At 43.8% G+C, this 72,089-nt stretch overlaps 2 protein-coding genes and 1 long non-coding RNA gene across 4 annotated transcripts; all 3 read right to left on the bottom strand.

Annotated features, from left to right (window-relative positions):
- Positions 1-21,164: 21,164 nt before the first annotated feature.
- LOC123077198 (uncharacterized) lies at positions 21,165-22,652 on the bottom strand. The gene is made up of 3 exons (XR_006436474.1): positions 21,975-22,652; positions 21,685-21,880; positions 21,165-21,594 (listed from the first exon to the last, which is right to left on the bottom strand). It is a non-coding gene; the product is annotated as an uncharacterized lncRNA (long non-coding RNA).
- Positions 22,653-27,552: 4,900 nt separating this feature from the next.
- On the bottom strand, positions 27,553-35,361 carry LOC123076115 (uncharacterized). The gene is made up of 15 exons (XM_044498527.1): positions 35,224-35,361; positions 35,105-35,154; positions 34,837-35,010; positions 34,460-34,529; positions 34,259-34,357; positions 34,088-34,171; positions 33,255-33,334; positions 32,670-32,822; positions 32,132-32,411; positions 31,784-31,954; positions 31,418-31,676; positions 31,126-31,342; positions 30,783-31,011; positions 30,068-30,688; positions 27,553-28,776 (listed from the first exon to the last, which is right to left on the bottom strand). Exons 1-15 carry the CDS (start codon positions 35,359-35,361, stop codon positions 28,729-28,731), a joined length of 2,673 nt encoding a protein of 890 aa, XP_044354462.1. The 3' UTR covers positions 27,553-28,728.
- Positions 35,362-43,943: 8,582 nt separating this feature from the next.
- LOC123077197 (probable serine/threonine-protein kinase PkwA) lies at positions 43,944-58,170 on the bottom strand. 2 transcript variants are annotated; one of them, XM_044499418.1, is made up of 16 exons: positions 58,104-58,170; positions 57,391-57,717; positions 55,847-56,108; positions 55,508-55,736; positions 54,853-55,003; positions 54,575-54,751; positions 53,924-54,002; positions 53,142-53,728; positions 46,886-46,947; positions 46,720-46,774; positions 46,565-46,604; positions 46,102-46,436; positions 45,853-45,981; positions 45,549-45,697; positions 45,350-45,415; positions 43,944-44,186 (listed from the first exon to the last, which is right to left on the bottom strand). In XM_044499418.1, the coding sequence occupies exons 2-16, from the start codon at positions 57,622-57,624 to the stop codon at positions 44,132-44,134; spliced, it is 2,610 nt and encodes an 869-aa protein (XP_044355353.1). In that variant the 5' UTR covers positions 57,625-57,717; positions 58,104-58,170; the 3' UTR covers positions 43,944-44,131. The 2 variants fall into 2 exon arrangements, with proteins under 2 accessions (XP_044355353.1, XP_044355355.1); XM_044499420.1 differs by lacking the exon at positions 54,575-54,751.
- Between the last annotated feature and the right edge of the window lie 13,919 nt (positions 58,171-72,089).

The following is a 72,089-nucleotide window of genomic DNA, read 5'->3' as shown; positions in this document are numbered from 1 at the left end:
TCGCCGCGGGCGAGCCTCCCCGGCCTCCTCCTCTACGCACCTGGCCATGGCTGCTGTCGGCTGCTGCTGCTCCGGCCATGGCCGTCGTCCTCTGCTTCTATTCCGGCCATGGCCGCCGGCGTCCACTACTACTCAGGCCACACTGCTCAAAGAACGCCAGACACGCTGCTTAAAGGACGTTGGAGACTCTGCTGGCCGGACACGCCGCTCGCCGGACGTCAGATACGCCGCTAGATGAATGTTTTTTTAATGTTTAGCAAAATTCTTTGCCGTCTGTGAATGTACCAGGCACATGGCAAAGGCCTTGTTTGGCAGACGGCAAAGAGGCTTTTCCTTTGCCGTCGGCTTGGTTAGGAAGACCGACGGCGAAAGTCTTTGTCGTCCGCTTTGTGTTTGCTGACGGCAAAATAGCTCTTTACTGTAACGTCCTTTGCCGGACAAGTTTGCCGTCTGCGGCAGACGGCAAAGACCTTTGCCGTCCGCTTTCTGATGTAAAGAAGCTGATTCCTGTAGTGATCTATTCTCTGGGTGAATCATGAGCCGGACAGTGGTCAGACTGTGTGGGCAATGTCCGGGCAGGCTCGACCTTTAGGTGTTCTAGAGCTAGAGAGGGGGCCAACCAGGCAAGGGTTGGGCTGTCTGGGTGCTCTCGGCCTTTCACGTGTTGGTTCAGACATCCCGAGTGGGTGTCTGATCAGGTGCACGTCAGCTAGGTGCCTGAGTCTACGGGCTGGACTGTCCAGACCCTGGTCCGGTTCCTACTAACTTCTACTGGCTCTGCCAATGGTTATGTACAAAGAATAGCATTTAGATTGTCGGAGAAAACTTTGGCCGGACTGTCTGGGAAAAATGTTAGTTTGCTCTACACTATATATATACTCGCTCACCCTTCATGAGTGGGTTAACCACTTCATATACACTTGAATAGATGTGAGAAGAGGCTCCCTCAACTTTCCCAAACCATAAAACTTTGATTTTTGAGAGATTTTCAAGAGCTCTATGAGAGGATTCTACTGAAGCATAGATCTACTCCTCTATCTTTGAACCAATCAGACTCGTGATTTGAGCAAGTTCCGAGATTTCCCCTTCGTTCTTATTAAAATTGGAGGTTGGAGATTCCTAGATGGTAAGAGTTCTTGGTGATGAATCAACTTGTGATTAACCCAAAGTTTGTGAAAGTTTTGATGCCACCTTAAGGTCTACCGCCAATGGTTGGGAGTCACATTTGTGGCGATATCTCAAGGAGAAGAAGGCAAGCCTTTGTGGTGTTGGAGTTTCTTTGTGGCACTTCCACCTCTCCAATGCTGATTAGCTCCCCTCCAAGGAGTGAACATTGTAATACATCTTTGTCTCCATGTTCTTCGGTTCTTCATAACCCTAGCTCATTTACTTATGTTTTACTTTGGTCACATGACCTTTCAAGAATCACACTGGTTATATATCTCACCTTAGCATTGTTAGGCACACACTTTATATTCTGCAAGGCCTAAACTTACTAATAAGTGAAGGAAAAATTTATAGTTGTCCCTATTCATCCCTATATAGCTAGGTCCATCTCTATCCTTTGAACCATGCACTCTGCGTATAGGAAGGGCACAATGCAAATGTTTGCCAGTAACAGTGTATTTGGTGTGCATGTAGTGCTGCGGCAATGCAATATTAATTGACATCAATTTGGTCAAAGCATGCATGACTAATTCAGAGCTAACTCAGAACTATTTTGACAAACTTAACACATATATAAGAGAGAAATGCAACACACACACACACACACACATTAAAGTTATGTATTTTTGTTTAGCTTACGCTTTCCATGTGCACTCCTCTTCCATACCATTCATTGCCGACTATAGATATGTTCTTTTCTAAAATTTGAATGACATATTATGATAAGAAAAAACATGTTCATAATTACAACATAAACTTGGAAAACAATTAAAGAGGTGAATTGCGCTTATTGAATTTTAGATGAGGCAATATACCTAAATATTAAAAATAAATAAAATATATTATTTCTCCTTCCTCCTCCCACGAGCGACTCCCATGTGAGGGTTTCCCCACCTCCAACTGATGCCATTGTCGATCTGCCTCGTCCCCTGTGGCCTCAGGGCCATGGAGGCGCGGTGGATCCTGGTCCTTGTCGGTGAGAGGCTTCTTGCTCTATTTTCAAGTGTTGTTCTTAGTTGGTTTAGGGTTTGTGTCCTGCTTAGGAAGACAAGGTGGCGACGTCTCCCTGGAGATGGAATAAGGTTCTCTCTGCCTAGCCTCCATCCTGGCGGTGCGTCTAGCATCCCCGGATGTGTGTGGAGTTGTGTCTCTGGCGGATCTCATGGTATTCGGTCTGTGTTTGTCTTCGGTGGATCTTCTTGGATCCGGTCTTCATTCATCTACGCTCATCCATCTATTGGTTGGATCCGTTTGATCTATGCTTCTCTTCATCACCAACGGTTGTTGTTTTGGTGCGCTGGTTCTTTAGGGCCTTAACACAACGACTTCCTGACTGTCCAATACGACAAGGTTTGCTCGGCACCCATGAGGGAGGGGAGATGATGGCGGCGCGCCTTCGACTCGCTCCAGTGCTTGTAGTCGTCGCTAGGTGGTATATGTACATGGATGTAATTCATATCACTTCTCGTGTTCTTTAACTGTCATGAAGTTTGATGGATAGATCGACCCCCCCTCCCAAAAAAACGATATGTAAACATTTCAGTCTACACAATATGAATATACATGCATAAAACATCAAACTTAGTTTACTAATATGTTCAGCCCATTAAAGGTGATGCCTCACAAATATGTGGTATAGTGTCTCGAAAGGCATGGCAGGCTCCAATCAAGCTTATGCTACTAGCATATGCATATCTAACAATTTCCCTAAGCTTGGTTTGTTAATATCCAAAGTAAGTATGTAAATAAAGCAAATAATATACATATTTTTTCCCGCAAAAAAACACACTTGATTATGTTATGAAAGCATATAATATACACATTATCATAAAAAATACACACATGTTATTTTCTTCTCGAATCACGCAATAACCGGCATCGAAGATTCCATCAATATTTTCTACCTTTCCCGTTTGTCTTGTATTGGTGCCAAATATCCATTATTGCTATTCCTTGGTGACATCCGACCATGATCCTACATAAATCAATCAATTAGTATGTCCTTCAGTTATCGATTAGTTCATATGTAAATATTCTACGACTCGCCTTAAGAGTCATCCAAGCTAGAATGGACACAACCCAAACTAAAAACATGATGACTCCTACCCCCTAGCTTTCTCGGTCTACGTGAGCGCGTGCAGCTGCGGCCATCGTCGCCATGACTGGCAGAACATGGGGGAGGGAGGGTGCTGAAGAGGAATATGATTGTACAAGATAAAACATTACAACAAACTACTTTCTCTATCCCAAATTATAAGACCTTCTTGGCAGGCTATAGCCTACCAAAAGAGTTAGTCAGTCTTGATTATTGTTTGTGTCTTTTTCTTTTTAGTGTTATCATTTTCTTTTGGGCAGGACGTGCCTATCTTTAATTTGCATATTTTAATACGGATCATTTTCTATGTCTTTGATTAACATCCAACAATCCTCATTTCACCTCTCACATATTACACAGACTAAATTTGCCCCGACTTTACACTTAGATTGTAAACTTTCCATATTATTCCAAGTACCTATTCCAAGGGAAACCTAGCACTTACTGTTTATGCAGTATTCCAAGTACTGTATGAGGGAGGCTTAGGAACTTTTGTTATTATCATTTTCAATTTCTACCAATGTGTTTTTTTCTGTTTTATGGATATGGAAATAAAATACTTGCATTATTTAACGACGTTGAAACAACATTTTTGTTACCAGTATTTTGAACTGGTATTTTTGTGAAAGGCTATTGATCAACTGAAAGAACATGCGGTGCCCCCATGTTTGGTTTTGGTAATTGATGACAATCTCTATGGACTAATGGTTGCCTTGAGTTATATTTGAAGGATTTGTCCATAGGCATTTCTTGAAGTTCATGTGTTGGTTACAAGGAGTTTATGTGGTGATCAAGGTGTTATTAAGGAATTATCCAAAGATTGGTCATGTGAGAGTTGAGCTTATTGTAAGCATGTCTTGGAGAAGAAGATTGTGTGATCATTCATGTATATCTTCAAGACATCATCCAAAAGAAGAGAGTTGAAAAGATTCAAGGTTGATCAAGACTAAGTCAAGAGTGAATCAACTTGATCAACTCACAAAGCGTAGAAGATGTACCGAGAGGGATCAAGCGATCCCATGGTGTGGTAAGCATTGTCAATTACGCTTTGTGTACTAACCCATGATCTTCGTGAGAGTTCTTTGTGGGGTTAGGTTGCGGTGTGTAAGTTCAAGTGAAGCATCATGAAAGAGATCAAATGCTTGAAGCTTGCCGTCCATTATGGTGACAATGGACTTGTGAAGATGTTGCGGTGTGCAAGTTCAAGTGAAGCATCATGAAGAGATCAAATGCTTGAAGCTTGCCGTCCATTGTGGTGACAATGGACTTGTGAAGATGTGCGGAAGAGTGGCTCACCCATAGTGGAGTATGGGGGAGCAATCAACTAGTCTTCATCGAGCCAACGCAACCAAGAAAGGTGGTCCAACTTGAGGGAGTCAAGACCGTCATCATCTAGCTCAAGTGGACCATGTGCAAGGCAAAGGTTTGCCCTTGATAGGTTTTCTATTTTACCGGTCTCGTGATGGTAGTTGGGAGACCGGGTTATAGGATCGATTGCCGTACTATCAAGGGGGGCTCTCGATGAGTAGCTTGATCGTATCATTTGTAGAGAGCTCAAACCATTGCATCCTTGCATCATCTTTATTGGTTCTTGTTTGGTTCTTCTCTTTGTAAGTTTTGGAGCTTATGGTCATCTTGATGACAAGCTCGAGTTCATCGAAAACGGAGTTCACTCACATCTTCTATGATGTTTTCGATGTTGGAGGTTATGCCGGTTCTTCTCGGTAGGAGGTTTCACTCCTCTATTTGTTGGCATACCTCCCCTGCCTCTTCTTCCTCTATCCAACAAGCTTGAGTTTGCTCAATTCGGAGCTCATATGAAGAAGTTTTGGCAGTTCTGTTTTTCTCCCAGCGGTAGTACCGCTTGTAGCGTGAAGCGGTAGTACCGCGGTGGCAGCGGTAGTACCGCTTGTAGCGTCAAGCGGTAGTACCGCTCTACTACCGCCTCGATTTTGGGTCTGCTCTTTTCGTGTCGGGTTCAGCGGTAGTCGCGCGGCAGTAAGGCACGGTAGTTCCGCCTATAAGCGGTAGTACCGCTCCGGTCGAGCGGTAGTACCGCTGGGGTGAGCGGTACTACCGCCCCAAGGTTCATGTTTTGTTGATCCGTTTCCCTGCTTCTTCCGCCCGAGCGGTAGTACCGCTCGTGTGCGGGCTGAGCACATAACGGTTGGATTTTCCCCCTCCTATAAAAGGGGGTCTTCTTCCCCAATGAACCTTATTCGTTGAGCTCGTGTTCTTCCCCCATTGTTGACCTTCTTCGAGCTTGCTAACTCTCAATCCCTCCATGGATTCTTGCTAGTTTTTGAGGGAAAAGAGAGAGGAGATCTAGATCCACATTTCCACCAATCACTTTCTCCTCTTTGTGAGGGGAACCCCTTGGATCTAGATCTTGGAGTTCTTGGTGTTCTCCTTCTTGTTCTTCCTCTCTTTTTCCTCCCTAGCATTAGTTGCTTCGGTGGGATTTGAGAGAGAAGGACTTGGGCACTCTGTGTGCCCTTGCCATTGCATTTGGTGCATCGGTTTGAGTTCTCCACGGTGATACGTGGAAGTTACAAGTTGAGAAGCTTATTACTCTTGGGTGCTTGGTGCCCTTGAGCTTGTTCCTCTTGGGTGCTTGGGCGCCCTAGACGGTTGGTGGTGTTCGGAGCTCAATCATTATGGTGTAAAGCTCCGGGCAAGCGTCGGGGTCTCCAATTAGGTTGTGGAGATCGCCCCGAGCAATTTGACAGGTACCGGTGACCGTCCCCCAAGGGTTGCCAAAGTGTACGGGTTCGGTGACCGCCCCCAAGGGTTTCCATTTGTACGGGTTCGGTGACCGCCCTCAAGGGTCCCTTAGTGGAATCACGGCATCTTGCATTGTGCGAGGGCGTGAGGAGATTACAGTGGCCCTAGTGGCTTCTTGGGGAGCATTGTGCCTCCACACCGCTCCAAACGGAGATTAGCATCCGCAAGGGTGTGAACTTCGGGATACATCGTCGTCTCCGCGTGCCTCGGTTATTTCTTACCCGGGCCCTTTACTTATGCACTTTACTTTGTGATAGCCATATTGTTTCTTGTCATATATCTTGCTATCACCTAAGTAGGTTTTCTTGTTTAGCATAAGTTGTTGGTGCACATAGGTGAGCCTAGTTGTTGTAGGTTTTGTGCTTGAGAAATTAACCGCTAGGTTTATTCCGCATTTGTTCAAGCCTAAACCGTAATTATTTTAAAGCGCCTATTCACCCCCCCCCCCCTCTAGGCGACATCCACGATCTTTCATCAACCATTTCAGTCTTATCTCATGATTGCATATAATTGTGGTCAAAATACTTTTAGATGTGAGAACTTCACTAATTTTCTATCCTACTAAAAATTGCTGCCATGGGATGCATGCGGCCAACTTGGTGTAACTTTCACATTATGCTACTCCCTCCTATCCATATATATTAATTATCACTGTTTTAATACAAATTTAGTAAGTTATACTAAATCAGCGACAATTAATATGGATAAGAGGGAGTGTTTAATTATTTTTTGTAGCATATTCTTTATGTAAAATTATAGCCATAGCAAGCGTTGGATAATATAAAATGTTAAAAATGACAGACGTTTTAGAAATGTAGTGAATAATATCATAATGAAAACCACATTGCAAAGAATTTATTCTTTGTACATGAAGATAGTTCTTCATGGCAAATTAGATAGAAACCATCGACTAGAATCGTTTGGAAATCTGCCTGGCCGGGTTGTAGAATATGACATATCATGGAAGAGCCCGAGCAAAATTGAGGGGTGTAGGGGAGGAAGGGTAGCTAGGTTCGATTTTCTTGCGCCGTGGTTGAAATCATGGTTGGCAAGCACTCTTGCAAAATGTACTGATTGTTTATTAATAATATTCATGTACTGTCCACATTTCAATATACATGAACTTTTATCGTATGGGGTCAAATTAATGTATATTTTACTAAAACTAACAAATAAACCATGTAGAAATTGTACCTTTGGATCAGTTACATCTAATAGAATTTGTCAATATCTAAAAGATCATCTATTTTTAGCAAGGAAATTCTATTATTATATTTCTCAATAGCAACGCATGGGCAGTTAACTACTGCATTTGTCTCATAATGTAAGACATTTTTGCAGTTCAATTTTAACTAGCAAAAGGACATGAAATAATTCATTGTCCCTTACCTTCTCGAGTCTTCTATACATCCGAGAGCATAAACTGCACCAAGGTTGAAATCAATCACGTTCTCAAGCCTGTAAGGTATAAGGATTACATGCACTGTTACATTAAGAAACTGAAAAGATAGAGTATATGTAGTACTAGCACTAGATAGCCGTAAAGGCACAGTGCTTACTTATAGGTAATGGAGTTCCACAAGTTTACGGTTCCGTCAAGTGAACCTGTGATTAAAAGCGCAAGCACTTGGTGCAATTTGGCGGCACTAATACGGTCTGTATTCCCTTTTAGCTTATGAACACATTCTTTCATCCCCAATTCCCATATCTAAATTAACAAGAAGAGAAAGATGAAATTAAAAACAATTACCAATTCTCCCGCATAAAAAAAACAATTCTATCTTGTAAGGCAATTTAATTCATACATAGCTACTACCTCTTTCACAAACTAAATTAAATTCTGGCGTTGTTCTAAGTTAAATTGTATAAGTTTGATCAAGTCTATAGAAAAGTATATCAACATCTATAATACCAAATTAGTTTAATACTTTAATTTGATCCATTATAACATACATGTTCATGCCGTATGCATTTGACATCGTAGGTACTAACACAATGTTCTATAAACTTAGTCAAATATAAAGAAGTCTTGACTTGGGATGAGTAGCTAACATTAATTGAGGTTAACTGGAATGGGGTGAGTGGCTAACATTAATTGAGATTATGCACTTCATTGTTAAGATCAAGTGTACAAGGCGATGAGATATAAAAGAGACGACACCTGTGTTGTCTTGTCCTCACAACCCACGATCAGATGTTGTCTATTAAAACGGGTGAAATAATGAACACAAAGCAGGCCTTCGGTTACATTCCCATCCAATTTCAGTGTGATGATGTTGGCGTCATCAGAACAAATACTCCATATCTATACAAGTTAAACCAACAAATTAATTAGAAGAAGTTAACATAAGTAAATTAATAAAACAGATTAAAGGAAGCAAACCTTGACCGTGCCATCCCAAGAAGCGCTAGCGAAACTGTCGTTGTCTTGTGGGTTAAACGTTGCTTGTGTTACCCTCTCAGTGTGGCCCTGAAATGTTCGAGTGCATTTCCACTCTTTGTCCCAATCCCAAAGCTTGATCAGGTGATCATTGTCCTCAGAAGACGAAGACAAGATAAAAGGACGTGCCCGATGGACGGCCAAAGTTGTGATGCAACTTTCATGAGCCTCGAAGCTCTTGACGTGTTGGTTCTTGTCGTAGTTGTACACGTGGATGCCCCCGTTGCTATCACCCGCCACGAGCCACTTTTCCCGTGCGATATATTTTGCCATATGAACTGCACATATTCAACAGGAATATACGTATGATTTAGCACGGTGGGAGCAACAAAACTGTACTCGATCGATTAATCTAGTTGAACAACATATTCGTGCCTGGTTCATCTGTGATGTCTCCAATTGCGCTCAACGGTGCCTGCAAATGCATACCTTCAGTTGGTACATACGTCGAGTTGAGAATATGCGGTACTGTGTATTCTTTTTCAAAACGAATTGCCAGGAGCGTTTGTCTTTTTATTTAGAATATATAAGCAGAGTTTTGATTTATTGGAATGGTTTAGTAAGGTCAAACCAAGAATCACTCAAACAGCATGCCGACTACTCGTGGTAAGAGTATCTACTGTCGGATTTGGCAAATTCGGTCCCTCAAACGCCCGTAGACGCATCTGGACAGGCCTTCATATTTTCTTCCGTATATCCACATATCTCAAATCCATGCAAATATATGCACGTCGATCATGCAACATAATGTCGCACGTAAATAGCAATTGTTGGTATCAAGCATACATAACATTTACATAAAAATTATTTGAAGTGCCAAACTCAAGCATGGCCTCCCTGGTTGCCATTGTGAATCCACATGTGCTCCACAAGATCATTGAGTAGCTGCGTGTGCACCTGCTGATTTCGAAGATTCTGATGCATCTGTAGAAAGTTCATAAGCTGAGCCGCATCTTGATCTTCCGGGATTTCAATTTGTTCTCCGGGTGCTTCAAAATCATGGGTTTGGGCTACACCATCATCCTCATCCTCGACAATCATATTGTGCAGAATAACACAACATGTCGTCAACTGCTACAAAGTTTCCGATTTCCACATCATTGCAGCGCTCCGCACAATTCCCCAACGAGATTGAGGCACACCAAATGCCCTCTCCACGTCCTTCCTAGCCGCTTCCTGCGTTGTTGCAAAGTGGCTCTGTTTGTTGCCACGCGGCTTAGATATGGTCTTCACAGACGTCTCCCACTGAGGATAGATACCATCGGCAAGATAATACCCCATGTTGTAGTCCTGGCCATTGACGGTGTAGTTGCACGGCAATGATTCCCCATTGCAAAGCCTCCTGAACACCGGAGATCGTTGAAGCACGTTGATGTCGTTGTGAGAACCGGGCATTCCAAAGAAAGCATGCCAAATCCATAAGTCATGTGATGCCACCGCTTCTAGTATGATGGTGGCCTCACTGGTGTGACCTTGTTACATTCCCTGCAGACTTTTGGGGCAGATTTCCATTGCCAATGCATGCGATCAATTGATCCGAGCATTCCTGGAAACCCCCTTGCCTCTCCAATAGCTAACAACTTCTCTGTGTCCTGTGCATTTGGTACTCTGAGATACTACGGTCCAAACACCTCAACCACGGCGCAAGCAAATTTGTCAGTAGTCTTGAGGCACGTGCTCTCCGCCATCCTGACTATCTCACCAACGGCGTCTACAACAGTACCAAGTGCAAGCATCCTCAGAGCAGCCGTGCACTTCTGCTTGGCCGAGAAAGAGAGTTGGCCGCAACAATCCCTTCTCAGCTTGAAGTAATCGTCGTGTGCCTCCACTCCCTCCACAATGCGTAAAAACAATGGTTTCCGCATGCAGAAACGGCGACGAAACCATGGATCATCCGGGAAAGCAGGTGCGGGAGAAAAGTAGTCATTGTGCAGTAGCTTTGCACCGGACACCCTGTCCCGGTTGATCACTCTTCTCCCTTTGATTGAGCCCTTGAAGTTAGAATATGCTCCACTTGCTAGTCCATTTCCTCTTGCATGCTCATGAGCATGATCATGTCCACTTCTTCGTCTGAATCCGATGAATCGAAGAACTCATCTTGAATCACTTGGTCAAGCTCCGTCGGTCCATACTCCTCGTCCGACGAAGCATCGGAATCCATCATTTACCTAACAAAATAACAATAATTCCGGTCGGTCAATGTGTCGAACACATCAAGCGCAAGGCGAAGCCGGAGATTTCATGGACGTACCACGGTGGCGTCTGGGCCGGCGACAACGTCCCCTGCGGCAAGGACGGGAGCGCTCTTCCGGAGCTGGCGGCGGAGAGCCTGGGAACGGCTGCGGAGCGGGCGCGGCGACGGAGCTACGAGCCGGATGACGCGGAGGAGAAGGAAGAGAGGACATAACAAATGGATCCGGCAGCTCGGGGGAAGGGGGGGGATTTGGTGCAATTTGGGTTGGGGTCGGGTTGTCGGGTCCGACGTGGCGCCCCCATACCCATCCCATATTTGGGCTGGATAGGGGGGTGCCGGTCAGCCCGGGCATTTGAGGGGCCGTCTGGGTCAAAAAAATCGTGATCGGGCGGCCCGCCCGGACATATGATACGTGTTTGAGAGGTCCGGTTGTAGATGCTCCGACACCGAGAGACTGGCATCACAAAGTGTGCCTACTCTGCTCAATTTCTTGGTTGTCGGTTGGCTGGAAAAATCTCGGCCTCCAAAACTGAGCTAAAAAACAGGATCTTTTCGTGGCTAGTTCTTCATGGGAGAATTCTCACCACACAGAAAACTGCCATCGGGAAATGACAGCATAGCCCCACATGCCATCTATGGCTTCATAACAATGAGACCATCACTCAAATGTGCAACGATTGCCCCTTCACCCAGGTGGTTCGGGAGATGGTGAATCACGGCCTCAATGTTCCACCCGAGTAGGTCTACACTGCTATAATAACATCGATCAATGATGGGAGAACACCCCCTTTCCCAACTTTCTCGTGTCACAGTCCGCTTACACCTCAGTCACGCAATCTATGTTTGGTGGAATGTACTGATCTATTGATGAACCGGCGGATCTTCACTAGAAAGAGGCTTACCTATAGAGAGGTGGGGAATTCAGCACTGCAACCAAGTCACCATTAGTCATTTCTTTCACGAGTACTCCTTCCGTTCCTAAATATATCCAGCAAAATGAGTGAATCTACACTCTAAACTATGTCTATATACATCCGCGTATGTAGTTCATATAGAGATCTTTAAAAAGACTTATATTTAGGAACGGAGGGAGTAGTTGGCATGTCGTTTCGGTTTTTCATGGTTTAACCACACTAAAACCGGTTCTGTAATCATAATTCTACTTTTCTAAATAGAAAGACAACGCTCATGCTAGTTCCTTGGAAAAAAACAGACTCGGGCACAATGCATATATGACCCTGACAGAATTGAAGATTAAGCACACACATATATACACCCACCATTGTATTGTAGTTCCAAACACAAAGGTTTCCCAAGCGATTCGTTGCCATAATCCTGCATATTAACTGTTTGCAAATGATCAACAAACATATGTATAGTTGTACTAACTGCTGTATATACCAAGTAGATAAAACGAACACACACACTAACCATGGTTCCGTTGGATGCACATCTATGGATGAAACTTGCTGGGCATCAGATCTGATTATGACCTGCAAGAATCAAGGCCAACACAAGCTAGATTTATTAAAAAGACAAATCCTACAAAAGAACAAAGGCAAGCACCTCCGTCGACTGGCTGCTGCCATATCGCCCAAAGCCACACTACTAGAATATGCTGCAATAATGACCAGTCGTTAGGGATGGTACTTCCTCCGTTCCTAAATATTAGTCTTTTTAGACATTTTAAATGGGACTACAACATAGGGATGTACGTAGACATATTTTAGAGTATAGATTCATTCATTTTGCCCCGTATGTAGTCACTTGTTGAAATCCCTAGAAAGACTTATATTAGGAATGGAGGGAGTAACAAAATTTGTGTCATTAATGATATTCTGATTCTGCGGATTAAGGTTGGCCATAGTGGGGGTAACATAAATAATATCATGCACTTGAGACTCACAAATATGCTTATGTGGCAGTCAATTAAAGAAAAGAGAGATGGTTATAGTAACATACTCCCTCCGTCCCGGTTTATTAGGCCTCTTAGCATCACAAGCATGTCCCATCTTATAAGGCCTCACTTTGGAAAGGTGCATGCATGCAACCATTTGATTGGTTGCATTGAAAGCCATTGTTGTTGGTGCCATGGCTGAAAAATTAATACACTTCATGCGTGCTTTTTCATTGGCTGCATGCAGTGAGAGAATGCATTGGGAGTGAAATGGAAGAATTAATGTGAGCAAATTACTATGTGCCTTGGTCTAAGAGAAGTTGTCTTTAGGCCTAATAAACCCGGACGGAGGGAATAGGTAGATACCGTAACATAATAAATGTGATGCTACTATGTGTCATGCATGACAATAAATGAGACCACCTATGATACTAATCTATAAGACTAGCCACAATGGGTAGTAACATAGAGTAGTAACATGCCCCATGTTACTACTCTATATTACTACCTCTATAGTGGGGAGTAACATATGCGTGGTAACATGCAACACTTCATTTATTATGCTATAGAATCATCTTGCCTTGATATGTGTGATGTTACTCATACTAGTAGTAACTAGCTATGTTACTACATGCCTCTCTTTCTTGATTTATTGCTTGCCACATCATCTATTTTATCTAGATATGTGTCATGTTACTATGCATTATAGATTTACTTCCTCCGTTCCTAAATATTTGTCTTTTTAGAGATTTCAACAAGTGACTACATACGAAGCAAAATGAGTGAATCTACACTCTAAAATATGTCTATATACATCTGTATATGGTAGTCCATTTGAAATCTCTAGAAAAACAAATATTAGAAACGCTTGGAGTAGTATCATACACTAGTATTATATGCATGATACTAGTATATGATACTCCCCACTCTGACTAGCCTAAGTGGTTGTTGCTGGTCAAATATGTTTCTTGAGCTCACTATGTAAACAAATATTTTTCTCTTGGACACATTTTGCATTAAGGAGTCGATCTGACTCTTGCTCGAGCTATTCCAGCACAGCAACAGAAATTATATTAACTTGAATTGGAATCAATAACAGAAGCAAAATCGAAATGTTCGTCTTCCTCATTGGTTCTTTCTCTCAGATCTATGAACTCCCATGTGCCTCTTCGCTATTGCTACCCGTCAAAATGCCTCTGCGTCACCAATGCTGCCCCTCCCGAGCACCAGCCATTCCCCTGCTCGCACCAGCAATGCCTCCTTTACTGCCCTCCTCTTTTGACACCAGCAATGCTCGATTCTTAGGTGTGCAGATTTGGCCAGACACCTAATCTCCGCTAATTCGTAGCATATGCACGATTAATTACACTGAAATGTTGTATGCCTTTGTGTTCTTCCACCCAGTTGATTGGTTGTACTGGTCTGAGTAAAATGATTATAGCATGGTGGCAGCTGGGAGTCCGGTATGCAACTTCTGTATGGCCATATGCTAATTGCTGATTTCCAACTATCAAACTTCTTGATTCTTTACTGGCCTGAGTAAAATGAATATATCACTTGGGAAATCTGAGCTTCCATAAACCTCATATCAAATGCAGAAGTGGTAATTCCATGCTTGTTTTACATGTTTCTTGAGCTGGAAATGGAAGTCAGCATTTGGAATATCTACAAGTAGCTATGCATCATGCATGTCAGATTATAACCATGTCAGAGAAAGACATGTCTTATTTCCTCTTCCATTTGTATTCCCAACAACATCATACTCCATTTCAGACATTCTGCAAGGAAAATACCAATGCAATACCAGTACCGCTTACTTGGAAGCCCTGTTCCCATTGTATTCAGGAAAGACTATTATTGTGCACGCTTGTTTAGTCCATCTGAAGCTTACTCTGAAAATGATTGCTCACCAAGGTACATCTTGAACTGTATCATTGTTCTGGTCGGCCATTCTTAGTTCTCCTATTACATGTATATCCGTGGATTCCTCAACAACCTGCAACTCAAAGATATGTATCTCCACGGATGTTGCTACACCTGGAGCAACGAGCAATTCAACCCAACTCTCATGAAGCTCGACAGGGTCCTTGACAGTGAGCTGTGGAATATCAATTTCCCTGCAGACGCGGAGTATGTGATGGTGAGCGCACGGGAGCTCGGTATCAGGTTCGTCGAGAATTGCTATGAGATTCGATACATTTAATTACTGAGCCTGTTGGCAGTTCCATCGGGAGCACGGGAAGTGAATATATACTGAACTATACACACCCGACAGATGGGCCTGGGATGAACGCCGTCGACTGTCCATGGATGAGCCATGGCTCGACGTTGTCGGCGGGGTCCTGATCCATGGAACAGGTACAGTGGCTGACGGAAGCGCCGGCAGTGCACGCAGTAAATGCAGTGGTTGTGCGAGTCGGTGGATAAGAAAGTGAAGTTGGATTTGTATCTTTTCCCTGTGGGGGGTGAGGCTGAGAGAGTGGGGAGTAATTGACTCCGGCGACGGCGAGTGGGCGGCCCGGCGATCTCGCAGGGGTTCCGCCGACCATGGAATTCTTGCTGCAGCCAATAAACAGGAAGAGAGTGAGTTGGAGTCCTCAGATAGCGACGACGATGTGAAGACACAGTATGAACGCATAGGAAGGAACGCTGCAAGGATCTTGCAGCAGCAAGGTAAGCTTAAGACATTTATGACCGGAGTGAACACCTTGTGCTTTCCAAGAATAGTAGATGACAGGTCATAGTTGTTGAACAAATTTCAGAGAGACGAGGAGCAACTTGGGAGCGGCAGCGGCCACCAGTGGTGAGCATACAAGGTAAGAAAAGATCGTCTAATTAATTAAACCCATTCATTGAACATCCATTGATAGAAAAATGACTGTTGCTATTGAAAAATATTGGCAGCGCCAGCAGGAATTGCCCCAATACGGATGAACACTGGAGGAGGGCAGGAAGCGCATCCGGAAGAGATCTCTGTCCCATTGCTTGAGAGTGCAGGTTGCGAATCTGATTGCACTTCAATTTACTTTAAAAAGATGGTTACCCGTTGTACCTGATGCAACTATGTTGAGTAACCATATTAAAAAGGATGGATGTTTTCTGCAGATGGACATGTAGATGGTACGGGTGATTCAACCAATGATCAATGCAAGACCCCGATAACTCCTGCAGATGCAGTGATCAGGAGTGGAGTTCCAGGGTCCGAGCCCCCGATAACTCCTGCAAGTGCAGTGCTTAGAGATGGAGTTCCAAATTCTGCTGAGTATGTAGTCCATCCAGAACAGAGGGGGGACGACAGCATACACAGTGGCCTCATAAGAAGGTTTCTGCAAGCATAAGCAGATATTGAAGGTTAGCCACTGCTCATGGTCACATATTGTATTTTTTTAAGGTTAAACTATAATCGAAGAAGCGCTCACACTTAAAAAATGCTTTCTTCGAGCGGAAGGTGTACTGATGAGCATGGGGGTTCGCGATATGATGAATGCTGTGCTTGAAGAAGCTACACCAGTTGTGGATGCAATGAGATCTGTACTCACAGGGCCATCAACTCCGGATGCTGATAGTATGGAAGGATACGATGAGATGCTGGAAAGACATCATGATAGTATTATAGAAGATGAGCCTATGCAAAGGGTGGAACTGAGCGCTGATGCCCTCTTTGCAACATCAGTACAGAATTTGTACGATGCGAATGGTTAGTTACATCGCCTTGACAGAGTTGCATATTGACTATGATATATATAAGTGCAGTTGTAATGCATGTTGTTGATGCAGAATTGAAAGTTCCATTCATCGACTTGGTCACAAGTGTTGCTGAAGCGAATAATGAGGTCATTGTCATGGTACCAGGTACGTGCGACCGACGGATAATGTAAAAATATATGAAAAATATTTTAGAAATTGACATTTGAAAAATGTATTTGTTTTAGTGCCATTGATTGACTTGATCGTGAGCACTCCAGAAACAGATGTTGACACAGGGCCATCTAGAACAGGTATGCATTTCCTTGAGATGGTCAGAAAATAATTATAAGAAAAATATGGCATGCATCAAGTAAATGTATGAAGTTGTCTTTTCAGATGTAAATCGAGCAATGGGTTACATTAAGACAGAAGAAATGACGGAGGACCTTCTTTGCGAAGGGCCAGAGCAGGAAGCGGGTGCAGAGCTCCCACCAGCAGTAAGGACAATAGGTGAGGACCTCGAATGTACTTAGAATAGATAATGAGATAACGTTGGCAATGATTTAAGGCTGATGTCGTATAAATGATGCTTACTATTTATTGTTCACAGGGGATGAAGTTGGATCAGAGCTGCAAGCAATTGTGAGAAATATGGATGGCAATGAAAACAACACATGCACTTGCCTGAAGTTTCATACAATTATAGATGGTAAGTGTTGTGTCTGACTTAGTTCAATACATGCAGTAGTTAGTCGACTAATATATTTTTACCAAACTGAAGGGATAGCATGTGTTGGTTCATCACCACCGGAAGGATACCGTAGTATGGCATCAGCATTGGTGACTGCATCTGTGCGGGGTGCAACCAATGATATAGGTGCTGCTGCTGTTGATGTACATAATTGACCAGTGGCAATGGGAAAACTCTCTCATTATAATTTCTGTATGCACACCCAGGAAGAGGATCACAAGGGATCAGGAGGGGACAGAAGAGGAGCGCAAACAGAGCAAGCCAGTGCCACCAGCAGAGGAGACGGCTGGGAATATCGAGCAGGGACTCGGCATCAACACCAAGTTTGGATGATGGCGGTGATGACGGAAATGGAACAGTGCAGGATGACGTTGATACTATGGACACTTCCATAGGTGCTGGCCATAGGCTACTACAACATCCTATAATTGATGGAGGTTTGTGCGCTTAATGCTGACTTTGTTAAATGTAAACTGACTAGCATAATAATAACAATTTATATTGAATTGATTTGCAGCACCGGAGGAAGCTGGAGTAGTGGTTACAGGAAGAGGTGTTCTCGGTAGCATCACAGGATACACCTTCCCAGGGATCACAAGTGAGTGGAAAAAAATGATTGTGCTGAGAAGCTTTTTTATTGTTGGCCTGACCCATTCACTGTTTTGTATTTGTACCAACCAGTCAGGGAAATCGGAGAAGGTTCGGGAGTACGGGCTAATTCTGGAGGTGGTGGGCATGGGGTACACACAATGGCTGGTAATGGAGACAATCATGAAGGTATGCAAAAGATGCTACAACTTACTTAAATGATTGGGGAAAAATGATGCAGTACCATAACAAATGTTAGTGGGTGAACTTGTATGACCAGGACAAGCAGGAGCGATGCCGATAGGGAATGTTTCAAGAATTGCTGAACATGCTACACACGAACAGCCCACCGGCAATCAAGGTTGGTTAGCGGGAAAAGATAGAATGCAAAACTACATGTGTCGCTAAAATGGGAAAAGAGTAACTTTGATTAATTTTGTAGAGACAATGGATCAGGAAGGGAATGCTGACGTACATAGGGGAGTAGGACGAATGAACAGAAACTTGAGGTTGCGTGTTGGCATGGTGAGAACCATAGTGAAAGTGGAAATGAGTGAGAAGGGGGACGTATTCCCAGGAAAAGCTGGTCTGAAAAATGAAGAGCCCCTTGCAAGAGATGTTGTGGAATTCTGGGACAGAATGTGTACCAGCAGCTCTAGGAATCGAAACAGGTGGGTCAAGTTTGTAATCATGTGGACATAAAAGTTATGCATTTGTTATGGTGACTAACAGTGCTGGTGGCTTGTGTTTTGCAAACTTGCAGGAAATGGTACAAACACCTGGTGCCTTACCTGATAGTGTTATCCGGTGATGACCTTGTGAAGGAATTTGGTCCTGCTGGGCGCATGACGACAATTGGTTGGACAGCTGTGTCGAGAATGCTTGTGTACAAGGAAGGGGGAATGTACGGGGACTGGGAGATCAGGTGGCGACATATATTTGACTTGCGGTTTGTGGTGAGTCTGCACTTAGATGACATGAAACTAAGCAGCTTAATTGCAGCATCAGACAGGTTGCCATAACTTACTGTGTCTTTCTGTAGCTCGCCCTTATGTACCGGTCATACAATTTGGACTTTGAATTCATGAATACAATGATGAGTTATGAGGCACTCGGGTATCGCCTGCAGTGGACAAAGAAGGTACAAAAATTTCAGCACATGATATGATATAAAATCAGAGTGTTATGTGCATATATATTATCAATTGGGGTGCATTAATATGAACTCATCCAATGTTGTGATTTTTCAGCTGATGCTGCCGGTTCCAATGATGGAAAGCTGGTCACTATATGTAGTTGATGCTGAGGAGAGGAAATTATTGGTCATGGACCCATGTTTAACATCTGGGCCAATCGGACAGATGCAGGACAAGCATGAAGACAATGCAAACTTCATCCTCGCAGGACTACGGCGGTGCATACATGAGAACATCGCTGGTTGGTATGTCCCGGCTCAGGGATGGAGAATCGAGTACAACGTCGGCATGCATGACAGCTCCACAATGTATGTTCAAAGAGTGCCCCTTTCAAGTTCTAAAAAATTGTATGTTGTGGATTAATAATCTGACTTGATTGATGTGATAATGGAAAACAAGCAGGGAGGACAGCTGGTTGCACATTGTCAACTACAGCAGGAATTACACTGGGCTATATCTTCAGAATGTGCTAACCCCGGTGAGCACTGAACTGTACAAACATGTTGGACAGTTCTATTAGCCGTTTCAATCACATTGATGAGCCTGCTAATAATCAAACTCAAATATTTTGCAGGCACGCCTAAACTACATGAGGCAGTCAATTGCATATGAAGTTATATCAATGAGGGGGAACATGGGGGAGCTGCCAGATTTCATGGTTGAGGAAGTGCTGCCATTCTAGAGTGTTAGGCGATGACACAGCTAATTTTGGACCAAACGTTGCGGCTTCGGAACATACACCTGGTTGCATAGGGTGATAATTGGGAACATTAGTTGCCATCCCACATCTATGAGGTGTGTTAATGGTTCCCTAGTTTTGCTAGCAGCAGAAAACTGAAGACATTTTGGAGCCGGGAAAGGATGCAATTTAGCTTGCACCCCACCGCGGGCGGTGTGTAGGTGATTGTGAGGACTTATTGGCTGCCATGTCTAAGTTTGTGAGCTATTATTTTGATCCATATAAGTAGGGTCATCATTTCAGATATAACTGGCATGTTGGTTGCAACTAGAGATGCAATTTAGCTTGCACCCCACTTCCGGATGGTGTGTAAGTGATTGTGATCAGTGCCTGGGTTCGGAACCACCTATTCATGCATCATCGATGGATGTGGTCATTTTTTTTAAATGTCGGTCATCTATGGCCGTTCAGACTGTGAGACCTAAACGTAAAACCTAAGTATGTGTGAACCTTCGACATGTGTGATTGCCGTTTATTGATGTTGTCCATATAGGTAGATTGATTTTGGCATGAGGTGAGGTCAGTATATCTCTTCCATACGCTGACCCAACTACAAACAAATTTTGGAATGGCAATCTTTTAATCCTTGTTCTGACTGTGATACAAAAACATGCACGCCATGATTCGCGACTCTCCAAAATTGTTTGCATATATTGTCTAGTTTTGTTTGTGTGATGCATTCCAATTGCAAAAAAAATTGTTTGATACGGAAGTGTTCATGTTTAATTGGATCGGCCTAGCTGTGATATAAAAGACCTGACCGTGACATGTCAGGTTGCACTAGAAATGTCAGCAGGTGTAGTCTCTACAGGTGGATTCATGGGGCATTGGGTCGTTAGGTTTGGCGATTCATGGTTTGAGCCATTTCATTTGGTAAAAAAGCATATGGCCTAAGGTGCCGATTGTGTGTGAAGTTGGGCATGTCATTTGCACCTCAGATGCAGCTAAAAAAATAACCATGGGGATCGATGCATGTGGTGACTATGGGAACAAAATATAGTCCACAGAACCCACAAATCCACTTAATTAGTACATGATGCTTGAAGTACTAGTCCGCAACATGGTAACATAGAACGATTGGATGAAAATGATGCCCTCGGTTCACATATTTGCTACTGGTGATTAAGATGAAGGTCACATACTCTCAGGTGGCTAGTGTGCATAGGCAAGATAGTTCAAAAGCATAGCTCCATGCCGATGGTGGTCCTTTGCTACTCTATTCTGCTTCAAAAATGGAGTCTGATGGTGCAAGAAGGCGCCAGAGAGCATCACGTGCATGTGGTGAGAAATTTCCCTGCAACTTCATGCACTCATGAAGCATTTCCCGCTTTGCTTTTGACATTGTGTGCTGTGCAATGACAACGGTTCGGTAGTCAGTTAGCATACAAACTTGTGAAGTTACAAGCGCTGACTTTGGCCACGCATAAAATTGGCAAAGGTGACATGATAACCAACCTTTGTGAGGGGAATCTTCAGCTTCTTGCCATCAAAATGACGGGTGATAAAGACAACACATGCACCAGTTTCTTTTCTGAACATAGCAAACAGAGCTAAATAAGAAGAAAGTCTATGAAATTGCGCATAGGGGCATCCAGAAAATACGGATGTTGAAAACTATACCGGAAAAAAATGCTATCAGCAAGGGCGGGGAACTGGATAGTCCACCGATCTTTGCTCACGGGCCACCCAGCATAGTACTCATTTACGCAACTGAACAGTGCTCCATGTAGTTTCCAAGCTAAAATCTCATCTCTGTGTTGTGTGGTCAGGGGTTGGCTCTTCTTGCTGTACATGGGATCAACAACAAAAATGGTGCGTGTTACCATGTCCCAGAAAATGACGATCCACCCTTCACGTCGTGGGACTGGCGTGAAGAACTGCATAGGAGACATGACACGTTTGTGGACAGATGGGTAGACATGTATGAACGAACTGTGGATGGCTAAGTCAGTCATACCAGTTGAGCCGATGTGATGTCATACTCGAGTCCCGCCGCAGATAATGCTTTCTGGATAGACAGCGTATGGATGTAATCATGATCGGATAATACCAGAGTCTGTATATACAGCAAAAATCGTCAGTATATGAAAATGGAGATTTGTGTTGCAAGGTTTTCAACAAGTGTAAAAAACAATGTATGACTGACCGAGAATTCTGGTTCAAGCGGGTGCCTCCACGTTAAGTATGGTGAATGTTTGTCTGCTTCCTGGTCAGACTGAGAATACCTTCTAATGATGACTGACATCATCTCATGGTCGATTAGTTCATCTTCGACAAGCTGTTGTTTGAGCGCTAATCCAGTTATCCGTAAGAATCTAGGATTCTCATGCACAAGGAAATTCCTGTAAATACACGCATGGCGATGTGAGCGGCCTAAGTGAGACAGATGTATAGGAAAAGATGACAAACGGCAAGAGCATGGTTTCAAGATATCACCTTGATAGCTCTGTTGCCGGTGCGGTAGCAAAAAAATTCCAATTGTTCGGACACATAAGCCTGCGGTGGGCACGGGACAACACCCCTGATCCATGGGTCTGTCTGGAAGCCAGCCTTGAATACATATTTCCTCCCTGGCAGACTGTCAGACTTCTGTCCAAACACAGTGGTACTGCCGTTGTTGGGAAGGTCAATAAACAGTTCACTTATTGCCTGCAGAGTCTGCCTTGCAAAATGTATTATCTGAGACGTCATTGACGCGACTGCTTCTTCGTCGATGCGCACCCTCTTGTTCTGTTGCCGGTCCGACCGTTCATCGGAAGTAGGCTTGGAAGTAGAATTGGCACCTGCAAAATGGAGTGGCAAAGTGAAAAAATTCATTGTAAACTGTGAGGACGGAAGATAGTAATGAAATTGCAAGGAAGAGTGACCAAGAACCTTTGCATGCAGACATATCGAGCCTGACACCTGGGATTTTGGGACCACACGGAGTTGTGAGCGTGTCAACTTGACATGTATCGATTGCTCTTGCTGGACAGTCCGAGAAACCTCGTGCAGCACAACATACGCACCTCTTGCTGATTGACGCCATCAGTTTGTCCACAAACTTGATCATATCTGCTTGCAGATTGGACCGAGCAGTGTTAATTTCGCGCTGGCATCTGGCATTCTGCTCCTTCAGTATAATGGTCAGCTCATCCCTGCCCTGCAGCAGAAAAATAAACGCATGAACGATTCAGGAACAAGTTTTAGAAAAAAATCACCAAAATCGCGAAATTAACCCACTGACCCATACCAGCATGGGGTATCGGTTCCGCATGTGCTGTACGAAATCAATTGGTCCAAGCATACGTATTGGTGTCTGTACATCGATTAGATTGACAGCTGATGAAGATGAGACCTGGACTGAATCGTGCCCGTCATCCGTGCGATTGCCAGCATGTTGATCCATATTGCTAGATCCTACTGGCTGGTTGGATGTTGTCAGGTTGCAATCAGGTATGTTGCAGCGGGCATAGCATAGGTCGCTGCCCTGGCGAATCTGCCAAGGATACACATGGAAATCCCTTAATACAAAAACAGAAAAATTCATAATGAATGAGCTATGTTGTCATCTGTGCTGCAATGTTTACCATGCATTTTACATATGAAGTGGGGCCCTTCCCAATGTCAGTGGCCATCGTTATCATGTTCTTCAGGCTATTCTGGTCGAAATCACTAATGCGTGGAAGAACATTGTGCTTCTTGTTGAAAATTCCAAGGTCAACATTGTCAAGGAAGAATATCTGAAAAAGAGACACAGGTTTACAGAGCAGGCATGGGAATGAGCATGTACCATAAAAGCAAATGACAGATTTCGGTGCACAGGAGGGTGTGTACTGAAAAACACATGTTTACAAACCTGGAGAAACAAGTGGCAACCAACCAGGTTTGTACTATGGTTGTTGGCCATCATATCATTCTTAAGCCGCCGGACTGCCTCGAGCAAAAACTCCAGTACAAACTCACACCAATTATATTGCGTGATATTCTCCGTGTTTGCAAGTGCACCCCAATAGTCTATGGTGCCATAATCGTGTTTTGTCCTAGGTGCCAGAACGTGTCCCATAACAAAAATGACAAATGCAATTTGGAAGCAATCCTTCTCTATCTTGCTGGACGCCTCAGAAATGTCGCGCATAACGAATTCCTCAGCCGCGCGTAGACTATGCACACCCGTCCTGTCCATCCCTCTTTATGAAGGTCACAGCCTTTGGCTTGATGAACCCATCGCGGCCTTTAACATTCCGGTGGCCACATGGTATGCCGAACACCTTGTGGATGTCCTCCGCAAAAAACTTGAGTACTTTTGTTTCTGATAGAACAATTGCTCGACGCTCAACAAAGACCTTGCTCATAGTCCATGCGCTGAACTTAAGATTAAGCTTCTGCAACATGGGTAGCTTTAAGGTTCCACCAAACCCAATTTCAGTGAGCCACCTTTTGTAATCGTCAAATGTCTGGATTACTTCTACTGCTTTTCTGACTGAAATTCGAGATGTTGGAACAGGAGGTGCCTGCTCTTCCATAGCATGCACTGGCTGCTCAAGGATGTCGTCTTGTGGTGCATCCCACGCGGCTGCGGCCCCATCACAACTACCGGCGTCAGACATGGTGCCTACAGATATCATCGTAAGCGAAAATTGAAAAAATCGTATGTATAAATTGTTTGCGGATATAGTGCCTACAGGAAAATGAACTTATTTCGAAAATCCTAAACGAAATCGACCGTAAATGACTTCACTAGTTTATGGCTTACGGCTTCACTAGGTTGAGTAAAACGGACTGTGATCCTATATATTAAAAATGCACAAGAGTCGTCAGGCTTGCATACATGGTAGCGGATCGGGATAGAGCAATCCGGGAATAGAACAATTTGTGGGATCCAGATCTTGGGATCTGTCGTGTTCCTAGTATATTGACTGGCTAATGGGTGGATTGTTGCGGTTGGAATGCGAGATTGAGGGGAGGGGAGACGGTTGGAACAAACTGCGCGCGTACCTGTTTAGCTCCGGCACCGGACTTGGCTCGCCGTCGGCCAGATCGACGGTGGGAGCTGAAGGAGAGTCGGGCGAAACAAATGGTTGGTATGAGGAGCGTTGGGTGGGTGCGAGGCTGTGGCCTGAGATAAGGACGGCAATTATGTATGGAGACTGGTAGGTATTAATTTATTGCGTTCCGCCAGTCGTGTCGGTGACAGCGGCTATATATGTTAATGAACGTAATTAAACGCCTGAACTAATCAGAAAATGCCAAATGGCAGCATGGGGAAAAAGCATTGGGGAAGTGCTGCTGGAAAAGTGTACCATATGAGCGTGTCAACATGTAGAACTGACCATAACTTCATTAATAGTGACATATTTCTTAGCAAACAGGCTTACAAATCAAAACACTGCCACACCTCACAAACGACCACTGCGATTAGAAAAGAAACAAACGCGCGTTCTAGAAATTCCTTGTACTGTGAAAACAAGACCACTGACTACCTGCTAAGGAGTGATACAACTTTGACCAACGCCAACAGGATAAGCAGAAGCACTAACAGAATGCCTGCTTCTAAAAACACAAGAACACGAAGAGCGGCGGCGGATGAGCCTGCTTGATTTAGCAGTGGTTGGGCTCTGGAAGCTTGGGGACCGACTGGACCACTGCGCTGCTGCTCGACAACTCGAGCTCTGCGGTTCAGACAAGCTCCCGACTGGCTGCTCCCCTGCAATGGCTGCTGTGTGGTCGCCATATGTTAGCTAAGCTCGGCTAGGTACTCCGCCTTGGTTCTCATGTAGTTGTAGATGCCAGCCTGCAACAAACAAATTGATTCCAAATGCAAAAAGATTGCATTAGATGGTGTGGATGTTAATGGGGATTCAGATGTATGGATGGGGTAGTACTCACGTCCTTGTTGACGCACTTGTAGAAACGAACGCCCGCATTCTGACCCGCCCGAGCAATCTAGGTGAAGACGCGGCCGCCGCACTCAGGGCAGCTGATTAGCGGTGGGAGTTGCTCGAACCCGGTTGAGGATGAAGATCCAGACATTCTCTACGCCTGGATTGGTGATAGCTGCCTAGATTGGTTAGGTCGGAAGATGATGGATTGGGAGGAAGTGCGCTGTGCGATGTAGAAGAGTGGGGAGGAAGTGTGCTGGAGAAGATTGGTAGCTCCCAACGGTACTGCTATTAATGAGCTAAACGGCTCATTTGGTCCGGGTGGGGGAGTTAAATGGCACAGCAAGTCCAATCCCGTCTGTTCCGCCACCTCGCTAACTGACGGCGGTTTCTGAACATTGGGCCATCGCAACAGCCCCGTGAGCATTGCACCCTTCGCTATACTCAGCGCTTCGTCGATAGGCATAGAAACAAATGGCACAGATTCCGAGATCACAGGTGCTCGGGCTCACATGCGAATTTTTGTTTCCCTGCCTCCCTTCTTCAGGCCATCTCGTCGGTAGCTTTGGAGCAGTGCCCTTTGCTACTTTCTTGTGATAACTCCATCACCCCGAGTTGCGGCTTTCGGTTTGAGAGTTCATGAGTCAAGTTTGAAGGATTTCAAATGTTGCTCGCTCTGCTTGGTCTGCTCCGATTGCTGCAACTGATCCCTTCCACTTTTTTATTTTTTTCTCTTTCTTTTTCCACGGTCTGCAGCTCAAACTTAAGAAACACTGCCGCTGCCCTGAAGTTATGCTGCTCAACCTTCTGGCACGAACACTAGTTTTTTTTCGACGACAATGTCAAGCACCTTCCCGATGCTCTACAGCCACTCGAGAGTACACCATCACCTACAACAGTTGGATTGCTGCCATCAAGCCCAATCCGAGTGTGTAGACCATCAATTCCAAGTGTCATCCATTACAACACCCATGTATGCCGGATTGTGCACGAGATTCGGTTACAACTTACAGCATAATGTCCCTGACAGCATCTCCCAGAAATGGACTTCCGATGGCGTCTACTCAGTCAAGAGCTACCTTCAGCAATTCCAGGACAGAACAGAGCAAGCTATAATGAGCTTATTTCAAAAGCCCAGATCACCCTCATATGCAAGCTTCATGCCTGGCTGGATATCCAAAATAAATGCCTAACTGCACACAACCTTGTTATCAGAAAAATTCCTTGCAACCCAACCTAAAATACCGACAGCACAGCTTTTAATTTAATAAAAGGAGAGTCAAGGTCGTCCCTAAAAAAAAAAGGCAGAGTCAAGGCCTAGTACAGAAATGTTTTTTTAGAGGAACAACACGACTCTGCTGCGTACATTTATTAATTTTCAAATAAATAATACAAGGTCCAATAAATAAAAAGAAAAAGGAAAACAGAGAAATGAGAAAAATAGCTTGTCGTTAATGAGAAAAAGAGCTGGGCGGAAGAATTCAGATGAGAATTCACTTGTTCATAGCTTCTTGTTTTTTACTCCCTCCGTCCCATAATGGAAGATATTCTTTTACACTATACTATTATTAAAAACGTCTTACATTATGGGATGGAGGGAGTACTTTTTAGCTATCTCACTCAGGCTTGGCTTGAGTGTGTTGTTGTATCTAGTACAAAAATGTTCAAGAGAAGATATACAACAAACTGCTCCATCAACAGGACATTGAGAGTGGCTGTCACCACTACGTGACTATGGTTACAATGCATTTCATCAGTCAGTCTCGAATGGGTGATGCACCAAGTGGAAAATCTTGTTGTGGTGAGCCGCATGCCATATGTCTAAGTCCTGCTTCAGTCCATCCAGTGTTTGTGCCGGAGTGAGGAATTGCCCCTGAATATCCTTTCGTTTCTCTGCTATGACAGTCTCCAAAATGAAAAAAAACAGACTTACAACTTTCACCAGTTCCCCTTCTTCTTTGGTCCAGGCTAGCAGCAGGACCACTCTCTTCTCCTGGAGCCGCTGGTCACACCAATCCTTATTCTCTGTTCCAAGCCAACAACACAACTCCTTCTCTCCAATTCTTCTAGTAGGGAACCACCAATATGAGCAACTAATGGTCCTACGACAACCTCGCTAGCCACTCAGCTCTGATACCATGAAGCTAGGGGAGTTGAGGAAAAATTCTGGAATTATCTCTTACTTGTTACAGTGTACATGTATGAGTAAATACACAAGCGCGTACCTTTTGGGTCGTACCCATACACTACACACACTTAGCCCACCAGAATGTAATAAATTAATGGTCGTTGTGTGGCCTATAATGATGGATAATGTCTGTAATTTTGTTCTTCTTAATTACTATTAGCGATCAAATTTAGAGTATCAACGATCCCGTCCATAATACACATATATCTAGAGTTACAGGTTGTTGAGGAATCCACGGATACTTCTCAATACATAGTTGAAGGCTTGAACTCCCTGCATATATGCAGAAAAGTCTTTGACTTGTGTATTCAGAAATTCATAGAAACACTTCTGCTTCGGTAGACCTCCCTAAACACAAGGATGGCTGAGATTAGCCCATATCTCTTCATAAGAAGGGGCATGATAGTCATATTTATAAATTTTTCGCCGTACATATACGCTGAACATGTTTTTTAGTTCATGAACGCACATCCTCCCGCGCTGGACCGGCCCATTCATCATGTTTTTTATTTTCTAAAACTGCAAAAATAAGTAAGCGCCGCAGGATTCGAAACGCCTTCCACAAGTAACTAGCACAAGCGCAATAACCAACTGGGCAACCAAACACCTTGTGCTAGATATGTTTGTTTACACCCTAAAAAAAGATATGTTTTATTACTCTAAAATAAAACACTGGAAAATCGCACTATATCCTGTTTGGTTTTCTTTTCCTCTTTATTTTCTCCATTTCTATATTTGATTCCCTTTTCTTTCTTAAATGCGTAAAGATTTTTTAAGTTCGTGATTTTTTTAAATGACACAAAAAATTCAAAGCCGTGAATTTTTCTTCAAAGTGGGTGAACTTTTTTTTCCAAAATTGGAGAAGTTTTTTCCCCAAATTCGTGAACTATTTCTCAAATCTGTGATTTTTTAAAAAAGTTTGAACTTTTTATAAAAATGATGAGTTTGACTTTCAAAATTAATGAACTTTTTTTTCGAAATCAATGGATTTTTTTCAAAGTCGATGAACTTTTATTAATAATTTTGATTTTTTTAAATTTTAATGACTTTTTTCAAAATCAATAACTTTTTTTTCGAATTTGTGAACTTTTTCCAAAATTTATGAAGTCTTGTTTAACTTTTTTCTGATCAATGAGTTTTCTTAAAATCCAGTGAACTTTTTAAATTTTTTGTGAACTTTCTTGAATTCCTAATTATTTATTTAAAAATTATCTAAAAGTCAATGGTCAACTTGTAATTAAACTCCCTCCTCTTTCTTAATGAGCGTTCTTTCAAAAAATGTACATTAGGAAATGGCGAACAAAAAAACAACCACATGAACGAGCGAGTGTTTTCCAGGGACTTGTGAGCTTGCGGGCATGAAAAGGAGAGGTGCCCTATTGGTCCGTGGTCATGTTGGCATGTTTCTATTTAAACGAAAAATAAACAACCATTTTTGTTCAAACGAACAATTTTTCTATTTAATAGATGTTCAGAAATTTAATCATATTGATGTGAGCATTTTTCTATTTAACAAATTTTTTTTTGACATATCTATACAATTTTCTTAAAATGCGATTATCTGTACTTTATGAACAAAATTGTAGAAAGCGATTTTTTTAAATTTGAAAAAAGTATAAGCATTTTTACAAAATAAAAAAGAAACGAAAATGAAGAAAAAACGAAAAGAAAAAACGAAAAACAATAGTGATAAAAGTACTGATTCAACAATGGGCCGGCCCAGCCGTGACCTGAAGTAGAAGAAAGCAAAAAAGGAAGTAAAAACACCCAAGCATTAGGTTGTCCTAGTTGGTTAATGTGGTTGTCCTTATTCTATGAGGTCTTGAGTTTAATAAAAAGTTAGTATGATAAAAAGTTAGTATGATGTCTCGTATGTGTCACATATGCGTACGACTATACGGTTTGATGAAATGACAATATCGCCCTTATACGGTTTGTGGAGGGGGGGTTTACCGAAGCAGGCCTCGAATATAAAAGCCTTCGACTTATGTATTGGGGGAGTTCAAGCCTTCATCTCAAACAACCTGCATCCTGATTTATTTCATTGTAATCGGTGATGTATGGAGCTGACCATCCTGGGAAGTTAGCCGCATCAGATTGCTAGAAAATAAGTGTGGACTCCCCAAAATAGAAGATTCCAGAAAACTGTTTCTCAAAAGAGTGTTTAACTGCACAAAGAAAAGTACTTGCCTCAATGGACTGGAAGAACACATGAAAAAATGTGGTGGGTTGCCGTTGGCCATCGTTGGTATCGCTAGCCTTCTGGCAACCCATAGGTTCACTTAGGAGTTAGGACACAGTGATGCGGGAAAAACTTTCTACTTCCTATGTTCATTTTTGTAAGTCTTTTAAGACAGCTGAAATTGAACAGTTTTAGGTATTGTCTTGAATGTCTAAAACGTATTACAAAAATGAACGGAGGGAGTACATCAATTGGTTCTATGGATAGGCACCCTACTCTCGAAGGAACGAGGAATTACCTCAGGTGAAGGTGATCTCCCTATAGACTTGGTGGCTGGTCGTCGATCACAGATGACCTTCAACGTCGCCACTTGCACCTTATCTCTGGCACCGGGCATCTTTTGGACTTTCTTAAAGAAGTAGTCGTACTCAACGGAGACAACATCTTTGGGAACATCTAGGAGGTCGTGTTGTCCCACTGCCGTGGTGTACAGTGTGAAGAAGTCGCTGCTGTCCGATGATGATGTTGATGCTGTCTGCTGGAGCATTGTGAGACTGAGAGTGTAGACGCACCTTGGAGGCACAATACCGCAGAGCGGCTTCCTTGTCAAGTATCTATCGGGGTTGCTGGCTACAAGCATGAACGCCACGCGGTTGTCTCCTCTGTTCTTTAGCTGCAGCGAGCAGGAGCTCATGGCCTCGTATCTTCCTTTCAACATGAATGGGAAGTAGAGCTCTTGTGGGTGGACTTCAAGCAGCTCAGAGTGTGTTGAATCAATCCGGGTATGTACTGCTCGAACTTCTTCTGGAATCAAGGTTTCAGTTTCGTTCAGCCTATCTATGATATCTCCGATGGAAGGCCTCTCGTGTCTGTCTAACTCCACGCATTTGAATGCTATCTCCAAGCATTTCTTAATTTGCTGGGAATATCCTTCAAGTGACATACCATTCAAAGTTTTCTGTAGCCTCTCCCTCCATTCTTCATGCGCCTACGAAATTGGATGGAATACAAACCTTGTAAATTGAGTAACCCATGTACAACATCGACACAATTAATGCCACTAGAGGAAACGTAGATGTACTTCCGCTTACCAGCTCGATAAACCTATCTGAAGACATATCAAAATGTCCCGAATATAATCTCTCCCCTGTTATCAGCTTTATGATTATAACACCAAGGCTATATATGTCACACTTATGCGAGATTACTTGTCTTTCAATGAATTCCGGCGACATGTATGCACTGTGTATCAACACAAGAAACATTACAGTTACTGTCAGTGTAAAACAGATGTATTGGCCACTACAAATAAATAAATAAAGAGTTCACAGCTTAGGTTAGGGGCATTTATCTGACATTGTTCCCATACATCTGGCGTTTCCTTCTCCAACGAGCCTTCGCAGACCAAAATCAGCTATCTTCGGTATCATGTTATGATCCAGCAAAATATTGCTAGGCTTTAGATTCATGTGGATAATAGGAGTCTTCAATCCCTCGTGGAGGTATCTTAACCCTTCGCTTATGCCCTTGATTATCTGGTACCGTCCGTGCCAACTGAGTCCAGAACTAGCATCTATAAAGACAGGCAAAGATTGCATAAAAAAAGTGTTGTTTTTTTATTCTTTTAAAATAGAAGACAAATACATACCTTCAATGTACTGATCAAGGGATCCATTTTTCATGTACTCAAAGCACAACACCCTAATTGTTCGAGGAGCAAATATATGTTTCTCTTTGTACGGTATAAGAAGTTGTTCTTGTTCATAGCAGTAGGCAAGTAATCGTACAATATTTGGATGATTGAGCATCTTGAGGCCCGTAAACTCCTTCTGGAGCTGCTCATCATCAATTTCTCTTATGGGATAGAGCTTCCTCACAGCAATGACCGGTCCATCCCTATCAACCCCCTATTAATTAACACAAGCGGTCTTATCTGAATGATGTGTTCCTAAATTTATCAGTCATGACGACATTATTGCATATATATTCTAATGTAAGGTGATTCGGACCATACCTTGTAAACAATTCCATATCCACCTTGGCCAATCACTTGCTCTTCAGAGAAATCATTTGTAGTGTCTCTTACAAAGTGGAAGGACATAGCCCTTGGCTCCACATCCAAGATATTATCCATGTGAGTAGACATTACAGGTTCGCTGTTCCCTTCCAGTTTCAAGTTGAGAATCTGCTCGTGGGAAATTAGTGCAGCCGATCGAGTATTCTAGTTATCCGTGCCTTGCGAAATGATAAGCGTTGCAAACTAACCTAGGATCGTTGTTGTTCTCTAACAAGTTGAGATTTGCAACTATATATTGAGCTCTAGATTTGGCAACTTGGGGAATGTTAAAAGAGGAAGAGTTACCAGCACTTTTTTGCGAAGAAAACACACGAGATATAAACCCTTATACGGAGCAAAGTTGCTGATAACGAATGAACAAGACTTGTGCTGACTGAACACAACTGCGATGAAATTTCTGAGATGGTTAGACGGTAGAAATCGGAGGAAAAAAGCTACATATGAGACCTTCCACGCCTGAAAATAGAGCAGCTGTATCGACAAGGCACATACCTCTGGAGAATACAAGGGGGAGATGATGGAATGGAGCAGCGTAAGACGGTAGAACCAATGATGGAATGGGCAGCTTGATTTGTCCCCCTTAACGCGGGAAGAAACGCGGGAGGACGGGATCGGGTCAACATCCATGAGGCACCGTGTTTAACGACGGCAGTTTCCTTTGTTTATAATTGCCGGCCGGGGACCCTTGAATGCGGTGCCCCTTGTATTAGTCCAAAGTCCAACGTCTTTTTGTGGTCTTATTATCCGGAACTATAATATATACTCCCTATCGTGGACCGGACCGGCCAATTGACGTGGGCGACGTCTCGTAGCTGAGCTTTACCTTTTTTTGCGGGTGAGCTGAGCTTTACCTGTTTCTTGATGATAAAGTTTCCAAGCGGCGACGTACCTCTTGCCTAGTGGAGTATATATACAAGTGTATTCCGGTGGCTTTATGGAAGAGCAAGTAGGGGTTGTGACGCTCTCCCGCCTCCACCTGCGCAACGCATATGTCTGTTTTGTTAGCAACCCAACGCATATTCCTTTTGTGCTTCGCTCTCAAGACTCCGTCAACTCTCTTTTTTTATACGAGCGCTAATAAACTGCCAACAGAAAAATAAAATAAATGAAGATTTTAAGAAGGAGGATTTGTTTTCATTTTTTGAAACGGTGGGTGAGCGTGGCCCCCAATTAAAAGAAAGGAAGAATAAAAATGGACGTTGAGCTACCTGAAGTTCCATTTGGAGGTTGGGGCACGCTCTTGCTTGGAATCCTTCCAAGGCGACGCCCATGGGATGGATGAGGCACACCAACACTCGTCACCTGACCTCTCCATCATCATGCATGTACGCGGCTGAAGCCCTGCTGCCTTTGAGCAGCCGTGAACGACACCGCGCCGACCCCGCCTGCAATGGCCGGATGAACACACCTGGACGTGTTGCACCGCACAACGTCGTCTTCGGCGGCCTCGTCGATCCCTATCATTAGTGTCTTTATTGCTAAGAGCATCTACAACCGGATTTGATGAACCTGGCCTCCTATATTTTCACAGACGCGCCCGAGCATGCAAGTGGACACATCCGACCCCTTATATTTTGTGTCCGACAGCCATATACCTTAAATTTGGACTCTCAAATACATGCAAATCTATGTACATCCATCATATACATCAATGTCGCACATAAACAACAAATGTTGATAAGATAATACCACTAGTGGAGAAACGGGCTTTAGTCCCGGTTGAAAAGAGCCTTTAGTCTCCGGTCATCAACCGGGACAAAGAAATTGGGACTAAGGGCCCCCACCCTTTAGTCCCCGTTGGCCACGGCCCGGGATTAAAGTCCATCCACATGGCCAAAAGCACGCGCCAGGGGGCTGGAGAACATTGAGTCCCGGTTGGTGTCACCAACGGGACTAATACCCCTCCACGTGGCCGCGAGCTAGCGCCGGGGGCTGGAGGACCTTTAGTCCCGGTTGGTATCACCAACCGGGACTAATGATTTTGTGTTGGGGTTTAGGGTTTTAGGGTTTATGGTTTATTTTTCCTTTTCATTTTGTGTTTTCCATTTAATTCTTTTTCATGCAAACATATTTTACACTACTACATACTGTATACGGTATGCATATATAATATAATTTCTCGTACGACCATATATATATATATATATATATAGAATTTGGTATATAGAATTTCTCCTACAATTTGTAGATCATTACATGCAGGCATTAGCGGCAATGGTATTCTCCGCTTTTAGATTTGACCTCCGTAAGCAAAAATCCTGCAATTTCCTCTTGAATTGCTCTTATGCGGTTCTCTAGTAGGAGCATATCCCGCATCTCTTGCATCTTTAAAGAAGGAGATCAATATGGATATATTAGTTATGTGTATATATATTAGATCATCATAAAAAAATGTGATTAGTGTTTACGTACCCGATGTTGTCTTACATCTTTGCGCCATTCGGTCGTAAAGCGAATATTCTCACAAACGCAGTATGCACATAAATTAGTCCCCTGTTGCTGCCTCATGCACTTTGCGAGAATAGAATTCAATCAGATAATAATCAAACATGATGATGATATTGAAACTAGAATTAAAGAGATGTGTGGACCTAGCTAGTAGTACTTAATTACCTTGGAACGTCGCCATTTTAGCTGCGGTTTCCATTCACCGACAACCACTTTGATGAACCGTTTCCAAACCCTGCCACGCAAAGAAAATGAATAAAGGAGCTATTAATTACTTGATATTAGGAAATGAACCAAAGAGGCCTACATAGTGCAATAATGATTGGAATTACCTGTCGAGCATCAAAATCATGTTGGTGTATTCTTTAGGGTCTTTAGCTAGCGAGTCCAGTGTTTCAACATTCTCTCGTCAACTCTAATGATTAGCAGGATCCAGTGGAATCTGCGCACACATTTATATAAGCGGGCATGCATAACTCATCAACTACATTTAACAGCGAGTAAGCAAAATAGAATTTGTAGTACAAGACAGTAGCACTCACTTGAAGTTGTAAGGAAATAGTATTTTTGTTCTGGTATTTAGTTCCTTCAAAAACCTTAGCAAGTTATCCTCTGAGTCTTTGGCATGGTTTTGTATCATAAATTCATTAATGGTATATGGGTCAATGAACCCAATGCTATAGACTCCATCTCTTCTGCATTCTAAAATCTTAATTCTTCATAATAGCGCACAAAAGAATATAGTGAGGATAACTACGGGCAATGAACGAGTTGAGCTAGAGACTTAAATTACAGAAAGAAATCACTTACAGACAATAACAACTGACGATAGATTTGTCGAGTGTGTCTTGATTGCATAACTAAAAAATTTATGGAAAGTCAATCCATATCACGTTTTCATGGAAGTAATGCTCTTGCTTGACTTTTACCATGAGCATCTCTCGCCCGATCTTTACTTCTTTCATGTACCACTTATGCAATCTTCCCATTTGTGTTGATAGAAGCGGGACTTGCTCAGGTCTGACCAGAGGGTTCCCGGGGACATACTTCCATGCTAATTCAGCCATGAGGACTTCCTCGGTGCCTAGGAGTTGATCAACAGTGAGACCAAATTCTTCTTCAACAACTTCAGCTACCGCCTTATCGGTACTCACCTTGAGCGGGGGGTCGATTGCATTGCCTGTTCTTTGAGCTGGGAAACTGTTTTCCCACTTTTATTACTACTTGTACGGCTCGACTCTTGCATTTGTTCATGATATGACTTGCTAATAGAGCGTTCATAGTCTGATGGCCTATCCTCCACATGTGCCGGGGCTCGCTCTAGAAGATCCACAAAGTGTTGTACGGTTTTCGCAGGTATTATCTCCTTTGGTGGCGGGGGCGGTTTTGGTGCAAAATGGGACCTCACTTCGGAAGCCACGACCGCTCTGGTTTCCTCCTCGGTCATCTCGTAAGCTAACTTCTTTTTGGCAGGAGGCTCCGATTTATTCTTTGGTGCTCTCTTCCGCTATTGGCCCTGCCGCTGGGACATAAGGGGTGGAGGCGGCTGACGCGACGGGGACCGATATGGCGGACTCACGCTGGGCTCCATCTCGAGGTGGGGTGGAGTCGGCTGACGTGGTGGAGATCGATATGGTGGACTCGCGAGGCTCCGTCTCGAGGTGGGATGGAGTCGGCTGACACGGCGGACTTAGAGGTGTATTGCTACTTGGAGGAGTCGGTGGCCTTGGCGCCGAGTTTGGAAACACGATGCAATCCTTTCTCCATACAATGACACCATGTATGAATTCTCCCAGTGTGTGCTCCCCTTCACCTCTAGGAATATCAAGCTGTAGTGAGTCATATCCCGACAGAACTTCATCCACCCCAACACGAGCATAGCCAGCTGGAATCCGATTGCCATGGATGGTTGCTTCAGGTGCATTCAGTAAAGCAAAGCCGGCCGCCACCTTCATGGATATGTTCTTCATTTTCATGTGTAGCTCACAACTTTTCCTCTCTTTGATATCATCCACGAGGTAGCGAGCCAGCAGTGCATCATCGACCCGGACCCCCGTGGAACCCACGCTGCTTTTCCGCATAGATGGGACGGTACTATCCAATGCTGGATCTGGTTGCTCCTGCCGCAGAGATGCCCTTTGCTAGCTAATTGTGTCGATCTGCTCCTGCTGCTGCATTAAAATGCGTTCCATCTCTGCGTTCTTTGCTACTACCTTCTGAAGCCGGTCTGCATCCTGCTTCTTTTTTCTCCGATGGCTTCTATAAGTGTCGTTCCACTCCGAAAACCCCTGAACCCACGGAACAACGCCTTTGCCTCGTGTTCATGTTTAGGATTCCCGAGGGCGCGTGTAAGCTCGTCGTTCTCTCTCTCGGGCTAGAACAACCCCTTTCGAGCATCTTCTATTGCTAGAAGTAAAGCGTCTGAGGCTGTTTTAAGATATGCCTTTTCAATAATCTCCCATGTCGCTGGGTCCAACTCTCCCCCATGCGCATAAAACCAATTCCTGGACTTCTCGGGCCAACACACTGTTTTTGGAGTGACCCCTTCAGCAAGCATCTTGGCCTTAGCTGCTTCCCACTTAGGCATGCCTCTCTTGTAGCCACCTGTCCCCAAAACATGGTGATACTCTCTTTTTTGCAGCATTTATCTTATTTTTTTTCTCGACCTTTCCTTAGCTTCATCCGATTCCTTGTACTTCACAAATACGTCCCAGTGATCTTTTACCTTCTCTAGTGCTCCAGTGAATTCTGGAGTCTTCCTTTCTTCCTTGACATGGTCGTTGTATAATCTTTTCTTCCAGGTCTGGAATTGTGTGGCCATCTTCTTAAGAGAAAATTGCCTGGCTTTCAACCGTTGGCCATATGTGAAACCCTTTGGTAGGTTGAAATGTGACATGAGCGTATCCCAAAGCAAATTTTTTGATCTTTCGTCAACATAACTATCTCCTCGATCTTCCTTTGGCTTATTCCATTCTCGAATGGTGATCGGGATGTTGTCCCTAACAATAACTCCGCATTGATTTATAAATTTACGGGCATTCTGTGCAGGAGCAATCGGTTCGCCATCTTCTTTGACTTCATTGATGTTGTACTTTATGCCATCAGGCAACTTTTTGGCCTGGCCCCATACCCTTGTAGAAGATTTGCTCGATCCGAAGGGCTAAAAGAAGAAAGTTTTGTTAATATATATACAAATTAATTAATATAGCTAATGATCACCAGAGGCCTAATATATATATATACCTCGCCGAACTTTCTTAGTTGGAGAAAATTTTCTCTGCCATCATTGTTTGTTTTCCCTTCGTCTCTTGGTTCTTCCTTAAGTCCCCCATTGGATTCGTTCAGATATTGTGAGCCGTCATCCGGTTCATTCTCTTGGTTTTGGGAGGAGCGTATCATGTCGAATATGATATCCTTATCATGGTCTCTTGATATCCTTAACATTAGTTCTTTGAGAATCCTGCTCAATTCTCTTAGGATGACCTTCAGGATACAAAGGTTCCTGAGTCACTTTACCCCCTCTAGTTGCAACTCTAACAGCAAAGTCATTATTCTTACTATTCAATTCCTTGAGCAAATCATTCTGAGCTTTAAGTACTTGTTCTACTTGAGTGGTAACCATATAAGCATGTTTACTAATGAGTTTAAGTTCACCTTTAACTCTAGACATATAATCACTCAAGTGTTCAATCATATAAGCATTTTGTTTTAATTGTCTACCAAAATAAGCATTAAAATCTTCTTGCTTAACCATAAAGTTATCAAACTCATCCAAACATTGACTAGCAAACTTAGTAGGAGGGATTTCAGCTTTATCATATCTATAGAGAGAACTTACCTTTACTACCTGTGTCGGGTTATCAAGACCATGTGTTTCTTCAATAGGTGATGAATTAATACCATATAATTCTTCAACAGGCGGTAAATTAAGACCATGTATTTCTTCAATAGAAGGTAAATTCTTAACATCTTCAGCTTTAATACCTTTTTCTTTCATAGATTTCTTTGCCTCTTGCATATCTTCAGGACTGAGAAATAGAACACCCCTTTTCTTCGGAGTTGGCTTAGGAGTTGGTTCGGGAAGTGTCCAATTATTTTCATTGGTCAACATATTATTCAATAGAATTTCAGCTTGATCAACAGTTCTTTCCCTAAAAACACAACCAGCACAACTATCCAGGTGGTCTCTGGAAGCATCGGTTAGTCCATTATAAAAGATATCAAGTATTTCATTTTTCTTGAGAGGATGATCAGGCAAAGCATTAAGTAATTCGAGAAGCCTCCCCCAAGCTTGTGGGAGACTCTCTTCTTCAATTTGCACAAAATTATATATTTCCCTTAAAGCAGATTGTTTCTTATGAGCAGGGAAATATTTAGCAGAGAAGTAATAAATCATATCCTGGGGACTACGCACACAACCAGGATCAAGAGAATTAAACCATATCTTAGCATCACCCTTTAATGAGAATGGAAATATTTGAAGGATATAATAGTAGCGAGTTTTCTCATCATTAGTGAACAGGGCGGCTATATCATTTAATTTAGTAAGATGTGCCACAACAGCTTCAGATTCATAGCCATAGAAAGGATCAGACTCAACCAAAGTAATTATATCAGGATCAACAGAGAATTCATAATCCTTATCAGTAACAAAGATAGGTGAAGTAGCATAAGCAGGATCATATTTCATTCTAGCATTCAGAGTTTTTTGTTTCAGCTTAGCTAATAATTTCTTAAGATCAGTTCTATCATTGCAAGCAAGAAAGTCTCTAGCAGTTTCTTCATCCATAACATAGCCCTCCGGCACAACAGGCAATTCATATTTAGGGGGAGAATCTTCATCATCACTTTCATCAATATTATCAGTTTCAATAATTTCATTCTCTCTAGCCCTAGCAAGTTGTTCATCAAGAAATTCACCAAATGGCACAGTAGTATCAAGCATAGAAGTAGTTTCATCATAAGTATCATGCATAGCAGAAGTGGTATCATCAATAACATGCGACATATCAGAATTAATAGTAGAAGCAGGTTTAGGTGTCGCAAGCTTACTCAAAACAGAAGGTGAATCAAGTGCAGAGCTAGATGGCAGTTCCATACCTCCCGTCGTAGTTGAGGGATAAATTTTTGTTTTCTCGTCTTTCAAGTTCTTCATAGTGACCAGCAGATATAAATCCCAAGTGACTCAGAGAATAGAGCTATGCTCCCCGGCAACGGCGCCAGAAAATAGTCTTGATAACCCACAAGCATAGGGGATCACAACAGTTTTCGAGGGTAGAGTATTCAACCCAAATTTATTGATTCGACACAAGGGGAGCCAAAGAATATTCTCAAGTATTAGCAGTTGAGTTGTCAATTCAACCACACCTGGATAACTTAATATCTGCAACAAAGTATTTAGTAGCAAAGTAGTATGGAAGTAACGGTAACCGTAACAAAGTAATAATTTTGGGTTTTGTAGTGATTGTAACAGTAGCAACGGAAAAGTAAATAAGCGGAGAACAATATGTGAAAAGCTCGTAGGCATTGGATCGGTGATGGAGAATTATGCCAGATGCGGTTCATCATGTAACAGTCATAACATAGGGTGACACAGAACTAGCTCCAATTCATCAATGTAATGTAGGCATGTATTCCGAATATAGTCATACGTGCTTATGGAAAAGAACTTGCATGACATCTTTTGTCCTACCCTCCCATGGCAGCGGGGTCCTATTGGAAACTAAGGGATATTAAGGCCTCCTTTTAATAGAGTACCGGATCAAAGTATTAACACATAGTGAATACATGAACTCCTCAAACTACGGTCATCACCGGGAGTGGTCCCGATTATTGTCACTTCGGGGTTGCCGGATCATAACACATAGTAGGTGACTATAGACTTGCAAGATAGATCATGAACTCACATATATTCATGAAAACATAATAGGTACAGATCTGAAATCATGGCACTTGGGCCCTAGTGACAAGCATTAAGCATAGCAAAGTCATAGCAACATCAATCTCAGAACATAGTGGATACTAGGGATCAAACCCTAACAAAACTAACTTAATTACATGATAAATCTCATCCAACTCATCACCGTCCAGCAAGCCTACGATGGAATTACTCACACACGGCGGTGAGCATCATGAAATTGGTGATGGAGGATGGTTGATGATGACGATGGCGACGGATTCCCCTCTCCGGAGCCCCGAACAGACTCCAGATCAGCCCTCCCGAGAGAGTTTAGGGCTTGGCGGCGGCTCCGTATCGTAAAACGTGATGAATCTTTCTTTCTGATTTTTTCTCCCCGAACACGAATATATAGAGTTGAAGTTGAGGTCGGTGGAGCTCTAGGGGGCCCACGAGGCAGGGGGCGCGCCTCCCACCCTCGTGGACAGGGTGTGGGCCCCCTGGACTTGATTATTTCGCCAATATTTTTTATTATTTTCAAAAATAATCTCCGTGAAGTTTCAAGTCATTCCGAGAACTTTTGTTTCTGCACAAAGATAACACCATGGCAATTCTGCTGAAGACAGCGTCAGTCCGGGTTAGTTCCATTCAAATCATGCAAGTTAGAGTCCAAAACAAGGGCAAAAGTGTTTGGAAAAGTAGATACGACGGAGACGTATCACCCCCGGGTCTATTTTAATCATATTACTAAAACCAAAAATACCTTGCTGCAATTTATTTCTTTTGTTTTACTTTGCAATTTCTCTACCTACCATTATCAGATTTAATCCTTCCAAGTAATGAGTTCAAAGGGATTGACAACCCTCTTGCCCACGTTGGGTGCAAGTATTTTCTCTTGTGTGTGTAGGTGTTTCTTATAAGGCATTTGCATGGCTCTCCTATTGGTTCGATAACCTTGGTTCTCACCGAGGGAAATATTATCCGGTACTATATTGCTTCACCCTTCCTCTTCGGTGAAAATCCCAACGCAGCTCACAAGTAGCAGAAAGAATTTCTGGCGCCGTTGCGCGGAGTCATCATCAAATACCTACAGGTTCCTACACACAAATTATCATTTACTTGCTCTACTTTTTATTTTCTTTTAGTTTCCTTCTCTTTTTCATCTCCCTCCACTTCTCTAAAAAATCGTAAAACACAAAAATATTTTATTTTGCTAGTTTACTTTCTTGCTTGCTTTGCCAATATTGCTAGTTCTTCGCTTGTTACTTGTACCCCTGAAAATGAGGTGCTTAATTTTAAACAAAGGGGAGGAGACAATTAAAAGATGCTTGGTATAGGATTTGCGATGCTCAAAATAGATCTACTCGTAAGCAATCCACTATTGTTCTTCTTCGCAATTTTTTGTGGGTGTTACTACTTGGTATAGATTTGTGGTTGACACTGTTAATGGAGGGAATTTTCTAAGTAGTCACCCTTGGGATGCTTTCAATGGCATGGGAGATTTGGTAGGATCACCACCTATTACTATTAATGAAACAACATTGACTTTTGAACATGTTATGCAAAGGCTAGAACCTATTGAGAATAAAATGCCTACTATTGAGCATATTGAAAATCTTGAAAACAAGAAGGTCCATGATCAAGTTACCCAATTTTGTTCAAAAGTAGGAACCACATTAAAAATTCTAAAGGAAAAAAGAACCTATAGTCGCTGAGAGAGTAGAACAAAGTTCTCCTAGAATTGATAAATTGGAAGATATAGTAATTTGGATTTCTCTTTTTCTCCCGTTAAAACTATTGAAAGGACTCCTACAAATAAGAATTACAAGTTCATGTATGTTTCTAAGAATAAGGGTGCCTCATCTAGTAAAAAAAAAGAGGATCTTAAAATGATTAGCGTGCACCCCAACTTCATTGATATGATAAAGGAACCTATTACTGAAAATAAATTCCTCAATTTTGTTCCTAGGAGTGTTATTGTGAAAAACATGCTTGCTAAAATTCCTAGAGAGTATGGATGTATAATTGAGGAGTTGGAACCTAAAGATGATAAGACTTGAAACAATGCATTATGCCCAGCTAGGGGCTTAAAACAATAGCGCAGCAACCCAATAGTTATCCTAATTTTTTTGCTTTTCTTTCTATTTTGGTGTGATGACATGAATATTGCTGGTGTAATGATTCTATTTTTATCTTTTAATTAGTATTTGTGCCAACTAAAGCCTTTGGGATGATTTGGATAATTCTTAACTTGATTATGTGCAAAACAGAAACTTTTGCATCCAGTGTTGGAATTTACAATTTTTTTACTGGAACATGATCTTGGTCTGGAATCTTTACACATGATTGATATACAAATTTCCTACATTTTCCTAATTTCTTAGAATTTTTGGAGTTACAGAAGTATATTTTTTGTTCAGATCATTACAGGCTATTATGTTTTAGACAAATTCTATTTTTTATTGCACAGTGTGCTTATTTTAATGATGCTATGGATTATATTGGGGGATATAAGTCATGGAGAAGTTAGATACAGTAGTGATGATGCAAGAATAATTAATGAATTTGCAACAGTACCTCAAGTTTATGATTTGTCTATTATACTAACGGATCTCACAAAGTTTCTGTTGAGTTTTGTGTGCTGAATTTTCAAGTTTTGGATGAGATCACGATGGATGAAGGAATAAGGAGCCGCAAGACCCTAAGCTTGGGGATGCTCAAGGCACCCAAAGGTAATATTGAAGGAAGACCTAAGCGTCTCCCTCTCGTTCCATTCTCCCCTCATCGGTACAGTTCCTAGCGAAGCTCTGCCGGATTTCCACCACGTCCACCACCACGCCGTCGTGCTACTGGCCTAGATCCCATCTACCTCTCCCTCTTGCTTGCTGGATTAAGAAGGAGGAGACATCACCGAGCCATACATGTGCATATCTCGGAGGTGTCGTTCATGCGGTGTTTGATCAGATGGATTGCGAAGAAAGTACGACTACATCAACCACATTCATTAGAATGTTTCTGCTCTCGGTCAACAAGGGTATGTAGACTTACTCCCACTTGTTCCTAGATCTTGGGTGAATTCGTTCTCTCGTAGGAAAGAAAATTGTTTTCCATGCAACGATTTCCACCAGGCGTTGGGTGCATCTATGGGCCGGCAGATATGCCCGGATTTTCGGTGTCTACCTTGTTTACCCAAACATACAAAAAATGGACAAACTGTGTGTCTGTTTGGGACGGAGTTGCCCTAATGTAAGGAAACGACAACGGGCTCCCATTAATATACTAGAGATAAGGGCATGCTGCACCATGGAGGAGGACCAAGATTAACACACATTGGCATCTGATGAAGAAATCCAGACTGATCTATGACTCTCTACCTAGATCTACCCCTTAATTACAGCTCAACGTGTTTTAAATAGCCGACTATAGCCCCGCTATAGCGGTTTGAGCAGGGTGCCGCTAAATAATTGGCTATAGGGTTTATGTATAATTGTCTAAAAATAATCTGAAATAGCCCTGTATAGCTTATTTGTAGGACCGCCGCTATTTGTCATGGCCTGCTATTTAAAAAGACGATTAAACACGACTAGGAGCGGAATCTGGGCAAAATCTATGTCTCGTGTCCATCTGTTGGCCTAACATGATGTCCCAATACCAAATAAATCACGTGCGATTGTCGTACCATTGAGAGGTACCCGACAGAACTATTTTGAGCAACAATGATTCCCAAACAATCCATACAAGTTGCTAGGGTAGTTTGGCATAATTAAATACATCAATCTTGTGGAAGAAAATAATACATGTATCTTTTGGAAAGTTCTTGGTAGCTGGTGCCAAATGAAATTTATGAAGTTCAGTTGTCTATCTATTGAACCAACAAATGCATTTATTATGTTCATAATATTTCTTCGTTGTACTAGTGCTCTCTTCTAACACCTTGATGTTCAAGGCAAAGAAATTTTCACCATTGCTATTCCTTCATGACACCCAACCACCATCCTGAACAAATCAATCAGAATGTGCCTGTGTTAATCATTAATTTCATGTTGCATAAGAATTGACAAGATTAATAGACAATGTCACAAATATGTAATTATCAAATACAAGATGGGCAAAGTTATGAAATACTTCATCACACAAAATATGATTGTGTTTATCAAGTACAAACTTAGACTCACATCTATAAACAACTACTACCACCACCGACAAATATATTTGCTACATGTTGCGCTTAATCTACCGTCTCCAACTAGAATGGAAAATATATTTGGCAAGTGGTAACTGATTGAGAGGAGTTCCCACTAAGTTTAAGGCACAAATATATGTTGATGTTTGTGCTTTAGTGTGGGCATTACAATATTGCTGTAATGAGCTTGCTTTTAATAAATCCAAATTTCCAAACTTTTGCACATCATCTACGAGCCATCCAATTTTATCCGTGCCTGGGCTACCGTACTAACCGCGGAGAACAAAGGATCTATGAACTTTGGGGTGTAACCAACGGGAGATGACTGCACGGGGTTTCTTCAACCAGGCTGGATGACGATCCAATGATAGCATATGTAATTTTTTCTTCATCTGAGTTGGATGACGGCATATATAATTGAGTTATTTAGTGCCTGGTTGCATTTCAAACGGTGTGCCATTTCTACTGCTAATTTTATACGACATTGTGAACGTTTGACACTCTGAACTTAACAAATATGGATGTGTCCACTGTTTGATGTAGAGGCAGGGGAAAACCTTTTCCAAGGAGCAAATAACCACGTCCAACACACACACACACACACACAGAGACTGTTTCAGACCGACAAAGTGAATGTATCCCCCCCCCCCCCCCCCCCCGGCGCAAAAAAAGAAATAAATTTATTCAGCCCCGTGATAATCATTTATACCTAAGCTCTCAAAAAAAGTACTGCATACCTACTTGTTAAGTTTTGTAGATTGAACTTAAAAAATGCACGCGGTTCGGTTCCTTTTTTTAGTTACAATGTTTAGCAAAATGATACATACCAGATTGGGAATTTTCCAATTAACTACTCCCTCCATTCTAAAATTATTGCCGTGGTTTTAGTTCAAACTGAACTACCACGACCATAATTTTGCAACGGAGGGAGTAGTATACTAGAGAAAGGACACACATGAAATTCATTGCCAATTACCTTGAGCCCTTTATGCATCCAAAAGCATAAACTGCACCGAGGTTGAAACCAATTATGTTCTCAAGCCTGTCATGTTAGGAGGGGAACGCACTGTTAATTATGCAACTGAAAATGTAGTGTCTACAATCACTGTACAATCCTACACATGGAAGTTGAGCTATATATGTGGTGCCTGTAGTAAAGTTGAAGCCATACGTACTTGTAGGTAATGGAGTTCCATACGCGTACGGTACCGTCAAGTGAACCTGTAAGTAACAACCGATGCTCCGGGTGCAAACTGACGGCACTGATATGGCCTGCATGCCCTTCTAGCTTTTCAAAACATCCATTCATCTCCAATTTCCAGATCTTGATTCAGCAACAAACAAATAAGGAACATTTTTTAAAGAATCGTACTATATGGCAACTTGCTAGCTAACTATACGATTAATTGAATAATATATATTATGATTGAGTTAAGACTTAAGAGTATATGATGTATGCAGGGAAGAGGCCACATCCACCTGTGCAGTCTTGTCTTGACAGCCCACGATCAGATATTGTTGATTACGGCGTGTAAAGTAATCAACACAGAGCAGGCTTTGACCACCCAATTTCAGTGTGGTGATGTTATCGGAACAGATGCTCCAGATCTATGAGTCATTTAACGCCAGTTATTTTAAGTGCATAAAAAATCATTACAGATTTTATAAGGAGAATTAAAGTTTTTTTTCGAAAACATAAGAAGAATTAAGGTAAGCAGATTAATTAACCTTGACCGTGCCATCACAGGAAGCACTAGCAAAACAGTCCTTGTTCTCTGGGTTAAACGTTACTTGCATCACTTTGTTAGTGTGTCCCCGAAATTCTCGAGTACATGCCCAGCCCCTGTCCCAGTCCCAAAGCTTGATCAATGGGTCATCTTCATCATCAGATAATGACAGCACAAAAGGTTGCGTTGGATGCACAACCAAAGTTGTGATGCAACTATCTTGAGCATCCAAGGTCTTGTCATGTTGGTTTTGGTCGTAACTGTACACATGGATCACCCCATTGCCATCACCCGTGATGATCCATTTCTCCCTTGCTATAAATTTTGCCGCACAAACTGGATGCATGCAACTGAGCAGAATTAGTATATGTTCGAAGGAGTACGATTTAGCTTTGTGGTGTGTGATCAACAAATTACAACGTGAAAGATTAATCAAGTCTGCTAGACAGTAAGCATATGCTTGCCTGGTTCATATATCACTAATTTAAAGGAGTCCAGCGTTTCCTGTGGCCGGCAAGAGAACATATGCATATATATTAGCAATTAACTTGAGTCAGTTTTGAATGTACGCATGCATGATAAATTAATAGTACTGGCTGACGCCAAATTAAGTACCTACCATTGTGTGGTAGTTCCAAACACGAATGATCCCTACGTGATTTGTCGTCAAAATCCTGCATATAAATTGTGTGCAAAGGATCGATGAACTGAACATACAGTCTATAGTTGTACGTACGTAGCTGGCACAATATACCACACATTATAGAACAAACTGACGCTCTCACCATGGCTCCGTCGGATGCACATCTATGGACGAAACTTGCTGAGCATCAGGCACGATTATGATCTGCAAGATAAGGCCAACCAAAGACCCTCTCGTCAGTGAAACCTATATATACATAATACATGCACGCATGGTTTTCAATTGTAGCCATTTTTAAATTTAACAAAGGCACGCGCTTCACTTTTTAAGATGATATGCATTTCTCAACAGCAACACCCAAATGGAATATATTAACGGTGTGATTAGATCTCAATAAGTTAGTGACGTCAGCATATAATTTTCATGTTCACTTTATTTTCAAAATACCTGAATATAATTTTTGTTGTTTTTTCAGTTGAAACTAAATAAATCAAATAAAATACGTAAATATAATTGCACGAGGCCAGCGGACATGCAACTGTAGGTGCACCTGACCAATGCACATGCAGTTGCGCATGGTTATTAGGGCATGTCCAACGCTGGACGCTTATACAGGCGCCAGGATCATTATCCCATCGAGTTCCCGGCTGATTAGCGGTTGGGCCGTCAAATCCCAGTGTCAAGTGCGGCATCGACGCAAAAGCTGGCATCCGATGCTTGGCCCTTTTCTCAGCTACACCAAGCGCCCCTGATAGCGTAATTAGGCTATGGAGTTAGCGCCATGCATTGGGAGCTAGGGCGCTTAGACATTTTCTATTTTATGGTATTTATTAAATTTCCTTGATAAGCGTCTCCTTAAGAGTCCAGCGTTGGACATGCCGCGTGTAACTGCAGCTGTGCATGGCCGGTGGATATGTAGCCGTGCACAGCAGGCGGGCGTGCAACTTCAGTAGCGCGGAGCCGGCGGACGTCCAACTGTAGTTACACGCGGCGTCAAGAAATGATAATCGTGTTTCTTCGGTAAGAAGTGCTATACATCTATGGATACGGTTCAACATAATGGAGCATCAGATGGCGGTAGGCAGGTCGCTGGCAGTACGTGTATGATTTGTGGAGTTATAAGAAAGGATGTGTTTCACGCTCTACACTTCGCAGGCTTGTGAGGGCATTTACAGCCAGATTTGTCAAATCCAGCACCGTCCGCAGCCGCGTCCGCGTAAACTGACCGGCAATCTTTAAATCCTCGCATTCACAACCATGTATCTCATATCAGGTGCCTTGTATTCATACTAAAGCATGTAACGTGAAACTGAACTTCATAAATCATTAAATGGGCATAGAAACGTGACAGGAAACAGACATAGAGATCGACAACAAACGGACATAATCCAACTGATCAATCACCAAAAAGACCACCACAATTCAGCCGACAGACAAGTTCTAAACTAAGATTACTAATAACGGAAATAAACACGGAGAGAGGGCCTTGCTTCACCGCTTCCTCTCCGGCCCTTTGCCCTTATGATCTTCGGCAGTGCTTTAGGCTTCTGGGTAGGCATCGGCGGCAGGAGGTGTAGCCCGCCATCCTCCGGACGGCGCGGTCCTGCTACCTCTTGAGCTTCACCATCCTCACCGCCTCCCCCGATGCATCGGTTGCCTCACGTGCGGACTGCTCTAGCCCAAGCCGGAGCGCCTTTTTGCGTTCTCCGATGGATCCAGTGGGAGACCGTCTCCGGCGTCGTAAGTGAGCGGCGATAGACCCACACGAGGACCGGCTCCTCGTCATCGGGCATCACCGACAACCTACGGTGGCCACAGAAGGACTGTGTGACCGCTTCCAACGCCGCCGCTCTCTCCTTTGCCCACTGCCTCTCGCGGCACGTGACGTGCACCTCAGATTCGGGCATGCGCATCCATGGTGCCGACGGAGCATGCATTAACATCAATCGTTGTCCCTTGAGGAGCAGCGGCCAGAGGGTTAGGACGGCGGCGACGGACAAACGGCGTGGAGTGGGTGCACCTTGCGGAGCTCTACACGGTGCGGGATGGGCCCACTACAACATCAGCGTTGCGGCGTCGGATGGAACAGGACAGAGCAGGGCCTTAGATGTTTCATGTGTTCACCCTCGAGCGCTACAACGTGATGCGGAGTGCCAGCTCCTAGTCGCCAGCCGAATCACGGAGGAATGCATCCCAATCATCGTCGGATCCGTCACCTCCACCGCTGTCGGAGTTGGACATGGTTGTCGAAGAGGATGAGGGAATTGGATGGGACTAGAAGGAGAAGAAACAGAGAGCACCACGAGAAAGTGTAGTGAGCTAGGGTTTGCTCCGGATGTTGAATTTAGTGGGGTCGGGGTGGGCCATAGTGGGCCGGGATGACGTGGCGGATGCGCCCGGGCCTTCTCATATCTGCCCCAGATTTGGGCTGAATATAAGGGATATCGGACAGCCTGGGTGTTTAGGGCCGGTTTTAGGTGCCCGGCGGGCTCAGCTTTTTTACCACCCAGTGACCGGTCCTTTCGCCCGGGCGTTTGAGACCGGTTAGAGGCGCCCAACAGTAGATGCTCTTAGAGAGATTTGAGAACTGGAATATCCTATTTGACCCATATTACGTCAAATTGTCGACCTTTCGCACAGGCTGGCGACCGAAGCGCTAAGCTGGGCCGGCCCGTTAACTTGTTGCGGCGATTCCGGTTTTAGGAACCTTCCAGAGATTCCAGCCAGTTTTTTATCGGTTTTGGGAACATTCTAGAAGGTTCCTGAACCTGGTTTTCTACATTTTTCTTTTTCTTTTTCTGTTCATGCATTTATTTGTTTCACTTTTTTCTTTTTTTTCTTTTGTCTTTTTTCTTTTCCCTGTTTCTTTTGTTCAGAAATTTCAAATACGATAACTTAAAAAATGTTCTTCTTAAAAAAACACATTTTAAAAAAATGTTCGTGTTTAAAAAAATATTAGGGACTTTCCAGAAAAATCTCATTTATAAATTTGTTCAGAAGTACAAAAAATGTCCATTTTCAAAAAAATATTATCATTTTCAAATTTGTTCAAAGTTTCAGAAAATCGTTCATGTTTCAAAACATGTTCAGGAATTTCAAAAAAAATCTCGTTTACAAAATTTGTTCACCATTTCAGGAAAAATGTTTGTCTTTTAAAAATGTTTGCGGTTTCAACACCTTTGTTCGCGATTTCAACAAGTATTCCCATGTTTCAAATTTTGTTCACATTTCCAAAAAAGCGTACAATACAAATTTTGTTCGCACTTTAATTTTTTTTCATGTTTTAACTTTATTGGTGCTGAATTTAAAAAATGTTCCTGTTTTTCATTTTTGTTAAAATTTTTAAAGTGTTTGTGATCTCAGAAAATATTCGAAAATTTCAAATAATGTTCGTGTTTTTCGTAATTTGTTCGTTTTTCAGAAAATGTTAATTTTTGAAAAATTGTTCGGATTTTTGAATACTGTTTGGGATTTGCAAATTTTGTTCATGCTTCATTTTTAAATTGACAAAACATCTTCAGTTTTTCAAAAAAATGTGGCATTTCAAAACTGCTCGCAATTTTCCAGAAATGTTTCCCAAATCTGAACTCTGCTCTGTGTTCTTATAGTATTTTTGCACTTGGATGATCACTTGGTGGTGTGTGGTGTAGTGGCCAATGTGTGAGGTCGGGGGATCGATTCCTGGGACGCGCTGCTGTTTTTCACGTTTTTTCGGTGCCGCGCGATAGGAAACGAAACAACGAGCGGGTTGGTGGTCCGGCCCAGTCGTCCGTCGAGCTCCTGTATGACACAAAATGCATCATATAGGAGATCCCTTGAGACCTCCCCGAGCCCGAGGAGGAGTTACTAATTCAGGGTGGTCATGGGTGGTTCGTCCTTTTATTAAAAAAGATCAACGAGAGCCATCAATCCAAATTGTTGATTCTCCTATGTAGGGCCTGGTATTTGAGGGAAAATGCAATTTTTGGTGATGGAAAGGCCTCTGTCACGGCTTCGGTCATCTTGCGGGATAATATGTGAATGGGCTTTAGTGGCATGAGAAGGGACTCATATCTATCGTGTACGGATAAATGTAGGTCTATTGTTAGCCAGACTCCATTTTTTGCCCTTCTCGTCCTCGGTGTGTGTGGGAGGTGTGTCCGGTAAGAATTGTTAAGCTAAATGTTGAAGCAAGCTACCTGGCTGATGATCATTGTGAAAGCAATGGTGTTGTGGCGAGAGATCATAGAGGTGTGGTCATTCTTTCTTCCTGGGACTTCCACCGTTTCTGTTCAAGTGTGGAGGAAGGAGAGCTTCAATCTTGCCTCACGGTTCTTCATATTGCTTTGGTTCTACAAAATCCTATCGTTATGGAAATGGACTGTCTATCCATGAAGAACTACTTATCTAATCATGTCCTGGACATTTGATCAGCCTTTGTGGACTTGAAGAAAGAGGCGTTAGGAATAGTTCACCTTCTGTAGCAATTTTCTCCAGGAAGATCAATAGAGATGCCAATGAGGTAGCGCATGAAATCGCTAAATTTTGAATGACATCCAAGTCGAACGGTTTAGTATTTGGTGATGTTCTGTTCCGCATGACGTATTTTGTAACAAATGATAGTATGACTCTTGGTTAATTTAGCATTGAGGCTCCCCTGGTAGGGTTCCCACCCCCGCTGCCGCCCTCCTCCGCGCCTGCTCCAGCCGCCGCCAGCTGCCGGGCAAGCGCCTCCAGGCCCGCCCCGCTCCCCCCCCCCCCCTCTCCTCCCCCCGACCCCCGTGGCGCGCCCGCGCGCGCCGGGGGGAGGGGGGAGGGGGGAACCTTAGCTGATGCAGCCTCGGCCCCACCTACCTCCCCTCCCCCCCCATCGCCGCCGGCGAGCTCCGTCGGGAAAAGCCCGATGGGCGCGGCGGCGGCGGTGCCCTTCTCCCCCTTCTCGTGGGACGCTAGCGCGGGGCGGCCTCCTCGAGCTGTGGCGCTGGACTTCGCGGGGTTCAGCACCTCGGCGGCGGGCTCGCGGGGCGGCCGGCGCCCTGGGTATCGCGCGCGGCGGGGCGGCTGCGGCGCTCCCATCTCGGGAGGTGGCGCGCGGTCGGCCCCCTGCTGGATCCGACCGGATCTGGTGGTTGGGGTCGGCCGGCGGCGCGTGGCGGTGGTGGTGCGTGCCCGGCGGCTCCGGCGGTATGAGCTCGCCGGCGACGCGGGTAGGGCAGCGGCCGGGCGTGTCCGTTGATCTAGCCGTCGGCGCGATGTGTGGAGGTCCGGCGGTGGTGGACTCTCGGTGTCGTGGCGGCTTCATGGTGGCTTGCAGATCTGCCTGCGGCGGCCGGCTTCTCCGGCGTCGGCTTGTCTGCGATCGGACCGTTTCGGCCTTCACCCCATCTCGTCGGCGCTCGGTCGCTACTCCCTTCCAAGGGCTGACCCTTTCCAGCTGCGGTCCATCGCTCGTCTCGTGCCCGGTGCAGCAGGACCGAGCTCGTCTCGCGCACAGTGTCGCAGGACCGAGCTCGTCTCGCGCAAGGTTCAGCAGGACTGACCTCGTCCCCGCCCCAAGGTGCTACAGGACCGATCTCGTCTCGCGCTCCGGGCTGGGTCGATGGATGCCAGTGTTGGCCGACCTATTGGGTCTCGACGCTGGGGGTGTTGGCCGACCTATCTGCTCGTCTCTTTGGTTGGGGTAGCGACGGGTCTCGGGTGCGGTGGTGTCAAGGTCTTGGATGCCGGGGCGGCGGCCCTGGTGGCGGTGCACGGTGCTCTTGGGCAGAGCCCATGTCTTGGCGCTGCCCGGTGACCATGGCCATGTGGGCGGCGTGGTAGCCGGGGTGTAGCGTTCGGTGGCGGTGAGTGTTGGCCGAGGTGAAAACCTGCTCTATCTTCGGACAGACCGGCGACGGCGAAGCTCGTTCCCTTCTTGAAGGTGTCGTCGCGGCTCTCACCGCCCGTCGTGCAGCTCCGGGGGAAACTCTGATCCTCGGATCGGGCGGTGGTGGCGCTGCGGTGTCGTATCCTTCCTGAAGGCGCCGCCTTGGAGTCAACGGTTCGTTGTATGCAGCTTCATCTCTTTGTGGTAGTGTGCTAGGGGTGGTGTTGCTGCGCTCAGCGCTTCTGTATCATGCCTTGGGTGTGTGTGGTGTTGGTGTACGTTTGTTTCGGATGTTGTTGATTTTTGCGTTATATATAAAGCGGGACGAAAGCCTTTTTTGATAATTTAGCATTGACTTACTTTGCGAAACCTATAAATTAATAATGAGAAAAAACCCACCCAAACCGTCAGTCGATTCCAGTGCCAAATCATCCCGTCCATTAAGAAAACATTGTAAGATGTCATATACTCCAACAAGAATACCAGGCAGTAAGTAGAGTTTTGTTTCATCAACCAGAGTCAAGAGACATGACCGATTAGCTTAATTAGTTACCTGATCAGACGACGACGCCCCTTGAGCTGGTTGATCACAAATAGCCCTCAACTTCAGCTCGTGCACCTCTTCGCCGGCCAGCTTGGCCTTCTCAAAGAGCTTGTGGTACTTGACGGAGATGGAATCTTTGTCGTGATCACGGAGGTCGTATTGGCTCATTAAGGTGGTGTACAGTGTAAAGTAGTCACCGCCGCTGTCTGATGATGATGTCACCGGTGGCTGCTTGGGCATTGTGAGACTGAGAGTGTAGACGCACCTTGGAGGCACAATGCCGCAGAGCGGCTTCCTTGTCAAGTATCTCTTGGGAGTCTTAGCCACAAGCATGAACGCGACACGGTCGTTTTCCTTGTTGTTTAGTTGCAGCGAGCAGGAGATCATGGCCTTCTTTCTTGGTAGTACTTCCAACGATGACATGAATGGGAAGCAGAGCTCCCGGGGTTGGACGTGAAGCAGCTCCGTATCTTCTGAATCAAGGAGCTTCAAGTCTGACCCATTTTCTGATTGCGGGAAGAAACTGGTTTCTGTTTCGTTCAGAGTATGCACGGTATCCATGATGGCGAGAGTGTTGTGCTCCACCAACTCCAAAGCTAGTTTATGCATGTGATACATAACACAATACAATAAGTAGTTTTAATAAGCATCCAATAACATGATATTATGTCACATAATTCGCATATTAGTGAAGTAGTTCTTGGTTGATAGTATTATCTTAAGCAATAAAAATACGCTACGTTATATTTTTGAAACAGATGAATTAGCTGCTAGCTAAAGCATGCACTAACCTGAACAAGGTGTAGAGTTAATGGTGATATCGTTGATATCTGAAGGAAGAGTGGACGAATCTCCATCATCTTCATAGAACTATAAATCGATGAAAAGGATAATAATTAGTGAGTGTGTATGTGATTTCATGTCTCTCATTATGTATATTAGAAGTGGAATGTAGCTATAACCTTTGCTAAAAAGCCATATCTAAAATTTAAATGTACCCATCACGGAATCTTAATTTACCACAGTATCAAGATAAAATGCATGGAATCAAACATAGTAAATCATAAAGTATAATCTAGCAATGAAGAAGAATCAATTAGTAGGGTTCGAAATGAAACTATACAACAATTGTGCAATGAAATGGTATTTGATTCCATTTACTAGAAAATTTTCTTCACCCGGTGGATGCAAAGTATAATTTACAGAAGAATTCATAAAGGTTACCGATGGTTACCGATGAATTCACAAAGTATAATATACAGAAGATTCATTATAATGTGAAGAAGAATCATTTTTTATGCCATTTATTAGAAAATTATAATAAATATACATAACGATAAAATACAACATTTATTAGAAAAATGAATTCTAATACTTATTATAGTTTTCTAATAAAATGTATTATGAAATTTCTTAATAGTTTGCATCCATCGGTGACCTACCATTGTGTCCTTCTCTTTCAAACAGGCAACAATATGTTTTATAGTAGGCCTTTCTTGTCGGTTTGACTTCAAGCAATCTAGTGCTATCTTAATGCATCTTTTCACCTGATTGCAATATGCTTCAAGTTTGTGACCCGATATCGTTTTACTTAGCCTATTTTTCCAACTTTCATGTACCTCCAACATTGGAATTAATGTTAGAATGATTACACAAAGGTCAAACATAACACAAATAATATCGATGCTGGAATTGACACATAGAAAGAAATTATTCTTACAAACTTGATAGATTTCCGGGCTGGAGTCTCGACAATATAATTGTAGTTCTCCTGTCCGACCATTATTTTTACAATGATTACACCCAAACTAAATATGTCAAACTCTTTTGATATTATTTGATGCTTTATGTATTCTGGTGGCCAATATCCCCTGCGTGCCATGAATGGTAGGAATTGGTACTTAGCAGACAAAGTAGTGATACATGAAATACAATAGTATATATGGCAGAACATTATAATTTAGGTAACAGAAGTATATTAGTGCTTATTACAAATTATTGATTACTTGACTAAAATCCTACGACACAATGCATAACTGACACCGGTAGACAGTATGTGCTACTGAACTTTAGAGGGAGATTGGGCTGATCGATGGCCTTACATTTTCTAAATTTTAATATTTGATCTGGAAATCTGCGTCCATTGCAACTTAAAAGGCTGATGGATGGGTCAAATGATGCAGCCCAAGGTGTGAAAGTGGATGAATATGGAAAAATGGCAGAGTCATGTTCAAAACCCTAATCGTATATATTGTGAAAGATCCATCTTTTATCTTAATATTTGTAACTTTTTTTCAGAATAAAAAGGATCAAAACACATTAACACTCATGTCAAATTTATACAATGAGGAAAAATACATGTCAGTTATACTTACATTGTACCTATGACACTCATTGTCTTTTTTGTGTTCTCTTCACCGAAGAGCTTTGATATTCCAAAATCTGCGATTTTCGCTACCATATTCTTATTTAGCAATATATTCTCAGGTTTCAAGTCCAGATGCATTATTGGATTCTCTATTTCCAAGCGAAGATATGCTAGACCCTCACAAACACCTCTGATTATTTTGTAGCGCTCAGACCAGCCAAGTCCTGTGTATTGGTCTGCAATACAGAAAAGAAAAGGAGTATGATAATAAAAATATAATCTAAAGAACATTTTTTTCACTTGCTAAGTAAAGTACATGTACAGAAGTGAGCACAAAATTAATTACCACTAATAAACTTGTTTAGGCCACCATTGTGTACATACTCGAAGCAGAGTGCGGTACGCACACGTCCGGCAGTAATTTGTTGTCCTTGAAACTCTGCAGGTTCTTCCACTATTTCATTGCAGAAGGCCACTAACTCTACAATATTTGGATGCTTGAGCCCCCTAAGATTGTCAAATTCTTTCTGAAATTCCACATCATCCAGTCCTCCAGAAATGTTGCGTAATACCTTCACGGCAATCTCTCCACCATCTTCATACACGCCCTGTCCAGTATCTCTTGTTAACACTCAACACTCTTCTTGTTCTAGCAATGTCGGAAATTCGGAATTGAAGAAACTTGAAATTTGAACGTACACTATGGCTTAGCTGCTATTTAATTATATGTTGCCTAATAATATGGTAAGAAATACTAGTATAAACCCAATAATATGTTTCTTTGTGATGTATCTGTTGATATCAATTCCAGGAGTGAAAATTAATAGTTCTAAGTTATTTTTGTTCGCCGGGAAGAGTTTGAATGAGTTAACAACGTGCATTCTGGACTGATAGCTATTCATATGATTAATACCTTTTTTGTGAAAAATATGATTAGTACATGATGCACCAAATTTGTGATGACACTATCTACTTAGATCTGACGTATGGGGGTCTCCAGTTTCACTAATACCGTAAGTACTAACAAAATTCTATTTGAAAGATATAAAAAGACAAAATGGTGAAAAGTTCTTAATTTTTCATCACTACAAACTTCATTGTTTAAGTCTTCCAACTACAATGAATATCACTTGTCAACTGTCACGTACATTATATTTTATTAATAATTTCTAAAGCATGTGTATGTAGTTTCTAGAGAGTTTGCGTCAACATATTAATTTAAATCAGGATATTTAAACATCACAACTGCAATGGACCTTAATAAGTGCCACACGTGGCACGAAAATATGGCAACTCCCAACGTTTTTGATTGTAAGTTTAGTGACGCGAGAATGGCAACTTCCTTTTCGGCTGGCAAGTTTCAGTTTTTTTATGGATTTTTTTTCGGATAGCAACTTTAGTTGTAAAAAAATATTAGGACCGAATTGCTTCATGCCATACATGTGGCACTTACCATTTGGGATAAGTCAACCAATACTTTACTCTGGCTTTAAGCCGATCCATCTCATATGCATACCGCATATGTGTTCTGCGCATCACATATGAGCTTGCGTAATTGTCTACATGCACGTGAGCCACCTTTTTATCTTAAAGATGAATAATTTATAAGCGTCATGACACTTCTACAGTTGATATAATTGATCTAATGTCGCAAGGAAAAAAAATCCTGAACAGTGGACACGGAGTACGGTAGGCATGCATGTATGAGCTGGCCATGAGATTAATCTCACGGTGTATGTTAGATGTCGCTTTTCTGTTTTTGTTAGATTAGATGTTTTTTGTAGGGGTTAACATGGAGCTTTAAGAACAACCTTATTAGTGCTATACATAAGACTGCTAGCTTGGCCATGAAAAGCCAATCCAGAGAAGAAAGCAAGATTTTATTCATACCTTATAAACTATTCCGAATGTACCATGCCCAAGCTCCTCGCTGAAATCCTTTGTAATCAGTTTTATGAACTCGTACGGTAGCTTACTTGGCTCGTTGCCTGAGCGTTGTGCCGTGTTCTCCATGCTACTGCTCACAGCCCGATTTACACCTCGGGCAACTCGGGCTGCAGCCGGGGGCCTATGCCCAAGAGCCCAGTTTTTAATCCTTGGAAAATAAGAAAAAAGATGATTCATAAAGAAATAAATGTAGAGTGGAGTAATTAAGGCAGGATGAGAAGATCCAGCCCTGGGCGTGAGTGATTTCTGGATTCACCCCTGCTGCTCCTTCTGGTAAAATAAAATCCTCTTGCGTAAGAACGAGTATGTATATGATTCTCTTACATACAGTTAATAAGCCTTGAAAACTAAGTTAAAATCGAGCAACTTGTATCATTTTTTTTCTCAATCACTCAATTTTGCAACAATATTTTGGCGTATAAAAACAGTTACCAACATAATAAAAGATATATATATATATATATATATATATATATATATATATATAAACATAATTTTGTGAAGAAATCACATTCCATAAACCTAGTATGGAACAGAATGGCAAATAATCAATGAATACTCGCCCTAATTAAACACAACTGTGGCGTATTTTACAGAGATATATACAGACTTTATATGGCTGGAAATAGAACATCTGTATCGTAAAGGCACTTTACCTGGAGAAAAGGAGGAGAACAGCCGGAGTGAGACGGGAGGGATGGGAGTGGATGAGCAGCGTTGTTGCGGACCCTTTAACGAGAAGGGGGTGATGAAGAAGGATCGAGTCAATATATGATTTGGGATATATTTTAATTATTAAGTTGCAAGACCGTCATTTATTTCTTCTAGTCAAATGGCCGGCCGTCCCCACCCACCCCTCAAAAAAAATTATTGCCGGCCGGCCTGATCCCTTGTATTAGTTCTATTAAAGTCAATAGTCTTTTTTTCCCTCTTCTTTTATAGGAATAGAATACATCACAAACAAACTTACGCGTCATCCCTAAAAAAGAACTAGTAACGCGTCATCTTGCGCGTACCGGTTTGATGTGGCGAACGTCACGTGCTGACTAACAGCAAGAGATCGATTAGTATTGAGATGCTAACTATATTTGCCTTATTACTTGCAAATAGAGCCTTGGTTTCAGTGGTTACACATCACAACCACCCGGGTACATTTCTCATAATTGACGCGTGATGACACCTATACATCGAATATCCTTAAGGACCAAGGTTATAGTGGGTGACACTACACATCGAGATAAAAATCATCATGGTACTAATGCCAAAATGTTGTATTCATCCCTAATTGATGGGGAGGCCCATAGAAGTGAAATTCTCTTCCAACTTTAAAGACCAACATGTCTCTAACAAACCACCCCCGCACCACTCTCACGTGGAAAATCTAGCCGCCACACCTTGCTAGCACTCATGTCATCCAAGTCCCTTAGCCACCATAGGAGGAAGCGGCTGGGCTAAGCTCGTGCCACAGCCGCTGCGGAAAGGATAGCTCTCGCTGCGCGCGGTGCCTTTTCCCCCGATGGTTCTTGGAGCTGTAGCGGGCATACAGAGGCCGAAGTCCTCCCTCGAGTTGTGGTTCCCAGGCGGAGACGAGGCATTTGGATTGTGGCGTCCTGTCCCGACGTCTCTACTCTCGGTGGCGTCAAATCCGGCGTCGTCCGGTGTCGTGCCCCTGCTGAAGTTGCTCAGCATGGTGGCGTCCCAGTCATTGATGACCCTTCCTGTGGTGGCCAAATGTGGCCTCCCGAAGCAGCTGCACAGCCCCGCCCTTGATCTGGAATTGCAGGTCTGTCTGGGTGGGGCCCTTGGCTAGATGGGACTAGACTGCGCCTGCCAGTAACATGCCGCTGCTCTAGTTGCTTGGTATGGCCGCCTCACAGCTTTGAAGGCCCTCCCAGTGGCGGCCCGACTGGTGACCATGTTGGGCTATGCCTCTCCCGATCTGTAGTTCCTGATCCAACAGGCATCGGTCCCTCAGCCAACGATCATGTTGTGGGCCTTTTTTGTAGCGAAGAGGATAGAATGGGTGGTGGTTCAGGCGGACCAGCCGACCTACAGGCTTGGGAGTCAACATAGATGGTGTAAGCTTAGATCGAACAGGGTCCGGGCCGATGACGGTAGTGCCCACAAGTGTCCTTACCCTGATGAAGGTATCATTGATGTTGTTCTCTTATCACATCCCTATTGCACTGGGGGAAACCCTAGGTTCGAGATCCCTCGACCAGATGATGTTGTCACTTGTGTCATCATTTTGGAGTTGGTCTGGCTGAGGCATTAGTGGTATGCACCGCATTTGTTGCTTTCCTGTCTTTCCGGTGCCTAGATGTGAGTGGATGAGGCGTGGAAGCGGCGTGTTAGGCAGTAGCGACGACTATCATGGCAGTGTGGCATGGCGGACATGATGCATGTCGGCAGTGTTGGTGAGGCCTACGATGCGGATGGTCAGACCATGACGGAGCTAGTCACGACAAATTGTGGCCATGGCAGTGCAATGTCGGCACCTGGTGTATTGTATGAGGACCGGTGGCCATGCCAAGGCTTACCCCCCGACGTACATTCACGACGAAGGCGTGGGATTGCCAAAGCATCCTAATGTGAGATTTTGGTGGTACGGTTCCCTCTCACCAATTGATCTACGACCATCGTCACATGGGCATTGTTGGTCCTCGGCTTTGTGGATGACTCTTGGTGGTCAGGCTGATTGTTTGGTGGTGTACAGTTTTCTGTTTTCATCCCCACATCCAAATCGTGGAGCCTAGTCAGCATCAATTCGATGTAGATCATTGTTGTTCTTTTTTTTCTATTTCTTTTCATTTCTCCTCTACATATGCATAGCTTCGGTTTTGTATGACTTTGCTCTTTTTTCTATAAATGGTTGATTTTATTAGTTCAAATGGAGCATCAAGAGGATACAAACACTATGAGCACACATTCGGACTCTGCATAGTTAGGATGCACACAACCATGACATTGCTCTTGGCCGACATGATCCTTTGTGTGCATGCATTGCTATTTGTTGTATGCATCCTAATTATACAGAGGTCGGGTATGTGTTCATCGTGTTTTGTATCCCCTTGATATTGCATTATGAGTCAATAAATACGCCCTTTATTGGAAAAAATATATTTCTTATTACATATGAATGATCAACGTATTGCACATACTTTTTAAGACGCGACATATGTAGATACTGCACACAACATACTAGAAAACATGGCTTTCTAGCTTATTTTTGTTTCAGGGATGGTTTTATATCTTTGGCTAGTAATACATACAAAGGTATTTACATTAGTAACATTGAGCTTTGACTTTGGCTTTGTGGTATGGTCGCTCGGTGGAGGTGGTTCTCGAGGGCTTTGGTTTTGTGGTGGAGATCGATAGAGTCATGGTGAGCCGCTGGGACATGTCAGGTTTCGGATCAAACTACGGACCAACTGGTGACTGCCGCATTGGGGCCCGATCACCAGTTTCAGCCTACTACTGCCCATAGTGTGCCTGGCTCGATGTAGCCGACATCGTTGCCTTCCTCCTGCGGCTCCTTGCAGTTTCCATTCCCAGAAGCATGTCCTGTCTCGGCCAGGGAGGGCCCAGCTCTGTCCCCTCATCGGTTTGTCTCACCAACTGGCGTTTACCCAACACAAATTCTGTGGGAGGCTCTTCATGGATTGGATCTGGTGAGTATCTTTCTGCAGATAAGGGCGAGCAGTCCGAAAGATCTATGGCGCCATTGGAGGAGAGCTGCACTCGTGTCAGGCACGCTATGGCCAAGGAGGATCGCTCTCCCTATGTGTCCGAGGTGGGGTCATGCCTGATTTCGAAACGAAGAGTTGACCAAGAGGATGGGATGGGGCTTGGGATTCGGGCATATCCTCTATTCCAAGGACAACAGGATGAGGGGCCGATGAGTGCGTGCATGCAACATCTGAGCTGCACAGAAGCAATGCCTTAGCTACCGGCTTGTAGGCAGCCGTCGGATCGAGATCCCACTACTTGGCCCATGGGGATCCTGGGCTCTCCTCTTTTGCTCCCTCCTCTCCTACCGCTAGGTTCTCCATGCCTCCTGCCGCACCCATGAACATGCAGAATGCGGCTCTCCAAGACATGCTATCCCATCTGTGGGCGCACATTGCGGCTCCACTATTAGTGTTGCCAGATGTGCAGTGTGGTCATTGGCGTCGCCTCTTCGTCCCAGGGGATCAGCTATGTTGATCGGGATGCCTCGCTGGAAAGGCTGCGGGTCTACCTTCTTATGTCAAGAGGACCTTACGCGTTCTGATGGCACAGCTGGGTTTCTGCATGTTGGAGGACGAGCCATCGGTGGATCGCCTTGAGCACTATGCTACATTTTAGGGAACTGTTGTCTATCCACTACGTCAATGCGCTCACCAAGTTGTTCTCGCTTGATACGCCGGGGTCAGATCTGTCGGTATCGGAGGAACTCTCTTCTGGCCTAGGGTGGTTCTGCGGTGTGTTGCAATGGAGCACATCAATCAAAATATCCTAGTGTGGAATGTGCGAGATCTCAATGACCCGGCTAGGGACGCGGTTGTGCGTAAAATCGCGTTGGAAGTTGGTGTTGTTGTGGTCTGTTTGTTGGAACCAAAGTTGGCCATGGTTGACAGTTACACCATCTCTTCGTTGCTTTGCCCTAGCTACGATAGTTTCAGGGCCCTTCCTGATAATGGCACAATGGGAGGAATAATTGTGGCGTGGTAAGGCTCGAAGGCTTCTATCAACAATGTGCGGGTGGACACATTTGCGGTCACGATCACGATGCGTTTCAAGGGGGCGGATTCATGGTATCTGTCCATGGTCTACGGTCCTAAGGTCAATCAATTGCGAACGCTATTTTTGCAGGAGATCCGCTGGATTCGCGTGGCCACCAATATCAGTTGGGCAATCACGGGAGATTTCAATCTGATCCTTGATGTTGCGAACAAAAGCAAGGACAATATCAGTTGCAGGATGATGGGCCGCTTCCGGAGGCTGTTAAATGATCTTGAGCTTAAAGAGCAACTATTGATTGGGCGTTGTTATACGTGGAGCAATGAACACCGTTCACCCATGTTGGAACATATTGATAGATGGTTTGCATTTGCAGATTGGGATTTTGGCCATCCAAATTGCTTACTTCAGCCATGTCAACGTCATTATCAGATCATTGCCCCCCTTTCTGATGGCCACCAATGTCTCATTCTTGAGGAAGATCAAATTTAATTTCCAAGCGTTTTGGCCCAAGATTATTAGCGGCTTCCATGAGGTAGTGTTGAGGGTTGGCTGTCAACAGCCCAGAGCTGATTAGCTGGAGCCATAGGTGGATTGGAACATAAAGGAGCATATCATGCTCACACATGAGGTGATTTTGCTGCTTGACCAAGCCATGGAGTCTTGCCGCCTGTCTGATACTAAAATATGGCTGCAGGTGAATCTCAAGAAGAGAGTTCTCGGCCTAGCTTCTCTGCAACGGATGGTCGCAAGATTACAGTTAAGATTAACATGGCTGAAGAAGGGGGATGCTAATACTTCTTTCTTTCATCTTCATGCAAGTGGTCGCCGTTAGAAGAATCTCATTTTCATGCTTAAGTCGGGTTACCATGAGGAAACATTGCCCAAGGAATGCAAGGCATCGTTGAAGAGAATTTCAGAAGCATTATTGGCTCGCCAGCGCAGAGATCACACTCTCAACGTGGAGAACCTTCACTTGCCACTGGGTGGACACCAGTCATCTTGAACTTCCCCTCTCCGAGGAGGATATTTTGCGCACTATTAATGGTCTCCCTCCGGACAAGGCATCGGGCCTGGATAGGTTCTCGAGTCGTTTCTACCAGACATGTTGGCAAATCATTAAGGAGGAGGTCATGCGTGCGGTTAGGGCCTTCAATTCAGTAGATGTGATGGGTTTTGCTCGCCTAAATGAAGCATACATTACTCTGCTTCCAAAGAAAGTTAATGCCAAGGACATCCATTACTTTAGAACGGTGAGCTTGGTCCATAGTTTTGCCAAGATCTTGGCTAAGGCCATGTCCTTCTAGCTCACTCCTCTGCTGCCTGCCTTGGTGGCCCAAAATCAGAGCACATTCATTGGCGGCCAGTTAATTCTAGACAATTTTATGCTAGTGCAGCACTCTATTCACACGATGCACCATCGCCGAGTTGCGTCGACTTTGGTTAAGCTGGATGTGGCCAAGGCTTTTGATTCCGTCTCTTGGTCATTTTTGCTGAAGGTTTTGAGATTCAGAGGATTTGGGCTGCGTTGGCTGGACAGATTGATGCTCCTTCTCTCTTCAGCGTCCACTACGGTGATCATTAATGGTGGTGCACGCGATTGCTTCTCCCATGCCCGGGGACTGCGACAGGGGGACCACCTCTCCCCTATGTTATTCATTGTCATCATGGACGTGCTCATGGTGATTTTTGCGCTGGCAGAGGCGGTAGGCGTCTTCAGCGCTTTTGGGCCTTGGGGCATTCAGCACCGTCTGTCTCTCTACACGGGTGATGACGTCCTCTCCATCAAGCCACCAAAGGGTGAGGCAGAAGCGGCGGTGGCACTTTCAATTGCTTCGGTGCGGCTTTGGGACTGCAATGCAATTTTACCAAGAGCTCGGTCTCATCCACAAGATGCTCGGAGGAGGACCTTCAGATGATCCTGTCTACGATGGGATGCCTGCAGAAGCAATTTCATGTCAGGTACTTGGGCCTCCCCTTGTCATGCGTGCTTTTACGTGCATAGAGTTGCAGCTCTTGATTGATAATGTCGTAAACTACATCTCAACATGGAAGGCTGTGACGCCCCCGATTTAATCGTACACTAATCATGCACGCAAATATGTACGATCAAGATCAGGGACTCACGGGAAGATATCACAACACAACTCTACAACATAAATAAGTCATACAAGCATCATAATACAAGCCAGGGGCCTCGAGGGCTCGAATACAAGTGCTCGATCATAGACGAGTCAGCGGAAGCAACAATATCTGAGTACAGACATAAGTTAAACAAGTTTGCCTTAAGAAGGCTAGCACAAAAGTAGCAACGATCGAAGAGGCAAGGCCTCCTGCCTGGGACCTCCTAACTACTCCTCGAAGCCGAACTCCATGTAGAATCATCCTCGGGATCTCTAGCTCCTGGACTCCAGCATCTGGTTGCGACAACCAGGTATAGAAAGGGGAAAAGAGGGATAAAAGCAACCGTGAGTACTCATCCAAAGTACTCGCAAGCAAGGAGCTACACTACATATGCGTGGGTATATGTGTAAAGGGCCATATCGGTGGACTGAACTGCAGAATGCCAGAATAAGAGGGGGATAGCTAATCCTGGCGAAGACTACGCTTCTGGCCACCTCCATCTTGCAGCATGTAGGAGAGAGTAGATGGTAAGTTCACCAAGTAGCATCGTATAGCATAATCCTACCCGGCGATCCCCTCCTCGTCGCCCTGTTAGAGAGCGATCACCGGGTTGTATCTGGCACTTGGAAGGGTGTGTTTTATTAAGTATCCAGTTCTAGTTGTCATAAGGTCAAGGTACAACTCCGGGTCGTCCTTTTACCGAGGGACACAGCTATTCGAATAGATAAACTTTCTTGCAGGGGTGCACCACATAACCCAACACGCTCGATCCCATTTGGCCGGACACACTTTTCTGGGTCATGCCCGGCCGCGGAAGATCAACACGTCGCAGCCCCACCTAAGCTCAACAGAGAGGTCAACACGCCAGTCTAAATCCTATGCGCGCAGGGGTCTGGGCCCATCGCCCATTGCACACCTGCACGTTGCGTACGCGGCCGGAAGCAGACCTAGCCTAGCAGGCGTTCCAGTCCAATCCGGCGCGCACCGCTCCGTCGCTGACGTCAAGAAGAGCTTCGGCTGATACCACGACGTCGAGTGCCCATAACTGTTCCCGCGTAGCTGGTTAGTGCGTATAGACCAAATGGCCAGACTCAGATCAAATACCAAGATCTCGTTAAGCGTGTTAAGTATCCGCGAACGCCGACCAGGGCCAGGCCCACCTCTCTCCTGGGTGGTCTCAACCTGCCCTGTCGCTCCGCCACAAAGTAACAGTCGGGGGCCATCAGGAACCCAGGCCCACCTCTACCGGGATGGAGCCACCTGTCCTTTCAGCCCTCTCATCAGAATCACTTGCAGGTACTCAACGAGCCGACCCGACTTTAGTCACCACATGTGTCATGTACAGAGTATATAAGTATATACCCGTGATCACCTCCCGAAGTGATCACGGCCCAGTAGTATAGCATGGCAGACGGACAAGAGTGTAGGGCCTCTGATGGAACACTAGCATCCTATACTAAGTAGTAGGATAGCAGGTGTAACAACTGTAGCAACAATCACAGGTTATGCATCAGGATAGGATTAACGGAAAGCAGTAACATGCTACACTACTCTAATGCAAGCAGTATAGAGAAGAATAGGCGATATCTGGTGATCAAGGGGGGGGCTTGCCTGGTTGCTCTGGCAAGTAGGAGGGGTCGTCAACTCCGTAGTCGAACTGGGCAGCAGCAGCGTCGGTCTCATAGTCTATCGGAGAGAAGAGGGGGGAAGAAACAGTAAATACAATGCAAACATAAGCATGACGATGCGTGACATGACAATGAGCGGTGCTAGGTGTGCCCTAACGCGGCAGTAGGTGGTACCGGCGAAGGGGGGAACATCCGGGAAAGTATTCCCAATGTTTCGCATTTTCGGACAGATGAAACGGAGGGGGAAAGTTGCGAGTTCGATATGTTAGGGATGTGTGGCGGACGAATGGGCTGCATATCCGGATTCGTCTCGTCGTTCTGAGCAACTTTCATGTAGAAAGTATTTTCATCCGAGTTACGGATTATTTTATATGATTTTCTCAAGATTTAATCATTTTCTGAATTTTAATTAATTATTTAATTCAACATTATCCAAAACAGTGTTGCGATGACATCAGCATGACATCATGCTGACGTCAGCAGTCATCTGACACGTGGGTCCCACATGTCATAGACTGATTAGGGTAATTAGGGTTAACTAATTAATTAACTATTAATTAAACTAATTAATTAAATTAGATTAATCTAAACAAGGTTAATTAACTAATTAATTAATTATTTTTATTTTTATTTTTATTTTATTTATTTATTTATATATTATTATTGTTTTTAATTCCCTTTTTCTCTTTTTTTTAATTACGTTCTGGGCACGGGGCCCACCTGTCTGTGGCCCATATGGGGTTCGGGCCCAGGGGCAGTGGCTCAGGGGCGCGGGGCGCCACCTAGTAGTGGCCCAGGGGGCCGACCGGGGCGAGCGCGTGGAAACGGGCGTGGGCGCCCGTCGGGGCTGACCCTAGCGCGGCGGGCAGAGCCCCGGGGCACCGGATCGGGGCGCCAACTGGCCAGGGCCGCGGTTGGCGGCGACGGCGAGCGAACAGCGGGCATGCGGGCGAGGCCAGGGAGGACGGCCAAGGGCGCGGTCGGTGGCCACGGCTGGCCGGGAAGGCACGACGGGGCGGAGGAGACGGGGCGACGGTGAGTGCGCAACGGGCACGGCCGAAGCGCGTCGACCGCGCGTGGGGGGGTGGTGACCGTGGCGACCCAGGAAGAAAGGGGGCGAAGGGGGACGGTGGCGCTCACTTGCGAGCAGGGAAGGGGGGCCGACGGGGCGCGTTGGCGTCGGTGAGGGAGAGGCGATGGGGCGACGCCGACGAGACGGCGGAGCATGGCAGCAACGAGGCGGCGTCGGGGATGGGCGCCGACGTCGGAGGCGCAGGGTGGCGCGGGATCGAGCCCCTCCCCGATCCAGAACCAGTCGAGTGGGAGGGGTCCGGGGAGGAGGACGAGTCGTCGGGCGAGAGGGAGGGTTCTCCGGCGAGGTGCGCCGCGGGCCGCCGGCGTCGAAGATCAGCGGCGGGTTCGAGGGGCGAGCACGATGGGGTCGTGCCCTCGATCCAGATCGTGGGAGGGAGTGGGAACAGGGGGAGTGGGGGATCGGGTGAGTAGCTAGGGTTCGGTCGAGGGGGTATGTTATGGAGGGGAGCAGGTGGGCTGGCCGGTTGGGCCAGGTGGGTCGGCCAGCTGGGCCGTCTGGTCCAGTTGGCCAGGGGGCTTTCTCTTTTTTTTTATCTTTTTCTTATTTTGTTTTCTGTTTTATTTATTTTAGTTAGCAAAACAGTTTTACAAAAATACAACCCCTACTCCTAAATTAGCATAATAACATAGGCCACCTACTCTAAAAAGTTTGGTGATTATATAAACTAGATTAACATTTGTTTAGTATTTAAAAGCATTTAAATAATTGTTTTGCTGCTGTTTTTACTTACTATAGTGCAGTCAAATACTTTACAAAAGTGGGGTTTCTTCACCAATATTTAATATGGACTATTTGGCTCACTCCGAACATTTTAGTTTTAATATTTGTAAACTTTTATTATTTGCTTTTATTTACATTTTGAATTTGTTTCGGTTCTAAACTATCGAGAGTTTATCAACAGTAAACGGGGTGACGTGGCATCGTTAACGTGGGATTACTGTAGCTCAATTATCCGGGCGTCACAAAGGCAAGGCTCCTCAAGCATGGTGGAAGGCTGATTTGGGAGAACCCCACCCTCACGGCCACTATGGTATACCACATGCTCGCCCTCGACCTCCCGCCATGGGTTATCAAGTGCATGGGCAAGCTCCGCCGCTGTTTCTTTTGGCATGGGCAGTAGGAGGCCAATGGCTGTTCTTTGCTCGTCGCTTGGAATGAAGTTTGCACCCCAAAGGATTTCGAGGGGGTGGGGGTTAATTAAACATGCACAAACTTCACCTGCTCAACTTGATTCTTCGGGTGAGGTGGCGTTGATCGAGCGCATGACGGCCGACAAGCCTTGGGATGACCTCGAGTTCAACATTCTGATGAAGGGGGGTAGCTCTTTAGGGCAGGCCTGATGTGCCCACTCAGTAATGGGGATGCCATGTTTGACTTGATGGACAGGTGGGTCTGGGGGCTGGGGATCGAACATCTTGCCCCGGATCTTCTTCAATTTGCCAACCCCAACTCCAAGCGACGACGCTTTGTGGTAGAGGCGCTCAACAATGATCTATTGGTTCGTGACTTCCGGGGCTCCCCCTCCATTTCGGCGATCTCCCAATTTCTTCAGCTTTGGGAGCTCATCCATCAGGTTGAGCTCACGGACGTGCCTGACAAGCTCTCATGGAGGCTGGCTACTAATGGTATGTACTCTGCGAGCTCGGCCTACCATGCCATGATCCTTGGTCGGTAGTTCACCCCTTGCGCGGCCGAGCTGTGGAACTCCTGGGCTCCTTCGGACGTCAAGGCTTTCTTGTGGCTTGTGCTATGGGAGCGCCTTTGGACAGGGAATCGACTAGCATGTCGATAAATACAACACCACTCTCGTTGTGTGCTTTGCAAACAATTTCCGGAAGATCATGGCCACATGCTGCTAAGTTGTAGTTTCCCGAGAGAGGTCTGGTTTGCCATGCTTCTCCCTTGGCGCCTGCAAAGATTCACCTGATGGGACTTCAAAACCTGCAGGAGTGGTGGCCATAGGTGGCTAGGGCAGTGTAGCATAGACATAGGAGGGCGGTGAATTCATTGATCTCGGTTACGTTACACTTTATCTGGCTTCAGCGCAAGAGCAGACATCTTCACGCGCATCGGAGGTTGTCACTAAGGCTAGGAGAGAGTTGGATCTCTGACAAAGGGCTCGCGTCACAGCTGTGGTTAGTGAGTAGTTGCCTCTCTTTCTTGATCATCGTGCGGACTGTGGATGGGCGAATTCATCTTGTGTTGCCCATACCCATGTAAAGATTGTATGAACCTATTCTTCTCTCTTAATGAAAACACACGCAAACCTCATGCTTGTTCTTGAAAAAAAGTTAGTAACATTGAAAGCAATATTCTTCGATTTGCTTTCTTAGTTATTTAGTAAGATACTCTTGTCCAATGTCTCATGTTTCTACCCAAATAAACATGAGTGGAGGAATATTGCATTCAGTGTCCTCATAATTTTGCAGTACTCCCTCCATTCCGATTTACAGGGCTCAAATCTGAAATCTAATCAATCAAGACAGATGATGAGTGAAGAAATGTATCTCGTACTTTATAAAACTACCCAAATTAATTGTTGATGAGTAGGAACTACATGCGGTGGGGAGTTCCTTTCTAATTCTTGCATGCAAAGATTTAACTCCTCAAAATCTCAAAAAGAGATGAAGATAAGCACTTTAAATTGTAAAAAAAAAGATATGCCCTCTATACCGGAAAGGAGGGTGTACTCTCACGTATATGTATGCCTAGAGAAACTATATTAGTCAAATTAAGTTGTAACCAGATGAAAGCCGAAACCGTTATCTTTACAATGCCGAACGGAGTACTTTTTTTTTAGGTAACCTGTGGATGACGCGTAAGGCTGGTCACAATGGGCAGGAACATAAGCTAGTAACCTACACAGTTTCCTAGACTATGTTACTACCTCCATAGTGGGTAGGAACATGTATGTAGTGTCATGCAGCGATGTATTTATTAGGATATAGACTCATTGTTTTTTGAAGTGTGTGATGTTCCGGTAACTTAGCTAGTTACCACAAGCACCTCTCTCTTCATTAAATATGTGCCACATAAGCAAACTTGTATTGGAGTGTGTGATGTTACTCCTAAGTTCCTGCCCATTGTGACCAGCCTAAGTATTATTGATCACTAATCTGCAGTCGGGGCAAAAAGGTCATATAGACGATAGGTTGTTGGCTTGTCGCCTTGTTGGTGACATAACCAACTGAAAGGTACGACTTCATACGCTCCTACCACCAATCAAGCAGTTCCTGGTTGTCTGTATATAAACAACTTATAATGTTTAAAAACATCCACTTGTCTTATCTCTACGTCCTGTATGACTGGAGAAGTATTACGACGGAGACGACGCGTGAAAATTAGATAGTAATTGAGTCGCAGTCGCCAATAAGAAAACATGTGTTGACTGATAGAGATGGTTTCTTGTGTTGGCAAACAACGACTAGGAACCACGACTGAGATTTTTTTTTTTAAAGAAATCTATATCTACCTAATATTAAAAGAAGGAGGATTTTATAGTTGCCCATACGTTTTTCTTAGGTTCATACGATTTATATTGTACGCTGACTCCTATTAGTGCGATTGCACGGCGACTCATATTAGCGTGTGTATCGCCACCTATAGCTTCGTAGTGCAAGGCACCTACCAGTCGGACAACAAACCGCAAGTGGCAAATTATTCCGATTTCTAATTTTATTCTTTATACGGATCATGATGCCCGCATTTTTTTCTTCTTATTCGTATTTTTTCTTTTTTCTCTTTCCTTTCCTTTTTCTTTTTCAAATGGGCGAACTTTTCTTAATATTCATATTTTTTTAAGAATCAATGAACTCTTTTCCAAATTTCTGAACTTTTTTGAGAATTCAAGATTTTTTTTCAATATGATGAACTTTTTTCAATTTTAATAAACTTTTTTTAAAATGAGAGAAATCAATTCAAAGTCAATGAACTTTTTTTGAATTTGATGAACTTTTTAAAAACATTTTATGAATGTTTTTCAAATTTGATGAAATTTTATTCGAATCAATGAACTTTTTTGCCAAATTCGATGAATTTTTTTATCAAAATCAGTGAACTTATTTTTAAAACCCAGTGAACTATTTTTAAATTTGTGAATTTTTATAATTGAAAATCGATGAACTTTTTTCGTAACCCCATGAACTATTTTCAAATTTGTGATGTTTTAATTCAAAATTGGTGAAAGCTTTTTCAAATCAATTAACTTTTTCAAACTTTTTTTCAGTTGATGACCTTTTTTAAAACTCATGAACTTTTTACAATTTTATGCTTTTTTCAAATTAGTGAACTTTTTTTCAAAATCATGAACCTTTTTTGAATTCATGAACTTTTTCCATTATCGTGAACTTTTTCAAATTGGTATGAACTTTTTCATTTTTTTTAAATTTTTCAATTCATTGTTTTTTAGAATTCTTTTTCAAATTTATATTTTTCTTTCTTCAATTTATAGTGGGTATAATACTACTAGTATATCCTAATGTTTGCATTGAAGGAAGGGTTAAGTAGACCTGTTTCCTCGGTCTAGGCAAGAAAGTCAAGCGTGGTCTGGTAGTTAGCGCGCTGTGCATTTGACATTGACTGCTGGAGTTCGAATCTCAGCTTAGCTGATTTAATCTGCATTTTTTTCGCCGCGTTGGATTTTTCAACAGATTGCTGGGCCGGCCCACTACGCTGCGCCTGCGAGCGCCAGCAGCGCTAACGGGCGCTTAAAGCGCTGGGTAGGCCAAATCCTATTTGGCGCTTAAAGCACACCCCCGCTTCCTTCCTTCGCTACTAAAGGGCCGGCCCACCTTATCTTTCGTACTATATGTTTTCATGGCCACAAAAAAGTGCGCTTGAGGGAGAATCAAACCAGCGACCTCCTGCATCAAGGGGGGCCGCGACAACCAACGCGCCACCGAACCCACTGCGACAACACACATCGTTTCTTTCCTTTCTTGTGTCCCCTTTCATTTCTCCATTTCCTTTTTCCCTTTTTTAAAATTCGAGAAAATTTCTTTCTTCATTTTTTTTTCTGCAAATGGATGAACTTTTTTTTCAAATTCGATTAACTCTTTTTATATTCGATGAAC

Source organism: Triticum aestivum, chromosome 3D, assembly GCF_018294505.1.
Source record: "Triticum aestivum cultivar Chinese Spring chromosome 3D, IWGSC CS RefSeq v2.1, whole genome shotgun sequence".
Classification (NCBI taxonomy): Eukaryota; Viridiplantae; Streptophyta; class Magnoliopsida; order Poales; family Poaceae; genus Triticum; species Triticum aestivum.
The sequence above is the reverse complement of the archived record's forward strand: the minus strand, read 5'-3'. Positions and strand labels throughout refer to the sequence as shown.

Coding starts and splice junctions, on each gene's coding strand:
- LOC123076115 (XM_044498527.1), bottom strand. CDS start 35,361: ATGGCTGAATTAGCATGGAAGTATGTCCCCGGGAACCCTCTGGTCAGA. Junction 31,955..32,131: donor TTCTTCGCAAAAAAGTGCTG/GTAACTCTTCCT, acceptor TCCCACGAGCAG/ATTCTCAACTTGAAACTGGA. Junction 31,012..31,125: donor GCCAGATGTATGGGAACAAT/GTCAGATAAATG, acceptor GTTGATACACAG/TGCATACATGTCGCCGGAAT.
- LOC123077197 (XM_044499418.1), bottom strand. CDS start 57,624: ATGAATCATCTTTTTTCTTATTTTCCAAGGATTAAAAACTGGGCTCTT. Junction 55,004..55,507: donor ATGAGTGTCATAGGTACAAT/GTAAGTATAACT, acceptor CATGGCACGCAG/GGGATATTGGCCACCAGAAT. Junction 46,775..46,885: donor GTGCATCCGACGGAGCCATG/GTGAGAGCGTCA, acceptor ATTTATATGCAG/GATTTTGACGACAAATCACG.